The sequence below is a fragment of the Pinus tabuliformis genome, chromosome X (genome assembly GCF_031772625.1).
Source record: "Pinus tabuliformis cultivar Carrire ecotype Pingquan chromosome X, CPIR1, whole genome shotgun sequence".
Classification (NCBI taxonomy): domain Eukaryota; kingdom Viridiplantae; phylum Streptophyta; class Pinopsida; order Pinales; family Pinaceae; genus Pinus; species Pinus tabuliformis.
Window position 1 is genome coordinate 1,349,800,565 of NC_142308.1, and position 67,500 is coordinate 1,349,868,064.

At 37.5% G+C, this 67,500-nt stretch overlaps 1 protein-coding gene across 1 annotated transcript; it reads left to right on the plus strand.

Annotated features, from left to right (window-relative positions):
• The first annotated feature begins 44,411 nt into the window (after positions 1 to 44,411).
• On the plus strand, positions 44,412 to 44,915 carry LOC149145075 (uncharacterized). Its single transcript, XM_089452346.1, has one exon. The coding sequence runs from the start codon at positions 44,412 to 44,414 to the stop codon at positions 44,913 to 44,915; it is 504 nt and encodes a 167-aa protein (XP_089308472.1).
• Positions 44,916 to 67,500: the final 22,585 nt, after the last annotated feature.

The window sequence follows — 67,500 nt, forward strand, 5'->3', positions numbered from 1 at the left end:
TGCATAAAGTAACATAGGCACATCCATGCACATAAGTCTGTAATACCTTTAATTCTTTGTCCTGGATAAATTCCAGATCAAGTGGTATAAGAGATCTAGGTTACTAAAGTTAGACAAACTTGTGTTGGATTTTGTTGTTGAATGATAACTAGATCAAAGCTTAAATTAGGAGAAGGAGAGTTGGTTGAAGCTAACCCTGAAATTGGAAGAGTCCACTCTAAGAGGAAAATGTCAGAAGAAAACCCCTTGGAATCAGACTCCCAGTTCATGGATGGTTTCCTGACCATGAAAGCCATGGTGGAGGAAATGTATAGAGAATTTAAGAAAGGTAGAGCTGAAGATTCATCAAACTCCAAACAAGATAAAGGAGCAGAAGAATCTCTCCTCCATGACCACTCTAAAGGCAAAGGGAAAGAAGAAAAACTTCCCACACCTCCTAGTAGCCCTAAAAACAAAAAGAAAACATCTTTGATTAAATTAGATGTTAAATTTGATTTATCGATATATGATGGAGAGTTGAATGCAGAGAAGATGGATAATTGGATTAGAAAGATTGACGTTTATTGCAGAGTGCAGAGCATCGATTAAGACAAGAGTAAGATTCAAATGGCCAGCCTACACCTGGGAGGCACTGCCTTGGTATGGTGGGAAGGCAGGACACAAGCTGACATGAAGAAACATGGTAAAATTCTTTCTGTCTGGAGTGAATTTGTTTCTGCAATTAAAAATCAATTCTATCCACTAGCCTATATTCAGCAAGCCATGATGCGCTGGCAAACTCTTTGCCAATTAAAAGGGCAAAGTGTACAAAGTTACACTCAAGAATTTAGGAAAAGAGCTTTGATTCTAGGAATTTCTTTAGACTTAGCTGAAACTCTGCTGAAGTATATAGGTGGTCTACACAGCTACTTAAGGCACACTGTTCTCATGTTTAATCCCACTAGCATAGATGAGGTATTTGTTCAGGTTACACATCTAGAAGCTAGAGGAAAAATTGTGAACCCAGAAGTTGGGGGATCATCAAAACCCACTACAAGCAAAAGCAAGGAAAAGAGAAAACAGAAATGGTAAGAGAGGAAGGCCAATACTGTACAAAAGACCAAGTCTTCATGTAGTCACTGTAAGAAGGATGGGCATGATGATGAACACTATTGGATTCTACATCCGGAGCTGAGACCCAAGAAATTCGAGGGCAGGAAGAAGAAGACTGCTGCAGCTATTCAAAAGGATCTGGGGTCAAACTTAGGGGATGAAACAACAACCACAGCCACAAGTATAAAAGGTAAAAACTCTGAAGCATCTACTAGTAATTTTGCACAATCTACTGATAATGAAGAAAATGAGAGGAAAAGACATGAGCTTTTTCATATTCAAGTTATTTCCAACCATCAAAAGATTGATACTTTGTTTGATAGTGGCTCATAAGTAAATTTAATTTCTGAAGCAATTGCACACACTTCTCTAATATCAGGTCACTTTGTTGTAAGTAAAACAGTTGCACAGCTGCAAAGATTTTGTTACTGGCCAAAAATGAATGAGACAGTTTCTAGATATGTAAGAGGGTGTACCATGTGTGCTAAAAGCAAGCCCAACAATAGAAAACTAGGTTTGTACACTCCACTACCAGTTCCTTCCCATCCTTGGGAAAGTGTTTCCATGGACTTTGTTGGAGGACTGCCTAAATCTAGGAAAGGTCATGACTATTTATATGTTGTTGTGGATATGTTCAACAAAATGTGTATTTAATACCTTGTAACAAACAGATTACAGCTAAACAAAGTGCAAAGTTGTTCTTTCAGCATGTATGGGTTCATTTTGGATAACCCAATTCCATTATTTCTGATCGAGATACCGGATTTGTTGGGAAATTTTGGTCAAGTTTGTGGGAATTGATGGACACTAGGCTGAAGAAGAGCACAAATTTTCATCTGCAAACAAATGGCCAAAAAAAAGTAGTCAACAGGACAGTGATCCAGCTACTCAGAGGCTATTGCAGCAAGCATCCCAGGCTTTGGGATGAACACTTATGTTATGTGCAGCATGCTTACAACCGAGCTAAACATTCTTCTACACAAAGATCTCCTTTTGAGACTTGTTTTGGTTTCACACAAAGGTCTCCCTTGGATTTTGTCTTTGGTAAAGACACAACGGTTGATGGACACAGTGATGTGGACAAGGCAACCAAGTTCATCGAACAAATCCAATAGATTCACCAGGCAGTACAGGAACAACTGGAAAAGAGCCAAGCTAAGTACAAGGCAAGACATGACAAGCATCGGATGGAGCATAGTTTCCAAGTTGGTGATCAAGTCTGGCTGTATATCAGTAAAGACATAATGCAAGGTGAAGGTAAGAAGCTGAAGCCAATAAGGTATGGACCTTTCAAAATACTTGAGAAAATTGGTGCGAATGCCTTTCACTTTGATTTACCAACTTACATGCACATCTACTCAGTTGTTAATGCAGACAGCTTGAGATTATTTGAACCTTCATTAATTGAAGATCCCGAAGAGAAGAGTCAATTGCCTTCTATTGATGGTCTATTGCTTGAATATCTTAATGAATTGCAGGAAGATATAGTTCTGGACAGGAAGGTGAGAACTACGCGCAGAGGGGATGTTGAGTACCTTAGGATTGGACTCAAAGGTTCAAAACCAAGCAGTGCGAAATGGATAGAAATTGGGCAAGCAAGGAATCAGTACCCTCACTTGATTGATGCATAAAAATAACATTTTGGGGTCTAAAAGCTTTTTCAGTGGGAAGGCCATGATCCGAATCGGATCCTAAACACTCTCTAAGTTTTCATAAACTCATTTAAATTATGCCAAACAGATTCAAGTCTTATAAAGATCAAGCTACAGAAGGAATCCTCGTGATAGTTGCAATTGTGATCAGCACGGAGCAACGAGGACACTTGGTCGAGTGCGCAGATCGTTGGCCCATGGTAACGCGCGCTAGTGCAAATTGGAAAAACCGAAGGCTAATTCAAGAAACAGGGGTGGTTTTTGATAAAGCGCTAATCGTGTATCGGAGGGCATCCCCCTCAGTGAAGGAAAGCCCCAAAGTGCCCAGACTCGAAATGGCTATGAAATGTGGAAAATTAATTAATTCAGTTCCATGGATGCCACAAAACTGGCAGGATATCGAAAGGCCTCGAGGCGATAAGAAGGTTTGACTGAGTCCCGCTCGATGCCACACATTGAGTGACACACGTCCGACGAAAGAGAGAGAAAACCGCTCACATCAGATGGGTAAACATCACGCTACTTACCTACTCGATATGAACGATGACTGTAGGATATGGGGGGCCCAGATCAACGGCGGAGGTGCGTCCCAATAAATGACCGAATTTGACAAGGTTATAAAGCAAGATTACATGGGATTTGAAGTTTAACGTGGATGATAAGTTGGTAGAAGATTTGTGTTTCACGAGCATCTTGGAGCAAACGGAAATAACAACCGTTCAAATGTGTCTAAGGAACTTGAAGCACTCACCCGTTACAGAATAGGTGGCCACCTCCCTGTGAAGTGTTACACACTGATGATGACGCAGAACAGGGGAGTTCGAACGGACAGAGGTAGGAAAACCAGAACACCGAGAAGCAGAAGCGAACTGACAGAAAGCAGACTGGCTTTAAAGCCATAAACTAACAAAAGTAGAGGATAGACACACAGAGAGGAGTTAGTTAGACACAGAAAGCTAAGAGCAGAGAACAAAGAGAAGAAGCCGAGCTGACCTGAAGGTAACATCGAGCCAGACAGAGCCAGAGAGAGTTAAAGAGTCTATGCACTCCAGAGAAAGCTTGAGAGGTTCAAGCGAGCTCCTCGGCATAGGCCTATCATGTATGAGTTTCAGATTGGACTCATACTACTGTGACCAGTAGAGGTCAAGTACCAGTAAGGAGAGTCTGTGTACTCCAATCCTACTAATTCATATCTATTGAGTGAGACTCAAATTGAGCTCATTGTTGTAAAGAAACTCTGCTTTGAAAACATAATAGAGAGGCCACCACTGAAAGCTGGACCAGGAGACATAGCCCAGGAGCATTGGGTGAACTCCTTATTAAACTTGTTGTATTACATGTTTTCCTATTATGTTTTCTCTAACTGCCTCAGTGTCTATGTATTTTGCAATCTTATTGATCCATTGCATAAAGTAACATAGGCACATCCATGCACATGAGTTTGTAATACCTTTAATTCTTTGTCCTAAATTCCAAATCAGGGAAACACAAAGGCCACCCATATAAATATGAAAATGGAGGCTAATGAAAGATTATATGGCTATGGAGTTGCGACATGTGAGTGAAATGGTGGCGATAAAGGTGAAAGTGGATGATATTTTGAATACATTTTGGAGACTCTACATACCCCCCAACTGACGTTATTGCATGTCTTCATGCAATCTATGATGAGCGCCAATATTGTAGCAAGGATGTTGCAACTCCCGGGCTACCAACTTTACTTATCAACCCGGGGTTCGTACAAACTTGAAGGTGACAGTGCTATATGCACAAGTAACAGTGAAGGTCCTGCCTATTGTCACTGTTCATCCGGTGATAGACCCCAGGGGTTCCAAGCCAGATTTCTATAAAGTCAAAAGAAGCTTGATTCTTTGATGGAAGAAGAGAAAATTTATTCTAAGAGAGCTACTCTACATCAGTAATGAGGAAAACAACAACATGTAATTCTAAATCACACCATATCCTAATTAACTATTTAAATAGCTATGCCAAGCAGAATTGCTAAATCAACACTACCCTAATGCTGCTATTTAAGTTACAGAGGTAAAGAGCATCAAACCATACTAATTGCCCATATTATGCACGAAGAAAGTGTTGAAGGGAATGAGAACATGAGTGAGATCTTATGGCAGGAAGAGAGTGATGGTAAAAGATGACAATGCAATGATTAACCAAGTACTGAATCAAGATAACAAACTCCAAAGCTCATGCAAGAACTAGAAATCTATGTTTTTGGGGTTGTTGAAGGGTCTCTTCCTCAAGTCATGGTCCCAGAGGGAGGAGGTGAGGTCGAGACACCTGGTGAAAACCTTATGATGATTTTTTTCTCCTTTCTAACCTGCTAATTGAAATAAGGCCCAAATGGAAGCAAACTAAAATACAACCAATCTACTCTACACTGTTGTAATGGAAATGCAACTACTTAAGCAAATGAACAATTAAACCTTGAATATATGCTAGCATACATGTACAATAAAGAGGAGCCTTGGCTGCTAGGGTTGGGCCCTAACCCAATAACTTCAACCCTCTGAGTTAGCTCAGTGCTGGCTTAAAACAAAACTCATTCTTATTATCAAAACCATGGATTACATCAAAACCTGTCACAAGTCTTGTAGCTCGAAAATAGAGTAGAGTTTTACAATAAAAAATCTGAATCCTACTGAGGTCCTAGCCTCTCTACTTATACATTTGAAGTCTCCAACGACTTCCTTAAAATTAGGGAGGTTCGGCTCCCAAACTTGAGATAAATTGGTGCTTTGTCTTTCACTTGGTTGGCTGCCTTCTAGTCCTCATGATTTGGCTGTTTGCACTCCGAGCTGATGGAGGAATATTCGAATGGAAGGGTAGTAAATGAGGAGGATTTACTTCCTATAATTCCTTTCCCTTGTCTCATTCGAGTTTTGACCAAGGTCTTTGCCAAAATTCTTTGCTTTTATCCTTTAATCCTGTATTAAATGCACATTAGAACACAAAGCAAAATATCCAACTCTAACTCATCTCATAAACAAAATATAATCAAAAGTATGCAATAAGTTGTGAGAATAGTTGGTTTGACTAAGCTAGGAGGTGAATTAAGGTCCATATAATTACCCAATGATGAGGCTCATCAATCTACTGCATTGCTTAATCATGATTTTCTTTTGAATGAGCTTGCCTTATATCAATTGTCCTTGAACTTTGCATTTGACAATTTCATTTATTTTTGCAAAATATTCCTTATCATACATTGAATTGCAACATGTTTGGTTGGTTCTTGTGTGACAATCAAATCTTAATTGGTATTGGTCCTTGTGTATCAATACCTTGTTTCTTTTTGTTGTAACAATATTTAATGAACATATTTAAGAATGCATCTTTAAATCCACCATATAATATGCTCATCATTTAGGCATTATTTGCAAATCACATAACTTTTGAACCATAATGAAATCATAGTGATTAAGAAAAGTATGTTATGATGAAATGAAGTGATTATGAAGAGTAATCATAAATGGATATCCCCCCCCCCCCCCCCCCCCCCAACTAAAGGTGTTTACGGATATTTTTTCAAATGAGAAAGGAAATATGGTGAATTATTTTCCAAAAATTATAATTTTAGTATTCAAGCAATTCTATGATTAAAAGCTATGAAAGAACATACCTTTACTTACCTAGGATGTGGAAAAACTATGCATATGTAGAGAAGTTTTAGCTATTGCTGGATCATGGAATAGGATGTAGAATTTCATTTGCTTCTTGGTTGCATAAGTGGTGGATGAGGTGGTGAAAGTAGAGTCTTTATTGCTGCTGCTAAATCTATTGTATCTGCTGCAAAATGCTGAAATGATATAGCCTTCACCTGCTACAAAACTTGATGGTACAATTCTAATCATGTGAATAAATGTGTTGTTGTCGAGCATAAAGAGAAGTCATTGGATTACCAACCATTGGTGAATGTTGTTAACCAATGTGAGGCAAACTCGCCATTAATGTCAACGAGTGCCAAGGTACCTAAGTACATCTTGCGAAGTGCGAATAGATGAGCTAATGTCTAGCCACTTGCAAGATACAATGCTCAAGGGACATTGATGTATTCCCATGCTTGTCAGTGAGAGAACTTGTCATTGGTGCATACAAGACTCAAGGTACTAACAAAGACTCTAGCCCTAAACCTAGATAATGTGTTGATGTCGATAGGCCAAGACTTGTTAGAAGGGAGGCATTATGAACCCCCCATCATCTAACATGAGTATAGAATAATGATTTTGGAAGGACTATTGATGGAAAATTTTGCATTGGATCGAGGTTTATTTAATGGAAAGGAAAATGACAAGAGGGTAAACAAGCAAACAGAAAGAAAAAGGACAAATCAACATGTAAGTGAGTTGAATGTCTCTATGAATGGAATTAAGAAAAATGTGGAGGAAACATGCAACTCTTTGCAAGAAAAATGGTGATGATGATGCTTAGCAAAAATGCTTGGATAGCTTGTGAGTTTGGAGAGGAAAAATGATGGCATTTATGAATGATAGAAATGGATTTAATTGGTTCATGTTTCTTGAAATTGATCGTAGAAAACCAATCATGCATAATTGGCTTCCTTCAATTCTCTGAATACCCTCGAACCTGAAAATAAACATGGCACTAACATTGCAACAAATGTAAGTGTGTTCAAAGAGAAGTGATCAATTTCTCTAGGTACATATGAAAAATTTGCATAATTGACAGGTTCATGACGTTTTTTCGTTTCAAATGGTTAGTCCAATTTCACAATTGTGATAATAAATCCAATTTCTAAAAGGAAATAATTTCCTCAATTTATGTTTGAATCATAGCATCTCAGAAAGATAAAGAAATATTATTCGCGAATGCTTAATGATTCCTGCAAAACAATCCTCAATAAAAAATTCATCAATTGATCCCCCAGATAAAGCGCCTTTATAATTCTTCTTCTTTCCTGCATCATGCTTGAAAACAGAATCATTAGACAAATCCAATAAATTTTGATCTTGATTTTCTGATTAGAATGCATTATTGACAAATAGATCATTGAGTTAAATACATAGGTGCAGAATTGTGTAGTTTCTGTAGCTAAAATCCTGAACAGACAGTTAAGTACACACATCTATGCATTTTTGTTATGAACAAATAACCAGTCCAATCTTTAAATTGATCAATATCTTTTCCAGAAAAAGTGCGAATAAAACAATTATATATATATATATATATATAATTTCTTGCTTCGATAGGTGTGTTTGAGTGGACATCACAACAACTTTTTCTCAATTTGCTCTAGTCACTAAATGAATTTCACATCAGTTTTTTTATGACAATTTTCCATGGCAATTTTCTTAAAAAAATAATGAAACACACAATCTAAAAATTAATTAAATATTTATAAAACTAAAAAGTAAAATAGATGTACACAGAAGAAAAACATAACGAGAAAAACATATATACAAACAAACATAACAAAAATCATAACAATACCTAAAAATGTACAAATGTTATAAAAACACTTCATTAAAAAAATTAAAAAAGATGATAAAAACAAATATTATAGAAACATATATATACACTTTTAAAAAATAAAAATAAAAATAACAAAAATTATACATATAAAATATTAAAACAACATTCAACTAACATCAAAATATACATATACAAAAAAAAGTTAATACAAAATTTGCCATGTTTGAAAACGAAAATTCAAAGCATTGAAAGTGAATATTTGAATTAATATGTGGTTTTGACTCGATAGCAGCATCATATTCGGGAGCCAAGTGCTGGCACTGTGTATGAAGGTCGTAACCATTTTTTTTTAATCTGCTCTCCTTCAACACCAAGACGTCTTTCTCATGGACTTAATCAAACTGGATTTGTTTCAACGATTTGCAGGATTTCAAAACCGTTTTTCCACGTAACCTTGAAAATAAAGCTCTAAAGAACCCGAAATATCTCCTAATTGGTTATGAAATTTGAGAAAATTGTTCCTTGGTTTTATAACTGACCCCGTTCTGAGAGAAATCCACGTTTTATTTTTCTAAGGTTTTCTTTCATTTGGCCAAAAAACGTGTTTAAAAAATGACGTATTTTGAGTTGTTACGCATTTCTTTTGCAATTATTGCACTCCGGCTTTCTGGGTTCGATTTGCTGTGTGGTGGCTCTCGATACTAGTTATGTATTTATCCATTAATGAGATACACATCTAATGGGTTTCATCAATGCACTGATTCTGCTCCTTTCATAAGCGTGGATACAGATGATGTGACCACCATACCCTTTACGGTCTTGGCCTCTGTGCAAGCCCTCAGAACATTTAGCGTTCTGTCAACTTCCGGCTAGATGACATCGTTCTACACAACAATAATTTCAAGTTTCTAAGTATTAATACTTAGATGCATATATGTGAACAACATCTTGTCTGGGAAAATTGAAGCGGGCAAGTTACTTACTTGGGGATCTTTAGGGACGAAGTCAATAGGATTGGCCACTTGAAAAACTTCATCAAAGCCATGAAGGGAAGTCACGAAACTTCTGTCTAGTAGATCCACTGTGAATAGCTTGATCAAATTCTCCCCAGCTTCTGGTTTGACTGTTATTCTTCAAACAAATTATGGTAGCTTCAATTCTTATTTTTTAAATTGTGATTTTTTATAGAAATAATTAATGGTTTGCAATTTAAGGCAACTAAGGCTTCAAAATGAATGTACTGGAACCTGAAAACAGGGCTGTCAACAAGCAAGTGTTGAACCAGGATTTGGAGGAAAATGGCGTTGAAGAACAGGACACAACGTTTTGAAGGTCACTACAAACCATAACAAGTCAATCTGGCCAGCTGAACCTACCAAAGCGGTTGGATCATAACAAAACCACCCTATCAATCTAATTCGACCCGTCTTTGGTGTGAATGACCAAACCAGCTGGCTCGTATTATACAGTTCAGAACACATGCAAAGAATATTAGAATTTAGAACTGTTTTTTAGCTATGTTTCACAAACTGGAGCCTCTTCGAGTTGGATTTTATTTTTTTGTTTTTTAATTATGATGGATTTTTGAATTTTGGATTCCAAGCTAATGCAATTTTTTTTCTTTGCCCATTGCATTAGAGCCAGTTATCAATTTGTTAATATGTCAATTCTCTTAAAAAAATTGAAAATTTTTATTAAAAAAAAGATTACATTTTCCTTATTCAAAAACATGATTTTTTTTTTGAAAAAAATTGATTTTCTTTTTTTCTTTTCTTTTTCTAATGAACATCTAACATGATTTTTTATTTTTTAATTATTTAGAATCAAAACATCAAATTTTTATTGAAAATATTTAAGATGTTAATGAAAAAAATGCAAGAAAATAAATAAAATTCTAAAAGATTTTAAAGTCTAAAAACTTAAAAAATGCAATCAAGCTTGATTTTATTTTTCCTGATTTATCTACTTAATATATATATATATATATATGAATGAATGTTTCAAATGGAGCCATTTAAGGATAAACTTTCTAAAATGTTCATATCCAAATTTGCGAAATGTACCTGATTGTGTATGAGGACATGAAAAGTCATTTTGACCTTTAGATTTGTCGCAAAGATCCCTTGAAGGATGGATGAATGTCGTGGCGCAATTGCTTTTTCATACCATTCCTCAATGTAGTCCTTGTGCTCCAAAGAATGTTTAATCTGCATTCTAGATCTTTCATCCATAAATGGTTAGATCCATATATATATATGATATGTAGCTAAATTATTCATGCATATGCATGCTTTAATCATGCATCTATAAAAAAAGTTGAAAAAATATGAACTCTAGACTGAAAGCTAGTTCTTATGCACACTTCCCTGGCAACGGCGCCAAAATGTTGAGGCAAATTAATTACCTATCATTTAATTGTCAACCCGAGGATTTCGTAAAACTTGCGAAGTGTGCGTGCATTATATATGCTAGAAGTTAAATTTCAATTTAGATCAACCTAACTACGAAACCAAATAATGACAAACCAAATTCACCTATTTTAATTCACAATGAATTCTAAAGAAATTATAGTACTGTGCGCGGAATTGAAATATTAATATCTAAATTTTGTATGAATTGAAAAGCACGCCACTCTTTCAGAAATGAAAGCAAATAAAAACAAGTTCTCTTAACTTCTAGGTAGAAAGCAAATAAAAACAATCGCTCTTAACCTCTAGGTAAAAAGCAAATAAAAACAATCACCCTTATCCTCTCACACAGGAAAAGATATGAAAGCAAATAAAAACGATCACTCTTATCCTCTCACACAGAAAAAGATATGAAAGCAAATAAAAACAATTGTTCTTAACTTCTAGGTAGAAAGCAAATAAAAACAATCACTCTTAACCTCTCACACTCGAAAAGATATGAAATAAATAAATCTTAATCTATGAAGAACAATAAACCTTAAAAAAAATAAATCTCACACATTGTAGGTGGCTAATCCAAAAGCATGAGAGATGGAAAGTTGAGAGGCTCCAAATGCAAGCATAACCAAATCAAAGTGAACATCACTCATGAGCACGGTGCCAAATCCAAATTCTATATTCAAAACATGAGCATTTCCCCAACTTTACACATGCCTTTGAAAGGAGAAGGCTCTCTTATTTATACAAAAATATAAGAAGCTACATCATTAATGGAGGTCCATTATTCTCTCCCTAGATCCCTAGAAAATATCATAGAGTTACAACTCAAATAGGTAATAATGAGACACCTATCCTCTTTGACCTTTATCTAAATCTTCTTCCATATCTTGAAGGGAATTCGAAGTTGAGCATTGGAGGCCACATAAGGGTGCATTGGAAGCTTCCAAATGACCTACACATGTCATGAAACTCAAGCCACTTTTAAGTATTAGCAAGTATATGCCATTTTTCTAAGTTTTAACCATTTAATTCACTTATAATACTAGAAATCATTATCTTTTGGAAAACACAAAGGTAACCCATATAATTATGAAAATAGAGGTTAATGAAAGATTATATGGCTATGGAGTTGTGACATGTAAGTGAAATGGTGGAGATATAGGTGAAAGTGGATGATATTTTGAATACATTTTGAAGACTCTACAATGTCTCATGCCAAGTTTGATAGGTGTTGTGCCTTATATTGCAACAAACTATTTTGCCTATGAAACATTACGAAAGCTTTATAGGAAGCTTACTAAAGCATAACAAATAGGGAATCTAACAACCCTTTTTATTGCATCTGCAATAGGTGCCATCACAAGTAGTGTCGCAAGAAAAAAAATGCAATAAGTGCTCTGAGTGGAAGACAAGTTTATAATAATCTATTCCATGCATTATCTAGTGTCCTTGAGAAAGAAGGAATGCCTGGTCTATACAAGGATTTAGGTCCAAGTTGCATGAAGTTGGTGCTAGTTGTGGGTGTATTCGTTATGTGTTACGAAGATTGTAAGAGGTTTCTTATTGAAGAATATAGTTAAAACATTTCTTATAGTTGGATATGAAGCTTCCTACGTTGTTCAGCTCTAGCTTATGTAGAATGAAATTGGAATCTGTCAAGTTGAAATGGCCAAGAAAAAGAAATTCATACCTTTTATACAAACAAAGCTACATTTCTGCTTGAGTTGATGAGGGTTTAATATTTCTCATTAGTAAAGGCTATATGCTTTGCTCAAGAGAAATCTGTCATTTTTTGTAAGCTTTTCCTACAGTGGACGAGTTTCAGGAGATTCACTACCCTGGGAAATTTCATTCTCTAAATGAGTATGGTAAGCAGGTATTGAGTTTTTATATATATATATATATATATATTCTGCCTTTGACATATACGTGAAGAACTCCACTCAATTAGAAAGGAGGATATCTTAACGAGACGTCATGCACATCTGTCTAACGCTGATTTTCATTTAGAGAAATTGTGTTTGCGGATCTAAATTTTAATATTGTGAGAGAATAATGGTCTTAGTGTTGCCTTTGGGAAATCTCTCTTCTTTTTTTGTGTAAGCTTGTAAGTACTTCCTTTTTCTATTAATCATATTTAGGCGGGCAACAAAAAATATGTTTGGTGGCCTCAACATGCCCGAGGGAAACCAGGTCTATTGGCCATCGATCAACATCATATGTGTTATAGACATTTTTGTGCCTTACAACATGAAGCATGAAATGTCCATAATCTAAGGGGTCCAAAGTCCCTAAACATGTTGTTCCTACCCCTAGAGGAACAAGGTCAACAAACCACAGCACTGAATAACAGTTCTCCACCTGAAAACACTCAAAAACAAGGCAATTCTGGATCATGTCAACTGCTCCACTGAGCATCTGCGCTGAATGTCAACTGCTCCACTGTCTACCTGCACTGAATGTCAACTGCAAAGAAGGCTACCTGCGCTGGGTGAGTTGGGACAAGTGGCACAGTCATTCCTCAAGGTGTCAAAGCCCAGGAAGCTTCCAAAATGACACTTGGATCAAGGAATTCGACTGGTGATGAGTAAGAGGGTCTAGATCTCCAAGTGGAAGCAAGAACCTCCAAGTGGACTCAAGAACTGAAGAATAACTGAAGTGGGAGAGGACACTAGTCAGCTTCATGCCAGCCTCAAGCTGACTCATCCTTTCTCCAAAACTCCTATATATAGAGCTCTCTCATGAGGTCTGGGGAGGGAGGAATTTTGTGAATGTAAGGAAGTGCTGTTGGTTTGAGTTTAGAACTATTGGGTGATTTGCTTTGAAGGAGGTGAAGAGGAGATTTCTTTCTGCTGGGAGGTGATGCTGGATTGGGCCTTTTATGGTTGTATCACTTCCTGAACTTTACTTCTTCCATTAATAAAGCATTTGAGGTTCTTCTATATGCATGTGTCTCAATGGTGTATTGTTATACTTGTGTATTTGATTTATTCTAATCCTTGAATCAATTATGAATGTATGCTTCTTGTAGTTTCCCTCTCTTGCTATTTTGCAGGATCTTGGTGTAGCTGGGCCAGTGAAAGAGCAAGGAGCTGGGAGCAAGCAGCAAGGAGAGAAGATTGGATCAACCATTAGCGAAAGACATCGGTTAGTGGATCTCTTTCTCCCCTATTTTACTTTCATAAAGAAGAAATCTTAGATAGCTTTGCTTCGATTGTTGCTGAGGTACTATCACCCTTAGAGTGGGATAGGGTCATTCCGTATTGGATACTTTTCCCAACAACAAATTGGCGACTCCACTGGGGATCGTATCTTGTTGGTTGTTTGTGTTTTTTGCTATTCATTTCCTAAACACAGGGAGTACCGAATCGAACTGCATTTGAATCTTTCAAATGCAAAGTAGAGGGCAGCTACTCTAGCTCAGTTTCTGGGCATGTTTATGATTTGAAGAGCTGATCCACAAGGACTCTGAACAGCTCTTAGTGATAGCTTTTCATCCTCCTTTTCATCCTTTAGTGTGTACTTGATTGATAGCTTTTGATTTGGCCAAAAACTGTGAATTTTTGAGCAATCTGTAACTCGGAAACTGAGAAAAACGAAAGTTTATCTCTTCATTGCAGGCACTGTGAAGGCAGTCTGCATTTCATCGCAGGTCCCGAAGGGGCTACCTGCGCTGAATGTCAAATTGACAGTGTACTACCTGCGCTGAACCAGTTTTGCCTTGTGCAACTGGGGTTCCTTGCTGTTTATTGCCCTGTTTTCATCCTTGTTTTTGCAGCCTGTTATCAGTCAATGTGCCTATCTGAAACCAACTTTCCTTGCCACTATTCTGCCTCGGTTGTATAAAGAAACTGTATTTGTTCTTTGTGTATTTCTTATATCATTTGCAGTTTCCCATAACGAAAGTGAACTAGTCTTGCTGTGGCCTCTTAGATCTAGACCTGTGATAAGTGTCGTTTTGATCTTAAGAGTTAGTTTGTTTGCTGTTCATAGCTGATTGAGCTTTTGCTTTCGTGATATGGTTTGAATTTATGTATTTCTAGTGTTGAAACAAGTAAATCTTAAGGTGTCTTTTGATTTTGGACAAAGCTTGTTTGCTTTCACTTGAAATTGAATTCAAAGTTATACAACAGCTTTCTTTTTGTAGTACATCAACATTAAGAAAGAGAAAAGAAATACCTGCATTGTGCATGTGCATTTTGACAGCTTGTATGTTGATTTAGGGAAAAGTGCATTAGTGTGTGCTCTATGATCTGTGTGAAAAGATGATGTCTTTCTTTTCCCTCAGTAGTTAAGATTTTCAAAGTTGAAAGATTCAAAAGCTTGCTTATCATCTTAGACTGCATTTAGGAAGTTGTATTATACATCTCTTGGTGATCCATAAGGCAAACTGCTAAACAAGATCAACTTAAAATGAATTGAATTTACATAACAACGCATTGAAACATAACGCAAACACATAGAGGTCTAAGCTAGAGACGTGTTCCGGCGTCGTTAAACGTGATATCTTAGCGTTGAGTGGTTGGGTGATTCCTCCATAGTGAAGCGATAAGTATCAATACAGACTTGTGCTCCCACGTACCATCGCGTATATATTGGGAGACCCCTATAGGAACAAAGCCTTTATCCATAGGAAGCCGTGTCGGCCGCCCTACTGATCGCAATGCAGTGAACACAACATTCACGAAGATCGACCACTCGTACCTTAAAACGTATTCTGTGGTTTTGCGAAAAGTTTGGCACACCCTCTGCCTAGATCTCCAGAGCAGTTTCTTTTGGCCTTTTTCAAACTCTATAACTGAAAAAGTCCATCCGAGCATTTGTCACTTCGGGCTCGTTAAAACATCGAAGGAGACTAGAGTCATCTTTAGCTTTTTCTCGACTCTTAAAAAGTGAAAAAGCAAGTTGTGTCTAAAGCGTCGTTATAAAATTTATTTTAAATGGAACATAATCACCTCCTATTCCTGCGTTGATCTGTAGGTTGAGAACATGGAACGCCCCAACCAAGGAATTCCACATGATGGAAATCCTAGTCCTTTCTCCTCTTGGGGAGAAGTTGGTGCGCCCCACATGGCCACATTGTCGCTTCCAGGACTGACAATTGGCCTGCCAATTTGGCTATTCTCAACCAATGTAGTTCAGAACACCATGGTTCCTGAACAGTCGAGTCAACAGTTAGATCAGTCTAGAGCTGCCCACCAGCCTTCTACTTCCTATAACTCTTCCTCCAATCCCTCGTCTTCGCAAGGTAGAGCCGGAAAAAGCCAAGCTCCCATGGAGAAGAAGGAGAAGAAGAAGAGAGAGAAGAAGAAGAAGGAGCCTAAGGCGACTGGGGGCAAGCAAAAGACATCTGAAAAAAATCCACACACAGCACAGACCGGGCTTAAATCGCCATGTGTCATATGTAGAGGAGACCACTTCCATAGAGATTGTCCCTGTATTCCCCGGATACTAAGGGACTGGTCCCCTCGTTTGCACAATTCGGGAGCATCAACCTCTAATAACCATGTTGAATGCTTACCGTCAACCAGCGAAAGTGAAGGTTCAAGACAAAGAGGGGGAGCAAGATCCCCCTGCAGACTATGTGAAGGCGATCACGCCATCCACCGTTGTCCCTTCTTAGACGAAGCGAAGAGAGTTTTGGAAGATCGTCCGGTTTCACCGTTGAAACTTCCTCCTGGATACAAAAGACTCGTGCCAAGTCCTTCGTTGGTTGAGAATACAGCTAGCCCGCTCAAGTGGTCAGCTGAAGCGTCAGTCATTGAAAATGAACCTACTGAATCCAGACCGGACGAAAGTCTAAAGGTCGAAACGACAGTTGACCCGGTTCTTCCTTCAGAAGTTTCATCGTCAAATGACACCGTCACTGAAGATTCATCTTCAAATGACACCCTCACCGAAGAGAATAAGGATGACACCATCCAGATTCTTTTCATCAACACAATCTCTGATGAGCATCAGGGCAATGCGCCCATTCCTTTATCGTAGGAAGGAACATCGTCAGGGTCATATCCGGCCGTGTATTCGGTCCCACCACCAAGCAACCTAGTTGTATCCTTTGATTGGAATCAACTAGGCAGACCCCGGTTGCCAGCCAGTATACCATTCAGAATCATCGTCCAAATATATAGAATGGTAATGGCTGGCACTATCATTGATGAAGGGGCATCTGTGAGTATCCTTTCCTCTGTTGCTTGGAAAGCACTGGGTTCCCCGGCGCTTTTGCCTGAGATAAGAAATCTCTCGGGTTTCGATAAAGGAACCAGTCGACCATTAGGGATCCTCCCCAATGTGCCTGTTACATTGAAAGGGAAGACCGTTCAAATGAATGTGATGGTCGTTCAAGGACCCTTGGATTATAACCTACTCCTTGGACGAGACTATATATATTGCATGGGAGCAATAGTCTCCTCACTCTTTAGAGTAATGTGTTTTCCACACGAAGGAAGAATGGTCAAGCTCGTAGACCAACTTTCATTTCCGGGATCACGCATCGCAAATAGTCACATACCAATCCTGAATGGTCTATTCAATCAAGAAATGTCTCCACCCCCAGTCCTCCTTCCAGATGAGTGCGAGTGATTCGGAAAGATGGGACTGGAACCCAGGGGGCATGCATCCTGGTCTGCTTTGGGCAGAGAAAACCTTGGGTATGAGATAGAATTTCCGCGAGAGAATATGACTAGTCCGTACCCCGTCCGTGGATGGAAGAGGGGTTGTTCTGGAATAAGATTCTTTTGTCAAAGTTACGTGTTTGACAAAGGTCATTCACCCTTGTCTATTTCGGTAGACAATGCCGAGGAAATGTTTTGTTTGAAAGATTAACGAAACAATCTTTGGGTAACCAGAAAGAGGCAAGCCTCCCTCAATAACACCAATGTTTTGTCTTTGAGTAGTGTTCTTCTCTTGTCGCAAGTAGTTGCTCTCTTGTCGCAAGTAGCTGTTCTCTTGCAATCTTGCGAAAGATCTGTTAAAAATTGGGCTGACGAGAGTATCGCGTAAGACCCGTTAAAAATAACGAGAAGACAAGTATCGTTAACATTAGACTGGCAAGACGACAAGTAGCTGTGAACACCCAAAGAAAGACAGAAGTGGGAAGGAGGAGGGGCAGCCTTGAAATTGTATTTTATACCTTGGGGCATGCAAACCTTTTGGAGTGCAAGCAAAGAGCGATTATTTATCTGTTTTTTGGATTAGTCGTTTCCGAACTTGCATAAAGAAAGGATATGGAGTAAATCTTAGTGAAGATGAAACTCCTTAAAAAATAGAGATCTCACAGGAGACATTTCTTATCTTATGACTGGTATATCGAGCAGTTTTAGCATAAAGTTCATGCTCGTTAAAAAATAAACGCAAGATCCGAGCAGTTTTAACGCGGTCTTCATGCTCGTTAAAAAATAAATAAAAGCAATGAGCAATGTTTCCCCCAGAGTTTAAGCTCATTTTAAATAAAAAATGAACCTATTCCGGTAAATAACCTCTGTGATCGTAAATTTTATCAGCCATAAAAAGCCTTGGTCGTGTTTGCACCTGCCACCTCCACCGTCATTTGGCCGATCGTTCACCTCCATATGATTGTTTACCCATTTTGAGGAACAGCTGCGAATAGTGATTTCACCTAGCCATCCTTGTGACACTGCCGTGATTGGAAAATTCCAACATGTACCTGGAATCTGCTGCTATCCCTGTTTATCACTCGTTCCTCAAAAGACGAGTCTTCTTTGAGCTCTTTTCATCTGACTCGTAAAATATGAAAAGTTTGCCGAGTTTTGGCCTTCTAGCTCGTTAAAGTGACCGGAAGAGCTATCCCTCCTCTAGATTTTAATCTTTTTGGACCTGAGGGATTATTACACAAAAAGGTCGAGCGCTTGTTTTATTCAGCTCGTTAAAGTTATCGAAAACTCATCCCTTCTGTATTGTTTTATACTTTTTCGAACTTAAGGGATTAGATGACGAAAAAGGAATTTTGGAGTTAACTTTCTGTGCCTTTTCAGACTCTCTAAAAATGAAAAGGACCGAGTTTTCCTTGTCGTTAGACTCGTTAAAATGATTAAATAGCGACAAACTTGTCTTTAGACGAGAACGAGTTTCCCTATCGCTAGGCTCGTTAAAACATAGCGATGGGCTTTCCCGAAGGGCAGGTTATAGAACAAGCATATGTTATCCTCCTCAAGCTTGACAAAAATAAAGAGGTACTGGTCAGAAATGACTGGGGAAAAATTGGGAGAACCTCAAAGCTTTAATGGTAGCAAGTCGCTCTTGAACATGACACTTTTCCTCCGTACCACATCGGGTTGGGTTGTTTCATTCACCGGTCTCATCACCATGGTCTCGCCAAACCATCCACATTTGGGGTAATGCTACCGATCCATCGCATCAGTGTCGTTATATGTTCAAGAGATGTTGTTCAGAAAGAGTCAACCGTGTCCCATCCACTACCATACATTATCCTTCATCCATTCATGACCGCCACCCTGAATCATATTTCACAGATTGTTTTCACCTCCATTAAAATCATTAGCTCCGTTCCGTGTCACTGATGTGGGATTCATTAAGGCCCTCCTTTGACGGATCGCTTCTTGTCGACTTCAACTCATTATCCAAGAAGTTGATCTAGGAACAACCCCCTCAGTACTTTGAAGCTTGCATGCCTCAATGGCAAGTTTCTCACTTCCGGCGACAGGTATACATCAATGACCTTCGACCAGAAGATTTTGCGTGGTGTTCGACGTCAAGTCCTTTATTCACACCACGTGAATTGTACTGCAGAACCTTGAGGGTCATTATCATTATCGGTGATTCCTCTCGCGCTTGTTAACAGTTTACATCATTGACCGGTAATCAAGCGATGTCTTTCCATGTTTGACTTCAGCGCAATTTTCACATGGATCGACTTGTACTTAGAGTGAAGGTCGAACGAGTTTGAAGACCCCGGATCTAGTTTCATCCATCCGGGCTGCGATATATATTCAGGAAATATAAAGACATTTGGCGTGTACATCATTGCAGCAGATGATCATCCTACTCAAAGGATGATAATTTCAGCAGAGAATTATCAGTCTACCATCAGACGATCGTCTGTTCTATGTACCAAAATGAATAAAGCTGAGCATGGGAATGCCCGCCTCAGCTAGATCATGAAAGCAGAATGAAAAATAATGTATTGTATTGTATTTTATTACAGGTCACCTCTCAGCGATTGAATGAACTTCGGATCCTCCTGATAAAGCATTTCACCCGATAAACGACCTCATACTTTAGGGGGCAACTGTTATAGACATTTTTGTGCCTTACAGCATGAAGCATGAAATGTCCATAATCTAAGGGATCCAAAGTCCCTAAACATGTTGTTCCTACCCCTAGAGGAACAAGGTCAGCAAACCACAACACTGAATAACAGTTCTCCACCTGAAAACACTCAAAAACAAGGCAATTCTGGATCATGTCAACTGCTCCACTGAGCATCTGCGCTGAATGTCAACTGCTCCACTGTCTACCTGCGCTGAATGTCAACTGCAAAGAAGGCTACCTGCGCTGGGCGAGTTGGGACAAGTGGCACAGTCATTCCTCAAGGTGTCAATGCCCAGGAAGCTTCCAAAATGACACTTGGATCAAGGAATTCGACTGGTGATGAGTAAGAGGGTCTAGATCTCCAAGTGGAAGCAAGAACCTCCAAGTGGACTCAAGAACTGAAGAATAACTGAAGTGGTAGAGGACACTAGTCAGCTTCATGCTAGCCTCAAGCTGACTCATCCTTTCTCCAAAACTCCTATATATAGAGCTCTCTCATGAGGTCTGGGGAGGGAGGAATTTTGTGAATGTAAGGAAGTGCTGTTGGTTTGAGTTTAGAACTATTGGGTGATTTGCTTTGAAGGAGGTGAAGAGGAGATTTATTTCTGCTGGGAGGTGATGCTGGATTGGGCCTTTTATGGTTGTATCACTTCCTGAACTTTACTTCTTCCATTAATAAAGCATTTGAGGTTCTTCTATATGCATGTGTCTCAATGGTGTATTGTTATACTTGTGTATTTGATTTATTCTAATCCTTGAATCAATTATGAATGTATGCTTCTTGTAGTTTCCCTCTCTTGCTATTTTGCAGGATCTTGGTGTAGCTGGGCCAGTGAAAGAGCAAGGAGCTGGGAGCAAGCAACAAGGAGAGAAGATTGGATCAACCATTAGCGAAAGACATCGGTTAGTGGATCTCTTTCTCCCCTATTTTACTTTCATAAAGAAGAAATCTTAGATAGATTTGCTTCGATTGTTGCTGAGGTACTATCACCCTTAGAGTGGGATAGGGTCATTCCGTATTGGATACTTTTCCCAACAACAATATGTCGTCCAAAATTTAAACAGTTTGAGAATATCCATCCATGCTAAATATGCTATTGTATCTACTATATGTTTAATTGATTAGGTGCTTAGTATTTAGCTCAAAAATTCAAAGTTATCAGATTGGCTCAAAACCTATGCAACTGTGTTCACCTCGTCAAGACGATCACAACGCAATTCATTTCACTGAAAACCGATTCTGGATGAAGGAGAAAAGCCCTGCTATTCGTTTTTCTAAACAGTTAAAAAAATTGCAAAATAGGACAAATGATGACATGGCAGTACAGTCAGCATGATGAGAATATTCTTCAGTTTTTGCCTAATGAGGTTGTGACAAATGTCACTTCAGGATTCACCAATTTAGTTGTGTGAAGGTGAAATTGCCCAATGTCCTCCAAGGTGGAATTATTGGTTCGTGGCGAATTATGTGAAAATTATATATATATATATATATATATATATATATATATATATATATATATATATATATATATATATAAACATTACAAATCCAAACTATAAGCAAATCCGCATAATGCGTATATAATGGCACGTTTTAAATTTTATCAGATGGTCAAGTCCAAAGTCCGAATGTGAATGGCGCAAAGTTATAGGTCCGAATATATATGAATTGAAATGTCTTATATGGTGGCAAAATGTTTAAGGGATGGGCGGAGGGTGGGTCGAACCCGTGACCTCCCCCTCGCAACTCCAATGCATTACCGCTGGACCAAGTGTCGGGTCTTGAAAACATTGGCCATGACACCATATTTAATGTGAGAGTGTATGCCGACGGCAGGAGAGGAGGGAGCCAGCCCTACGGGCCAACCCCCTCTCTATACGACTGTGCTATGAAAACTTGGGCCAGTGCCAAACAGTTAAGCGCGATTAGCGCTGCTAATTTGGGCTTAGCCTTAAGTAATCTGTTGTTAAGGTTGGCGACAGTTTTGGAGGTGTGCCAAATTCGGCGGGACTACTAGTTTTGGCAGTGCTGACTGGAGTCTTCTCAAGTTTTAGCAGGGTTTCTTAGGGAAAAATTGAATGAAGCATATCTTGAGCAATTTTCGATCAAATCGAGCTCAGAAAGAAGTTTTCTTGGATAATTTGGACAGTCTAAACTCATTGGTATAGGTTGCAGAGGCAATAGAAGACTTCTACAGGTGATTTTTCCACAGGGAAGTTTAAGGAAGCCAAGGGCCACCAGGGAAGGAGGTCATGCCCAGATCAATAGAGTCATTTCTCAGAGATCTAATAGTCATTTTTGAGGTTTTTGAGTCCTTTGAACACATTGGTGCAGGTATAAGGAGCCGTAGAGCTTTGTAAACAACATTGTTCCACATTGAACTAATATAGAAGCCCAAGCCATGGAAGCTGGACTAAGGGGATGTAGCCCAGGAGGGGTGAACTCCTTCATCAAAACACTATGTTAATGTGTATCTTTGATGTTTTACTGCACTGTACATGTTTTAAGTTCATTATTTGTTTCTGAAGCTATTTTTCTCATAAATGTCTTTTTAAACTTAAGGAAAATTTACCTGATTGTATGCATAAACAAATAATGAAACCTCAACAGAAGGAGCAATAAGCAAGCACATATTTATAAATATGTAATTGTTATTAGCACAACAAAACTAATCATACAAAAGCGGATCAAGTTGGTGTCAGAGCAAAGGTTGAATTGCTTGAGTTTGTGCAATTAGGGTTTTAATGGTTTCAAAATTGTGATGCTTACAAGATTAAAGTTGCAGAAAGGAGAATTCTTCATTGAAGAAGATGACATAAAGATATAGTTGGCTTCATTGAGGCTAGAATGAGCTTCACTAGTTTGGTGGGAAGCAAAGACTCAAGAGGAAATGAGAATCCATGGTAAGATATCCATCACTTGGGTTGAATTTGTTTCTACAATTAAAAGACAGTTTTATCCTTTAGCCTATATGCAAAAATCCATTATGAGTTTGCAGAATTATAGGCAGCTAGAAGGCCAAATAGTCTAAGATTATACACAGGAGTTTAGGAAAAGGGCTTTGTTATTAGAAGTGAATTTGAATTCCCAAGATAAAATGCTGAAATATATTGGGGGTTTACATTACTATCTAAAACATACTATTCTTATGTTCAATCCAAACAATTTAGATGAAGTATGTGTGCAAGCCACGCACCTTGAATCTAGAGGAAAGAACACTTATGAAGAGAGTAGTAATAAAAAGCCACCTAAGGGCAAGGAGAAAGAGAAAGGGGGAAAATTTAAAGGGAAGAAAAATGCAAGTGTGAAGAAAGAAGGGGAGAATGTTATCTGTAAACACTGTTCTAAAGAGGGACATAATGAGGATCATTACTGGAATATCCATCCAGAAATGAGACCAAATAAGTTCAACAATAAAGGGAAACAAAAAACGACTGCTATCACTCAAGAAGATTTAGGTTTTGAATCAGGTGATGAAAAAAAAATCACTGTCATGGGAATCAAAGGAAAACAAGATATTGCAAGCACTAGTTCACAAAATTGTAACACTACTACTACTCCAGATGAAAAGAGATGAATCGAGTTATTTCATGTTAGGGTCATATCTAAACACATCAAAATAACACACTCTAAGATAGTGGGTCACAAGCGAATCTAATCTCTGAAGACTTAGTCAATAGATTGAATCTGAAACTATACCTTACCATAAACCTTACCCTTTGAGATGGATAACAAGAGACACCCATTGTACAGGTTACAAGAAAATGTTTGTTTAAGTTTGCAATCACTACAAGTTTTGTTGATGAAGTAGAGTTATATCTGGTACCACTTGATATTTTAGGTGTAGTGTTGGGTAGTCCATATTTGTATGACTAGAAAGCAATCTTTTACTGCCATGAAAACAAGTATCAATTGTTCAAGGATGGTGTGGAGTATATAGGGAGAGCCCATCGCAAAATGTTAAACATATCAGTTGTTAATGCAGGGATGGCAAAAAGACTAGTGAATTAAAGTAAAAGTTTAGTGCTTCTCATGTTCAAGCCAAATGATGATATTGTTTCCGAAAATGTTGTTGCATGTAATACAAGTTTCAATTTTGATTTGGTTGGTTCAGTTCATCAGAGTGATGAAGTATTTCAGGTTGTGAAATAATCATCCTTCAAGGAGAAAAAAACTTCACATGAAATATCTTTGCAGTAAGAGGTTTCTCTTTGTGATGTTAGCATGCAAGGGTTAACAAAATTGCAAAGTGTAGAGATACCAATGCAATAAAAAAGTTTGTTGAACAATGGGTTCATTCAATCATTCCTCACGCCATGTTGTGCATTGATGGTTATGGTGCCAAATAGGAATGGTAAGCATTTCAAGAAAGAGGACAAAAAGAGTAATTTCGCCAAAGCAAAGTTGTAAAAAGAGGTCAGTGCAAGAATATACATAACACCAAACAAGAATGGTTTGTATGGCTTTTAATGTTGTATGTTCTTTGTAGCACTTCTATTACATACATGTATTTGAATTATGGAAAAACAGAGTCCTTTCTTGAAGAAATTGTCCACTTGGGTGACATAAACATGTTTAGAAAGTTTTCTTATGCACATGTCATCTATGAAGGAAACTTGTATGATGTTTTGAAGATATCGAAGTACAAGTTGGTTTTCACTTCTTTGATGCATTTGGGCCATGATATTGGAGGAGATAAGATGAAGGCAAGCTTGTCCAAGTTGAATATCATTGTTGATTGGTCAACGCCCAAGATCATCATTTTGATAAGAGGTTTGTTGGGAGCAGCCTAATGTTGGAGGAGAGTTGTTGTTGAACATACATGTATTTGAATTATGGAAAAACAGAGTCATTTCTTGAAGAAATTGTCCACTTGGGTGACATAAACATGTTTAGAAAGTTTTCTTATGCACATGTCATCTATGAAGGAAACTTATATGATGTTTTGAAGATATCGAAGTACAAGTTGGTTTTCACTTCTTTGATGCATTTGGGCCATGATATTGGAGGAGATAAGATGAAGGCAAGCTTGTCCAAGTTGAATATCATGGTTGATTGGTCAATGCCCAAGATCATCATTTTGATAAGAGGTTTGTTGGGAGCAGCCTAATGTTGGAGGAGAGTTGTTGTTGACATTTCTTCTTTCGAAGCTCCTTGGCATGCATTGTCATGTGTGTGAAAAGTCTTCCAGTGGGGAGGCAAACAACAAGAGGCATGTGTTGCTTCAAACCAAAAGATCAGTTCAATTATTTTTTATGCTCTTTCAAACTTGAAAGGTTCATTTGAGTTTCAGGTTTTTGCAAGCAACTTCACCATCTTATTTCATTCAGAATATTTCCATGGTGTAAAGATTAAGTTGTAGCGATCCATGCACTTTCATTGGATGGATACTTGTCAAAAATTTCACTTGGTTTGAAGGTACAAAAGAGGTATAAGCAACAAGTTCATTGTTATGCCTTTTAGGCCTATTGGTTATGTAACTGTTGTATTTAGGTGTCATAATGTTTTACATGAAAATTATGTTCAAAAAGTTTCATACTTTCAAGATGTACAATCGGGCTTGAGTCATGCAAACCAAGTAGTGAAATTTGTCATGCATTTGCATTATATTTTGTTATGTTGTCTTGGTAAGAAGGATGTTGCTTTTGATGGCGACATGGACAAAACCATGAGTTTCTATGGATGACTGAAAATGATGCAACAAATAGTGCAACATCAATTTGAAAAGGGCAAAGAAAAGTACAAGTATTATGTCAATCACAGGTTTCAAGTCGATGGTGCAAGGTGGTGTCAGCTTTGCAAAAAGAGGCTTCAAGTTGTTGAATAAGGAGAGAATGTTCAGATTTCACATTCTGAATGCATTCCTACAAAATTTCTGAATCATTTTCAACAAGACGTCATCTGTGATAGAAGAACGGGGTCCTCAAGGCAAGTGAATGTTGATTTCCTTAGAGTGGAGCTCAAGGAAACAAATTAGTCAAAAGCCAATTAGATCGAGATTGGAATGATGAGGGGGCTGTACCCTCATATACTTATCAGATGATAGTATTTTTTGGGTTCCAAAAGGCTTCTAGTGGGGAGGAATGATCAGGTGTTCAATATTTAACTCAAGAATTCAAAGTTCTCAGATTGGCTCGAAACCAATATGACTGCGTCTGTCTTGTCAGGTCGATTGCAACGCAATTTGTTTCACTGAAAACCGAGTCCAGATGAAGGAAAAAAGGCCAGCTGTTCATTTTCCTAAACAACTAAAATAATCACAAAACATGACAGAATGATGACATGGAAATATAGTCAGCATGATGGAATCTTCTTCAGTTTTTTCCCAATGAGGCTGTGACAAGTGTCACTTCATGATTTGCCAGTTTGGCTGGGTGAAGGTGAAATTGCCCAATGTCCTCCAAGGTGGAATTATTGGTCCATGGTGAATTATGTGGAATTTGTATTATATATATATATATATATATATATATATATATATATATATATATATATATATATATATATATATATATATAAACATTACAAATCCAAACCATAACCAAATCTGCATAATACGTATATAATGGCGCATTTTAAATTTTATCATATGGTCAAGTCCAAATTCCGAATGTGAATGACACAAAGTTATAAGTCTGAATATATATGAATTGCAATGTCTTATATGGTGGAAAAATGTTTAAGGGATGGGGAGGGGGCGGGGCAAACCCATGACCTCCCCCTCCCAACTCCAATGCATTACCGCTGGACCAAGTGGCGGGTCTTGAAAACATTGACCACGACACCATATTTAATGTGATAGTGTATGCTGATGGCGGGAGAGGAGGAAGCCAACCCCCTCTCCATACGACCGCGTAATTAAAACTTGGGCCAACGCCAAATAGTTAAGCATGATTAGCACCGCTAATATGGGATTAGCCTCAATTAATCCATTGTTAAGGTTGGAAGCAGTTTTGGAATCGCGCCAAATTTAGTGGGACTGCCAGTTTTTGCGGTGCTAACCAGAGTCTTCTCCAGTTTTAGCGGGGTTTCCTATGGAATAATTGAATGAAGCATATCTTGAGCAATTTTCGACCAAATTGAGCTAAAAAAGAGGTGTTCTTGGCTGATTTGGATACTCTAAACTCATTGGTATAGATTGCAGAGACAATAGAAGGCTTCTACAAGTGATTTTTTCATAGGAAAGTTCAAGAAAACCCAAGGCTACCAAGGAAGGAGGTCATGCCCAGATCAGCTAGAGTCAATTTTCAGAGATATAATAGTAATTTTTGGGGTTTTTGAGTCCTATGAACACATTGGTGTAGGTATCAGGAGTCATAGATCTTTGTAAACAACATTTTTTCCACATTGAGCTAATATAGAGGCCCAAGCCATGGAAGCTGGACCAAGGAGATGTAGCCTAGGAGGGGTGAACTCCTTCATTAAAACACTGTGTTCATGTGTCTCTTTGATGGTTTGCTACACTATACATGTTTGTTGTTCAGTTTTTGTTTCTGAAGCTATTTTACTCATGAATGTATTTTTAAACTTAAGGAAAATTTACCTGATTGTATGCATAAACAACTAATGAAACCTCAGTGGAAGGAGCAATAAGCAAGCACATATTTATAAATATGTAATTGTTATTAGCATATAAAAAATAATCATACAAAAATAGATCATTAATCCTTCTACTATCAAAGTAAATGTTATCCGACAAGATCATCATAAAAACAAAAAACATTTCTTTTTGCTACTCTACTTCAGTCATTTGAAGATTCACTAGGGGTCGAGTCCTTAGCATTGGACCTAGGCACTTCATTTTGCAGCAAGCTTTGAATTTGTTTCTCAACTTGGCCAAAACGAACATTCTGATGATATTGTTGTACCTGCACAACCCGATTATCCCTTTGAATGTCCTTTAGGCTTGGATCCTCTTGTCGTGCTTGTGGAGGTTCTTCTTGGTCCCTGTTTTTTGTCATGGCCATGGCCAACAGGTTCTTCATTACCCAATAAAGTTGGAATTTCTGTCTAAATAGTGTTTGTCGGCCTCATGTGTGTCCTGGTTCTATAATCAGGGGATCCCATTCCTATGTTGGAAGTGGTTCTATCGTTGTCTTAGCATTTAGATCTACCTCTCATCTTGAGATTATGGCTTTAACCTGTGCTGTGGTTCCTCCATGTTATGCATGCATAAAGTTCTGCATGTTTTCCTCTCTAATTTTCCTGCCACTCTTTCGCTGGGTCTTGTTGGTCGAAGCCACCGATGGATTCTTTTCCTTTTTTATTTGTTTTCAAGCACGATGACTCCCTTTTCTTCCTGGCCCTACTTCTGCCTTCACCATTTTGCTTTCCTTCCGAATTTTTTCCAGCCATTGCCGCTCTTTAATTCTTTCCTTCTCTCGGTATCGGAGCGTCAGAGTCAGACGAGGAGAAAAATTAAATAAACTTGTAAGAGTAGCTTATAAAAACATTATAACCATACCATATTCCATTCTTGGCCTTCAACCATTCCATGTAAAGCACCATTACAAAACCTTGAATTCGGATTTTAGGATGATGACCTAAGTTCCCCCACTCCCTTCCCGTCTTTCCTTCATCCTCACTGTGCGCAATGGTAAGTGATGCTCTTCCCTCAACCACTTAATTCCCCCCTTGGAGTATCCAGCCCATTGGGTTCTAGGCTTAGGCCCAACGACACCCATGATGATGGACAAGCAAGGTTTGTGGAAATCAAGGCAAGAAATGCAGGAGTTTGGCTTTGTTCCAACTGAAATTACAAGCCCGCTGAGACCTGGAGCCCCCAATTCCTCCTACCCCTTTGACTATTGAAGCTACCCTACAGCTCAACTTGAACTGGATTGACTGAGAGAATGGTAAAGAACATACCTAAACCCCTCCCGTCAGTTTTACATCCCTCAACCCAACCATATCGCCAATTACCCACCGCACTAGGGGTTCAAGTCCCCCAACTCCCAATTATTGCCCCTTTGGTCCTCTGGATTACTCAGGAGCCAAGCTGTAGCCAGTTGGTCGAATTTTCTGAATTTGTGGTACACCAACACCCCTTTCCTACCCCCTAGGGTCTGAAGGTCTCCGAAGAATTAGATTAAGCCATATTGGACAGACAAGTATGCATTGCAAATTCCATACCCCACTCACATCCCTCGCTGACTCTGGAGATTTCTAGATGACCGCAAGCCCTCAGGGGAACCTCGACCCCTTCTATATCCCATTCTCCGGGTTTCAATGATGGTTGTTTCAAATTTCACTACCCAAGAGCGAAAAATCACTCCTAACCCTCCATGAATCCCCTTATTCCCCAACAGTCTACCACACATTGCAAAAGGTAAAAAACTATACATCAACAACAGAAGACTGAGCTAAGTTTTTTTTCGAAACATTCGAAACCACCACCATTTGATGCCAGACCAACCTCCATTCTTGCAGCATTGAATACAAAACAAGACTGAGGTAGGCATGCATTACATACCAGTCTCCTTCCGAGTCGTTGAAGGTGTTTTCCATGTGGAGGCGACAATCACTTCTCTCGCAGGCCAGATTCTCCCCCCGGCTTCCAGACTCCTCTCCTGTTACTCATTTCCTCCTCCAACCTTGCATGTATGCAATGACTGCCTTCACCACCTTTCCTCCTTGATTACTTGTTGACCCACCCTTTTGTTTTCCCGAGGCAATCAACACCTGCCTTTCTCTCCCGGTACCTCCTGTCGCGCTCGTGTGGGGTCCTTGGATGGGCCACCCACTTACCCTCTCCACTTGTCCTTCAAGCATGTCCATGATCCAACTTCGGATCTCGTCTCCCATCACACCCTCATCTGGGGGGGGGGGGAATCTCTCTTTTTATTCTATATCTAAATTTATTTTATTTTATTTGTCAATTTAAAAGAATTCTTTTAAACCTTTGTAAGTATGAAGACTTGGTTTAATGATGAAGTGAATTGAGTTAAGAATAAAGGAAAAAGAGAGATTGTTGTATATTTTGCTTTTGCTTTACATTTTTTAAAGGGTTTAGTTGACAATGGTGAATTTAAATCAAACTAAGCCATATATAAAATACTCTAATTCCACTTTAATTTCCACTCTAATCATTAACTCCATAACTTTTACTTGATTATTACCTTCCACATTCCCCAGTCCTCCTTTCGACATTCCTTTGCACCTCTTGGTGCAATTTCTAGTTATATTTTCATTATATAACTTTAACATTTGATAAAAGTTATTATAACGAATTTAATTGGAAAAAAATTGAAAATCCAAATAATAATATTATTAAGAAGAAAATTGTCGCTGGTAGGTATCATGTATTTGATATACAATTCACCATCAATTAATCTATATTTTGACTAAAAAATGAACACTAATATATAAGGTTAACATTATAAAAAATTAATTAATTTTTTTATTATTTTAATTCCATTTGTTTTTAGTATCTTATTGGTTAAATGGCCTCAATAATATTGAATAATCATGTTTCTGCCTCCAATTGCATATTGGATCATAATGTTTGCAATGTCGTGCACTTGATACTCTTCAACTTGTAAACAACCCAATTAATCCTTAAAACATTGTACGAATGGAAAATTTGAAAATACTTCATGGGGGACTATATGTCTCTTACTCTTGGATCTTGTTATCGCTATGAAGATTCAACTCATGTTCATCACTGGGAGAAGTCTGTGTCATATTAACGAGGACTCTTCACGAGAATTCCTACCACTAACAACAATTGCATATCATCGAGTACTCTTCACCTTACTTCTCATAACACTTATGGGCATGTACGGGAAGTTGGAGGGTTAGCACATTAATTATCTTTTAATGCTGAATTTTAAGTTTAAAATTAAAAATTTTAATATATCTTAGCGTAATGTCAGGTATATATTCATTATACATTAATTGATTATAATTTCACCATTAACATTTTAATGCAATTAAATTCATAAATTATACTTTATTTTCATATTTTATAAAATAATTAAAGTGAATTAGTTAAATTAAATATGAAAATGATAAACCCCGATCGGGGTGCGATCCAGCCAGGAGTCCCACCCGGGACATAGATTATGGCAATTAATATGAGTTATGAAGGAATGAGGCCATGTCAGACCAACAACAAGTGGAGCGGGAGTGAGGGTATAACTGGCAAAGTGTGCATGGTGTGGAAGGACGACAACTCGTGCCGATAGAGTAACACATAGAAGGTAGCATTGAGTGTCTAGTTAATTGTTGGTGTGGAGTGTTTCATTGTCTCTTCGCACGATTGTCAGCTAGAGGATAGATTTTTGGGGGCGTGGTTTGTAATAAGTTACGACCAGAATGGAGGATCTGGTGTCGAACCAGGCGAAGGGTAAAGGGTATGTCTTATTTCCTTTCTCCTACCGAAGTTATGAAAATATGGAGATTTCCTATAGGTCTATGGTCTTGGTAATTCGAAGGATTCATTTGTTTTTTACTGTTGTTGTTTCACATAACGATAATTTTAGGCGACATACATTCTATTTTGAATTATTGTTTTCAGAGTCGGTCTCTGTCTTGTATGGTATCTTGCTCTAGAGAATGGGAATCTTCTACTTTTGTCTAGGTGGTTTGGCAAGAAATTATGTTGGGTATGAATGGATTTATGTAAAGTCCTCGTGGCTGCTGCATATGCTATGTCTCATTGTTGTTCTAGTTTCATATATATCTGTTCTTTCCCAAATTAGAGGGTGGCCTACGTGGGGGCTGGGGATTCTTCCTTTGAGAACATTGTGACTCGCCTTTGAACTTCATTACTTCATGTAATGGTTTGGGAGAGGGTGGTAACGCAGGGAAAGAAACACCGATGGAAGTTGGCTAGTCTGTTTGACGTTGTTTGCCATTACTCGGGGACTAATGTTCTATCAATTATGTTTTCACTATTGAATATTGTCTCAGGTGCCAATTATGTATGAGGTGGCCCCTTGCCAGTTGTGTGGGTGGTTGCTTGGACGTGATTTTGGCTCAAAGACTCCATTGTTTTCTAGGTGACTGTGCTAGAGATGGCTCAAGCAAAAGACGTGAAAAGAGAACAGGTTGTGGATGGCCACAAATGGAATTGTGAAAGAGGGTCTCGAGTCATGAGAGGGGAATCCTCCTCTCAACAACCTTAGAAAGTTGGATGAAAATCCCAAGCTCAGCATAACAGGGACACCGCGTATGCTTATATAAGGGGAATTCTGAAATAGGTCCGACAGGTTATAGCACATTGGGAGGCTGATCTTACTCGCTAAGCTAACGAGGAAGCACAAGAGGCTTACTATGAGTTATTGGTTCCTGACCTAGGCAATACCCGTGGCAGGGTTGCCCAATATAAATAGACCATCCACCTGTACTGGATGATGAAAAATATGGTGGGCAAAGCCATCATGCACACCTATGAATACATGCAGATTGATCCTACCTTGCAGGAGATCCAGAAATACTTTCAACTTGTTCAGTTCCAAGTCTAACAGTAGAATGTCTAACTGAGACGAATCGAACAGCACCTACGGTGCTCTCATTACTCTGAAATCCTATGGTCTAGCACAAAAGATCCTGTGCTTATTAAGTCCTCTGAGGACTAATTAGCGTTTTCTACTATGTCAGTTTTTTTGAATATTTTTTATGTTGTCCATATCAATAAGTAGCTCTAGAGTTAGTATGAAAAAAATCTTGTGGATTTCAGACATTAAGGCCTACTAGGCCAAATTTGATATACTCAAAGACTTCTGATTTTGGTTGGCTTATAACGCGTTCCGATGGCCAACAGGCCTAGTTTCCCAATGGGCAGGTTGAGGCCATGGAAGATCCATCATGATGTAATATGCTTAAATTATGAATGAATGAAAGAAAGGTCCTACTCAACTAACAAAAAAAAAATATGAAAATGATAAAATTAATATGGTATAGTCTAATTTATAGACAAAAATGTTTTTTTACCGGAATCCAACTATACAATTTCAAGCAAGCTTGTGATTTGTTATTGTTTAAAATAAATTTTTACAGAATCTGAGTATACAATTTCAAGCAAGCTTGAGATTTGTTATTATTTAAAATACATTTTTGAATGATTAAAAACCACTCCAGGGCACTCCAATTCTACATATTAATCAATTTTAATTTGTCTATGGAATATGCTTAAATAGTCATAGTACTACACACAGATTAAGGTTAAGATTTATCTCCAATTTAATTATGATTTTTTAATTACTTTATCTCAAATTAATTAATTAAAAAAATTGTAATATCAACACATCTCACTTTTTTACTTTGATTATCCCTTTGGCGACTTTTTTTCTTTTTCTTTTTTTTGTAAGCGTGGTAGGATTACATCTTCATCATGTCCAACTTCTCACCCAAATCGGGGGGATAGCACAAGATTTGAACCCAAGACTTCTAGTTCGGTGAGACTTCATTTCCACGACTATTGCCAATTGAGCTACCCTAAACGGACGTAATGCGTTGACTTTTAATTAAGCACCCTTTGACTAAAAAATCAAATAACAATGTATAATGTAAACATTAGAAAACAAAATTAGTTTATTTTTGTATATATTCTAGTTTTATTTATTTAAAGTGTGATTGGTTCAATTCATTTTGGTCTTATTGTGGAATGATGACTGACGTACAATTGTCAGTTCAAGATGGTTGATCGATGTTATGGAGCAAATAAATTATGTAGATTATGATTTAATGACTGGTTGTACTAAAGCAAAAACCTCCCAGTTATTGTGAAGTAACCTTCTCTATATATTAAGATACAGTAAAGTGATTCTCTTCCCATAGATAAATAAGTGAGTCTTCAATATAACAAGACAATGTATTGTCACATGTGAATTGCAGTGGGTTACGAAGTCATAAATAGATTATGTGAATTATGCAAGTACAAGAATATATTTTCAATGTTTGCCTGATCTTCTCCAGAAATGCGTGATCCCAAATCCTATACACATTAGAGCGAAACAATTCACAAAGCATGCAAGCTAAAGGGGTGAGCCACTTCAATTCTTGTGAAGCTCGCTTGGATGATGAATTCATTTGTAATTATTGATGAAAACAATAAATGATTTTGTTTTTTTTGTTTTTATCTATTTCAAAGAAATTAAGAAGAAATAGAGGAATTTAACTAAAATTTCATTATTTAATAGAAATAGAGGTTTACTTGAATTTGGGGTAGTGTTTTTTCCCATATATATATATATATATATATATATAAGCAAACATTTTGAATAAAGAAAGAAAAAACTTTATTTATGCTCTATTTAAAAAAATACAATTTAGGAATATTATTTTAAAAAATTATGATTTGCATTGGAATTTGGTTAAAAACTTATTGTTTTAATTTTTCATTGAATTTTTATTTTTTTATTCAAAAAATAAATTCAATACTATTAAAAACCTAATTATATTTTCATTATATAATTTTAACATTTGATAAAAGTTATTATAACCAATTTTATTGAAAAAAATGAAAATCCAAATAATAACATTATTAAGAAGAAAAATCTTTCTCATACTTCAATTTTTAAGTTGTTTTTTTTTTAAACTCAAATTTATCTATTAATTTATAAATTTTTAATATTACATATGAACATTATATTAAATTATATATTACATCAAGAGTCTTTTTACACTCCATGTTTAGCTTCTCTTTGTATTATGTATATTATAATATTTCATATATATTTTTAAAATTAATTTAAATTTATTAATAATAGTTTGTCTATGGGTAGTTGAATTCATGATTGCCATGTTATAAAGTATTATGTAAACCAAGAAATTCAAAATTCAAATCTCTATGGGTCAATTTTTTTTTCTTTTTAACAATATATTAACTTACACATGTCATAAAGTGCACTAATTAACTAACTATCTCTCTCTCTCTCTATATATATAGATAATTTTTTGATTATTAATATATTTGATATATTGTTGATTTTATATGTAGTTTTTATAAATGTAATTATATATGTTTTTGAAAAATAAAGTTGCTTCTATTGAACATTAATCGTTCTTCTTTACATAAATGAATTATTCTTATGATGATAAGTATCTATGATCGCAAGAAGAACAAAAAGGATATGATATTTTAATCTAGAAAGACCACTTATGCTAATTTCTTGTATGAAAACAACTATTTCAAGGAAGTGACTTCGCACAAATATCTCAAAATCGATATTTGTTACACGATTAATTGAAGCTGCAACATTGAGAACAAAATAAATGGAGGGTGGAAAGTTTATAATGGACTTAAAAATAGTTGTAAATTAGCAACATACCTTTGGTTATAGGATAAGAAAAAACTCCTTTTTAAAACCCTTGTCACTCTTATTATCTTATATGGTTGTGAAGTTTGGGGCTATAGTATCTTTAGAGGATTGTGGTAAAAAAGAATACATCCAAGACTGTTTTATAACTCATAATCTCAAATTAAAGGCAATTCACTTTATCCTGTCCTCCTCATAAAAGTGAGTATTTCTATATTGAGAGCACAACTATGACTATGTACCTAACGTATAAGAACATGAAAAACAACATGGAAGACAAGAGGCTTCATAAGATTGCGACAAACTCCAGTGAAAATCAATTGTGGCTTAAGCAAGGTTGGCTTAAAGATGTCACTTTGCATAATAGTGATAATATTAAAAACATTAGTACATATAATTTTTTATTTTTTTTGTAAGCTACGGTAGGTCCTTTTTTTTTCTATTTATAAAACAAGTTGTTCCATGTGCAAAAATGTGGTGGCCTCAACTTGCCCAAATGGGAAACCAAGTCTATTGGCCACCTAAGTCAATTATATGCCATCCAGTAACAAAATTCTTTCAATCTAAGCTAAATAAACTTCACATCTAGAAACACTATTCAGGTTCGGAACTAACATAAAACACAGGAAAAGAGAATACTATCCGCTAAAAACTCAAAACTAGAAACTAAAAAAAACTATTCCTTTCTATCATCTTTATCAGATTCCACAATAGCCGGTGCAGCAACAGAGTCACCTGGCGCTGGAGACAGCTTCATCAGATGTTGCTGGATCTCCTCTAGCTTACTGTCTTGCATAATCAAGATAATTTGCAGATTTTTCATGTCCTTTTTGATATTGGGCATACCTTGTGCTATTTCTTCCATCTCCCCCGCCACCTGCTCTAGGGCTCTGGCCAGTAAACGCTTCATAACCTAGTACACATGCAGGGCTTGTCTGTATAGCGTCATCCTGCCTCTGGTGTGCCTTGGGTCGGGGACTATATCCCCCCATTCTTCCATCTCTGGCTCAGAATCTTCTTCCATGACGCTATCCTCCATCTCTTGGATTAGCTAATGAATGTCAGCATCCGTCCCTTCTCTGTATGCGCGAACTGCTTCATGGACAGCTGTCTTGGTGGATTTCCTGCCTCTTCTGTGACCGACCAGTGTCGAAGTTGTAGGATCGCTTTTAAATGGCTGGCTCTAGCGCCCTTTGCCCCCACGACCCTGGCCTCTACCCAGGCGTGCCATCTCTTCCTTTACTGACTCCTACTTACAATTGTCAACAAAAAACGTTAGCTTTCTAGGAACTTTCATCTTCCCAATTATTACATATAAATTCAAAAAGAACTTGTTGTGTGATAAAGAATTAGAGTATAAAAGAAAATTAACATATTACAATGAGGTGATCAACCCTAATATAAAATATCAAAAGTATCTATATGTTTCAGTACATAAAGAAGAAAATCAACATTGATAAAATAAAAACAAACTCTCACATAATCTTCATAGTAAACAAAGTGTTGGATAATTCCTAAAACATCATGGGTCGAAAAATTCATCATCTATGTGAAACTAAAAGGGTTGATGATAAAAATCACTCTCTTAAAATGCCTTGCATATAGTCACACTATATAACAATTTCAAAATATCTATTACAATATCAATCTTCCTAATTTTATGTCATTAGAAGAAATAAATGACTTTCACCATTGTATTATGTATCGTGTGGACATATAAGACAATAGGTTAAATTACAATTGGAGATAGTATTTGGTTTTATATATGGAATTAAGGCTATTTGTGATTAGAAAACACAAAACCCCATCAACAATAACCACTAGGGACATTGTTTTTCTTATAAATATTATTATATCATGATGAGATCAATTTATAAAATTTAAATAATTATAATATTGATTAATAGTTATAATAATATATCATGTTAACGAGGATGATAATGATGATGGTTAAATTTTGTTTAAATTAAATTTACTTTAGGCATTTGGTAAGGAAATTGCTTCTTCTTTGTTTCAAATTCTATTTCTATATTTAAAAAATCATGTTCTCAGATCATCAAATCATCGTGATTTGATGAGAAAAACAAAATTAGAAAGGTCTGAATTATAACACAATTTTTAAAACTGAAATTTAATATAGGTGTGCATAAGATAGTCGAAGAAGAAATGCTTATTATATTTGCCTAGCTAGAGATAATGCAATCATGAACTATCTTGCTATAGAGCTTGCAAAAATACTTGAAACACCACCCTACAAAAGGTTATGAAAAGAAGAACGGCTCACATTGTAGATACAATTTCCCAATACCACCCATGAAAAGCACAAAATTTCTTGAACTAATTGGCTCGACAGATGACACATTAAACAAAAGAAGTGAAATCGTTATATAACATCTTTGAAAAGAAACAATATGACAACAACAATACTTTTGACCAATTTTGGACAAATTACATTTAACCAAAACTAACATCATAGCAATACAAAGTAAATTAGTACCTAAATTAAACTAAGTCGTAGGGAGCATTAGTTATGCGACATTGTCTAAATTTGGTGATGATTTTTTTAACACATAACATATTTTTTATATTTAATAAGTTTATTGGAATGTATTATTATTATTATTATCCAATTTTAAGGTACAACCAAGCCAAACACCAAAGTGGTGTATGAGACCACCTTGTTTATGGGACAAGGGACCCACTTCCGTGCAACAATTTGACTACTAAGTCTACGAAGGCATACATATTCTACCCCTCTGGTTTTGAACCTGTTACCTTCTAGGAGGGAACACATGCTCTTAACAATTAGGCCTGCTCAAGTTGTATCACAAAAAAATGTATAAATAGATTCACTCGCAAAAAATATTATAAATTATAAAATTTCGATTCGATCGTGGACAAAATCTATCATAAAATATCACTGAAATTATAGTCGAAGTTTTTTTTTTTTTTTGGAAAGTAGTAAAATAAATTTAATTTAATTAATAGTTAGTAATGATTATACTTACTTTTGGTTTATGTGGAATAATTTATTATTCAAATATTTATAAATTTTAAACTTGAGCGTGTTAGTTTTTATGATGATTTATAAACTTTTGTGTTTTTATTGAAAATAAATTTTGCACTTGAGTGTGAAATTTCTAAAGCTTTTATTATACCAGTTTTTCATTGACTTGCTATTAATTTTTCTTTGACTAAAAAAATTTAAAATATATTCAAAGTTTAACATTATGAAATTAAATTTATTATTTTTAAATAAAATTATTTCTAATTATCTCAAATATGATTGGTTGAAATGTCTCCCCTCTTATTGTGTAATGACGACAAGAATTGACTTTTGTGTACTTCCATTTTCTCATTGGTGTAAAGTATTAAATAGACAATTTTTATGGGTTTTATTTTTTAATTTACAAAAAAATATTTAAAAAATATAAATTTCAAAAAAATATGTAAAAATAACATGTGTACAATTTGTACAACTCTCATTATATCAATCTATACTCTAATGACATGACGTGTGTATTATAATATGAGCATTATATAAAAAAATTTGAAATTCTTCAATATTAAATAAATAATTATTAACTTGTTATCATTCTTTTCAATGTCCATATTATATATATATATATATATATATATATATATATATATATATATATATATATAACTTTTATCTACCAAAAAAAATGTTTAATTATATTAAAAAATTAATAAAAAAGGGTTAAACACATATTCATATAACTCAATTTACAATTTTATTATTGTTTGAAGTACATACAACACATCATGACATTAAAATATTTTATTAAACTAAGCCATAGGGAACACTAGGTATGCGGCCTTGTTATATGTAATAATGGATGTAGTGTCCACTTAGACATTTCCCACTCCTATACACATTTTATTTAAAATAATAATATAAAATAAATTTATATTATTAATTATTTTGATATGTTGAATGAAAATGAAATTTTAATTAATGAATTTTTTTTATTAATCATATCAAATTATAGTTTACAATAAAATAGTTAATAATAATAATAATTAGGTTTATTAATTAATTTATTTTATATAAAATAGATGGTCATGGGTTGTACTATTAAGGTATGTTAAGGTATTTTATGATGTGAAGATCACTGATTTGAAATTTAGTCATGTTAAAGGTTGGTGAGGTTCAGGCCAGGTGTGATTCCCAAGTGATTTTGATGGCTTAGATGTCCCCTGGTCGTGATTTCTGAAGCAAAAAGTTAAGCATGCAATTAGCAAACAAAAAAATATTTTAAATAAATTATAAATTACATAATATATATATATATATATATATACATTTTTTATATAATAATAAAAAATATAAATAATAGCTCCAAGGGTTAACTTAATTGATCGGATCTTTATTATTAAAAGACCTTTGCTATTACAAAGTCATGATTTCAATTCTCTAACACTCTCAAGATCAAGCTTATAAATGAATCGACAAAAAAATCATCCCTTTTAATAAATCCACGAAACTTAACATCATCAATATTTGAAATCTATAAATCACATAAAACAAATAAATTTAAATAATATTAAAGTTTATAGATGGGACTTCTTTCTAATGTACCCAATTATAATAATTTGAATATATTCGACATAATATTATATTCAATTATAATATTTGAAATATATTCTAGAAAGCATGATATTGTCCTCCATTATAATATTCGAAATATAATCCAGACAGCGTGATATTGTCCCCAATTATAATATTCTAAATATAATCTATTTTTATATGACACCTTGCAACTTTGCATCATAATGAAAGAATAGAATTTGTTATTCAGAAAAACATTTAAGTTCATCATACTTTTCAACCTAATACAATAATGTTTTGATAAGACTCAATCTTAATTGTTGATGATTTTTAGGAAAAAAATTTATATGAAACGGAAGTTTTTCGTATTCCACTATTATTTCGTTAATTATTATTTTTTAAATATATATATATATATAATATATATATATATATTTATTTATTTATTTATTTAAATATTATTAACTTAATAATTTTCAATAATTTTTTTTTTTCAATTTTGGTTCACGGTTATTGAGTGGTGGTTACATCCAGGTGTTATAATCTATGCAGAGTTATCTGAAGGTATCTAGTTGTTAGCTTATCTGTTCGGGCCTAACCTTAAAGGCGTCGAAGAGATTTGACCCTGTGACCTCCCAATTGGAAAGGTACTAAACAATGGGAACTCGACGAATTGAGCTATCCCTTGGGGCTATATTCTTTCTTTTATATATATAAAAGATATGTAATATAAATATATATTTTTTCAAAGTTATATATTTTGATGGAGAATTAGCAACTATCCCAGATATATTTAATAGACCACAAATCACATATATTAGAAACTCATAGCCTACGACCAAGACGTTCGAAGACCACAGAAAATTAGAGTCGGGATCCTAGACTCAAATGGGATACCCATCCTCCTAACCTTACTATTATGGGAGTTAACAAGCTGTCTTAACCACTCATTCTACCCTTACTTGACCGTAAATATATATTAATATATTAAAATTAGCAAATGAAAACCCTGTTGGGTAGGATCCTTAATGGACGACAGGCTGCAAGGTACAATGTCTTTGCAAACCTATAGGATGTGAAACAGGAGCAAATGAATCAACTGTTTCATATGGAAGCAATGGATGTGCGCCTAGCACAAATTTAACGACATATCCTATGCATCACTACCACTTCAACCCCTCCAATATCTAGTGCAAAAGATGTAATACCAGTTACCTCTTCTAATTACTAGTTGTTAAATGATTTTGGGTGGTTTTTTGTGTTATAATCATGCAGTAGATGCTTTTGTTATGTTACAACTATTTAGACTTTTGCAATTTTGGACATGTTATTCCATAGACAAATAGTCAAAATCATTTAATTTCCCACTGAATATATTGAAACTATCTACCATAAAATATAATGCCAATGGATGGGTGAATGATGTACACATATATAATTATAATTTTGTGAAATAATATATAAAAATGCAATCATGACCAATCTTACCATCATGACCCATCTTAAAATCAAGGTTAAAATGATTTGTTGTTTTATTTTATATATTAATTGCCCATTATCAATCGAATGCATGATTTGTTATTTGTTTTATATATTAATTACCCATTATCAATGTGGTGGGTGATAACAAATTGTTTGCATGAATGGTTCTATATGAACTGTGTTTGAAATGATTTATTGTTTTATCTAATTTTATATATTACTTATTCATTATTAATTTAGTAATTTTTATGTATTACATAAAAAGTTATGCATGAATTAGTTTTATTTATATAAGTGAGTAGGTGAAATTTGTTAGTATTTAAAAAGTGGTTGTTTTTTTAGGATGGGAAAACTTATTATAACTGGGTTGTCAAATCAACAGAGAGGCCAACCATCTCTGGCTGTTATCCGCGAATGCAGGTTGACTCATCACCGTTATTCAAGGAAATCCATGACACCTGGAATAACCCATTGGTGGTTCGTAAGGAGGCAGGCTTTCACTCCTACCAAATGCCTCTGGGTCTTGGGTCGTTAACCTGTTTCTTGACGTCTGAGGAAGACAAGATCTTAGCCAATTAGAAGCAATTTTAGGGCATATTCCAGGCCCAGGTTGTTATTAAGTAATAGGTTATTATTTTAACAAAGTTTTTAATGTATAAATATGTGAGTATGAAGTTTAAAAAAAGGGGTGGTAGGTGTTGGTAGGACGCTAGTGTATTTTGGAGTACATGAAGAAAAGGTTTTTTTTAAGAACTTAATCAAAGCCACAAACAACCAAACTGAGGCACGTGCACTATATCAAAGAGTTAAGCAAGTTAAAGATCTCAACATCTTTCAAATAATCATAAGGGGAGACTTGGTACTCATAATCTAGTATCTCCATCTTAATTCTCAACCTTCATATGACAGAATCATAGTCCTTTTCAAAAGAATCCAAAAGGCTTTATCTCATTTCCAAGAAGTCCAAATTCATTGCATGTTAAGGCAAAATAAGAAAAGAGCAGACTTCCTTGCAAATCAAGCAGCTAGGGATCAGGAAGGAACTTTGATTTCTAATGGTCAAGTTTCATTTCATTCCATCCCTTGACCTCACTTAAGATGTTAATCATGGAGTTAAGTCTTGGGTTAGCACACAAAAAATGGCGATGCCAACCCATGCAAGGATTGAAGGTTTTGGGTTAATGATTGTGCATCTCCATTCGTTCCCTCACTCGCTATTTTCTCCTATCAGGTTTATGATGTTCCCTTGTCATAAGTCTGACCCCACCATGGAATTGAGATCAACTCGACATCTCCTGAAATTCCTTAGAGGTCTAATGGATCATCCCACACGCTTGGATTTTTGTGTGGTTGCCTGCATATAATGCTCAACCAATGTAGATGGAGTTCATTTTGTTATTCTTGTCCAATTTTGGAAAATTTCTTATCATTTCTTTCGCATTCATTAGATCTCTTCAATATGAAGTTTGCTTCAGCCTCTTCATATGTGCCTCCTCCTTGAGCTTCCTCAGGAGGTAAATTCAACTATGAATATGGATTTTAAGGCACATATAGGAAAACAATATTGCTTCAATGCTAAGAAAGGGAATTTAAAAGATGTAGCAGGAGATCAATCAGTTATGGATTCAATAGGTTAAATTGGCCACTTTTTGGACAACAAGAACAAATATTTTCATTGACCAAAGGCATCAATTTCATAAGTTGGAGGATGAAATTAACTCTCTAAGGCTCCAAATTGAAGGCTTAAAGGAAATAGACCATAATGCTACCTCTCTTCCTCTCTTGCATTATATTTGAATTAAGTACCTTTGTCCCCACCTTCTTTAGGTTGGCATAAAATTTCTCCATGCTAGTTTTTATGCAAGACAAAACTTATATCTCTTGGAGGGTATTTTACTTACCTTTTACATAAATCATTCAACTAAATCTCCCTCTCTTGCCCTAGATTTGAATGAAGTACCTTTGTCCCCACCTTCTTTAGGTTGGGATAAAATTTCTTCATGCTAGTTTTTATGCAAGACAAAACTTGTATCTCTTTGAGGGTCTTTTGCTTACATTTTACAGTTAGAAGCTAAAAATTTGTTACTATACAACTTTTTTATTACCTAAAACTGGGGCCTATGTCTCCTTAACTAGAACTTAGCCTATGGGAAAATTTTGAGGTAATTTTGGATTTTTATTGCACCCTAGATGCAGATTTATACTAATATAATTTCTCAATTATGGTTATAAAAAATGAAAATTTATTCAATATAACTTTATTGATTTGTTTGAAAAAAAATACAGAGAGCTATAACAACTCATTAACATAATGAGTAATCATTGGAGGACACTCGGTGGAAGCTCTTCATGACCACTGCGGTTTCCATGGAGGCCTCGGGGGCCATAACCCCGGGGATTCACTGCCACAGATCTCGCTCTGCGCTGACCTGATACTTTCACCCCCATCCTGTCTGGTTTTACCCACTGCCGCGGTTATTCCTTCGAGTTTCACTATGAAGCACACTTGGTAACCTAGCTCCTGGTTTACTGCCTCCTCGACATCTGCTGCTTTTCTAACTATATATGTCATTTTCGATGGAGTTGGACGACGACATAGACTACGAGGCGGACCCCAACCCTGACTAGGTCATCTGGGCGCACCACCGAACTGGGACGGGGTCTGGTTTCTTTGTTGCAAAACAACGACCACTGACAACTACCCAGTCTGTTCCGTTTTGCTCGAGCCCGTCTGATAAAAACCCTTCGCCCTCTGTCCACATTGATGATTTGCCTAGGTTAGACCGCCCTTTGCTCTCTCCAGCGACCTTAAATTTGTTGGGGACCTGCTTCCAACCCTCCCCTACATTCGATGCCCCCCTGGTACACCCTCCACAGACCTCTCTGCCCTCGTGTGCACCCTCGTTCTCTCGCATCCCTTCGACTGGTCCCCCTCCCCACTCTATCCCAGCTGTCTCTAGTGCAACCGTAGCTCCCAAAAGCACAAACCCTAATACCCCTATTCGATCTGGGTGCTTTAGTTCCCCTATCCCTAATCCCAAATCCACCCCGTCCACTCCCCAAACTGTCAACCAGGGTTGCAAGGGTTTACTTAAGGAACATCCGATGGCCCGTTGCTCAGATAAGCCCAAGAAGGGAAGGTGCCTTAAAGCTGTGGATAGAGATATCAACCTAACCCTTGGTGAGGACATTTCGATGGGGGAAGTTGCAGACACGACAAAGAAGGTTTTGGTTGGACGAGTAAGAGGCAGAAACTACATAGTGGAATGTCTTCGCCTCTGGACCTCGGAGATTTGGGGCTCCCTTCTCAAAGAACTTCCCATCATCAGAGTCTTGGCTCGTGGTTGGTTTGCCCTTAGGTTTCACAGGGAAGAATACACGGATTGGATCCTCTCTCATTTCTGGCACATTGAGCTGGCACCAGTACTGCTAAAGAGATGGGATCCCTTAGTTGACCTAGAACGCGAACAGATGGGTGCAGGGCTAATATGGGTTCGGTTTCCAGGCCTCCCAATGCAATTTTGGACCCCTCCTATGTTCAAGAAAATAGGAAATGCTCTAGGGACATATCAAGAACATGACCAGTCCTTCGAAAAATCTAGGATTATGAAAATGGCGAGAATACTTGTTCATATAGATACCAGGGAGGGGCTGGAGGAGAAAATAACACTACATTGGAGGCAATTCTTGTGTCACTAAAACCTAGACTACGAAGGAGTTCCCTTCCATTGCCGAAGATGCCACAAGATGGGGAATCTATACAAGAATTGTCCTTTACTCTCTACTTCCGCACAAGAGAATGCAAGGGGTGTGAAACACCGACTGTCTGAAGAACCGAATGTGGACGAGCAACCCTCAGGTCAGGACCACTCCAATGAGGCGGATGGAGTCACTGCACAACAAACCAGTACTCCAAGGATACCATCTACATCCCCTCCACTGACTCGATCCCATTCTGCGGTGGATGCTGCTTCTACATTGGGTAATGATCCTATTTCTTGTTTCTCTGCTCATCATTACAATCATTTACATACATCATTGCAAACTCCTGTGTCTCACTCTGAATCTTTTATGAGTCCAGACCCCCTGATTAACTGTGGTTTTGAACCTCCCTCCCCCATCTTCTCGACTACCCCTCCGTCCCTTCTTGCACTTAACCCCCTCCTTCAACCGTCTTCCTCCCCTTCTGCATCGGGTCCACACTCTTACAACCTTTGATCCCGACCATTGAATTGCATCCCCCTACTTGGCCTCGGTATACCCCCTCAATCTGCAGAGACTAAACCCTCCAGAGGTAGACCTTCCAAGCTTGCAAAAGCCATCAAATCTGCGGTGGTTGATGTGGTGCAGGGTCGTCAGACCACTATTGAAAGGGCACTTAGAGCACCTGAGCCCTTTGAATTTGTTCCCTAATGATTTGGCTTTTGTTCAACTGCAGGGGATTAGCCAACCCTAAGAAAAAACTGTCTCTTAAGCATCTCTTGAACCGATCCCCCTATGACATTTTATTCCTTCAAGGAACCCTAGGACCCTCTGATCAGATCATTAAAATTCTACATTCTCTTCTTCCTGGATGGCACTTTCAAGGCCAGGATGCTGTGGGCAGATCTGGGGGTCTTGCCATGGGTATAAACCCTAAATCCATCAAAGTGATATCTTCTTGGGGTGGCATGGGCTTCTTGGGCATGGACATTCTTGCTGCTGATTTAGGCAAACATATCTGAATCATGAATATTTATGCCCCCAACCAAAATAGACTTGCATTTTGGCAATCCTTACTGGATAACTCATTGATCAATCGTTTCACCATCATCGGGGGAGACCTAAATTGCTCCAGTGGGAATGAGGAGTCCTTGGGTCATCACTCACAAATTGACTCTCTCTCAGACCAGCTGAGTTCCCTCCTAGACCTCTATGGGCTTATTGATGTTCCCATGAACACTAAAATTCCCACATGGCATAACAAACATACTAGTGATGCTACCCTTGGAAGAAGGTTAGACGGATTTCTTATACATGAAGAGTGTTATGCTCTTAACCTGCAAAGTAATACCCAAACACAGAATATGCGAAGAAAAGATACCCAGAACATAGAATATGCGAAGAAAGATACCCAGAACACAGAATAGCAATGATTTTATTATTCAAAGAGAAATGTTCACAGGCCTCTTCGAGGGCGCAACCTCCAATAGAGCAGAGCTCGATTACAAAAACAAGACACGATACTCCTCGGAGGGAGTCTCTATCCTTTATATATGACTCATACATGCAATACCACGGGCCAATACCGTGGGTTTTATTAATACCATCTATCTAATACTACCGCCCATTTGCAACTAACTGTGGTCCCGTCATTAATTGCGGGTTAACCACTTACAAATATTAATATGGGCTTTATTGACTCTTGACTATGACGTGATCCCATGACATATATAAGGGGGTTAGGGTGGGACCCTAACATGCCCTCCCCCTTAAGACTAGCCTTGTCCTCAAGGCTGAAGCTGCGGAAACTGCTGAAGAATAGTGGCTGGTTCCCAAGTTGCATCTTCCAGAGAGGTGTCTTTCCATTTGACGAGGACCTCCTTAATCATGCGGCCGCGCAGGTGCTTGTCTCATGTGTCTAGAACCTGTTCGGGTTGAAGCCAGATTGACCCTTCTTCGTCTAATTCAGGTAGACTGGTTTGAACTCGGCAATTGTTCCCAATCACTTTCTTGAGGCATGATACATGGAAAACTGGATGGATTTTTACCGTAGGGGGCAAAGCCAACTTGTAAGCCACTTCTCCAATGCGCTGAAGTACTTGGTATGGTCCATAGAATTTTGGAGCGAGCTTTTGACAACCCTTATCTTTGAGTGATGTTTGCTTATATGGTTGCAGCCTCAAAAGGACCTGATCCCCTTCTTGAAATTGGTGCTCTGAGCGATGTTGGTCGGCCTGTTGCTTCATGCGGTTCTGAGCTTGATGAAGATTCTCGCGAAGATGGGCGAGCATGGTTGCGCGGTGTTGTAGGAGTTGATCCACTGCTTGTACTTTGGAGCATCCCTTGAGATAAGAAGTAGGGGAAGGCGGACGTTGACCATAGACTGCTTCATAGGGAGTCATTTTGGTGGTGGCATGATAGTTGGTGTTATACCACCATTCAGCCAGAGGTAACCACTGTGCCCAAAGGTGTTGCTTTTTTGAAGTGAAACACCTAAGGTAGGTTTCTAGACATTTGTTGACGGCTTCGGTTTGACCATCTGTTTGTGGATGATATGAAGTACTGAGTTTGAGTTGAGTGCCTTGTATTCTGAAGAGTTCCTGCCAAAAATTGCTAGTGAAGATCGGGTCGCGGTCGGACACTATAGAAGTGGGCATGCCATGTAATTTGAAGATCTGATCCATGAAAGTTTGAGCAACCAAGGTAGGTGTAAACGGGTGGGGTAGGGCGCAGAAATGAGCATACTTCGACAGTCGATCCACAACCACCATGACGACTGACTTGTTCCCTGACTTTGGAAGACCTGTAATGAAATCCATAGAAACCTCCGTCCAAATTGAGGCCGGAATGGGCAATGGTTGTAAGGTGCCTGGTGTGTTGACGGTTTCCCCTTTGTGGCGTTGATAGACATCACATTCGGCTACGAAAGTAAGGACATCCTTTTTCATGCCTGTCCAAAAGAATGATCTTCTGGTGTGAGCATACGTCTTCTGAAAGCCCGAATGTCCTGCAATGGGAGATGAGTGAAATTCTGCCAAAAGGCGACTTTTGAGGGTAGATGTGGGTGATATTACGACTCTGTCCTTGTAGCGAAGAATATCATTCTACCACGAGTAGCCCTTGCGGGAATTAGGATCTTCCTGCAATTGAGAAATGAGTTGGGAGAGCCCTGTGTGTGAAAACCATTCCCTGCGAGCCTCTTCAATCCAGTCTGGAATGGGGAGGGAAATTGCGAGCAGAGTACTTTCCTCCTCAAATTGGCGCGACAATGCATCTGCTACACTGTTGTCTTTCCCTTTCTTGTAAATGATCTCATAATCATATCCCAGCATTTTGGCTAACCATTTATTTTGTTGTGGGGAGGATAGGCGTTGCTCCAAAAAATATTTAAGACTGTGATGATCTGTGCGGATTTGGAAACGTCGCCAGGTCTCAACTGCATGTAAGATGGCCATCATTTCCTTCTCGTAGGTAGATTGGCCCAGATTCCTCCCACTGAGTTGTTGGCTGGTGAAGGCCAATGGTCGCCCTTCCTGCATTAAGACCGCTCCAATACCTGTACCCGAAGCATCACATTCAATGACAAAGGATTTGGTGAAGTCAAGTAGTGCTAAGACGGGAGTGGAACACATGGTGTTTTTGAGAGCGGTAAATGCCTGTTGTGCTTCCTCGTTCCAGAAGAAGGAATTTTTCTTTAGGAGTTGAGTGAGGGGCTTTGCTATGCGACCATAATTGCGGACAAATTTACGATAATAGCCTGTTAGACCCAAAAATCCTCTCAAGCTCTTCAAGGTCTTAGGTTGAGGCCATTATTGCATTGCCTGGATCTTTTTGGGGTCCACCTTGACACCTTCACGCCCCACAATGTGGCCCAAATACTCAACTTCTTCCATGCCAAACGAACAATTAGACATCTTGACAAATAATTTATGCTGGCGGAGCAGTTGCAAGAGTAGATCTACATGCTGAAGATGTGCCACCCAAGTGCCACTATAGATGAGGATGTCATCGAAGAAGACAAGGACAAATTTTCTGAGATATGGTTTGAGGAGGTGATTCATAAGGCTCTGAAAAGTAGAGGGGGCATTACAGAGACCAAATGGCATGACCAGGAACTCATAATGGCCTTCATGAGTTCTGAAAGCCGTCTTGGGAATGTCGACTTCCTTCATGCGAATTTGGTGGTAGCCTGAGCGAAGATCCAACTTAGTGAAGAATTGAGCCCCATTGAGTTCGTCCAGCAAATCGTCAACCACCGGGATGGGGAATTTATCTTTGACTGTCAACTTATTGAGGGCCCTGAAGTCGGGACACATCCGCCACTCCCCATCTTTCTTGAGGACCATGACCACTGGGGATGAATAAGGACTAATGCTGGGACGAATGACACCTGCTTCCAACAATTCCTTGATGATTTTTTCTATTTAATTCTTTTGGGTGAACGGATATCTGTATGGCCGCACATTTGGGGGTTGGGCCCCTGGAACCAATGTGATGTTATGATCATGTTCCCCTCGCGAGGGTGGAAGCTCATGAGGCTTATCAAAGACCGTCTGATGTTTATTTAAAATCTGTTGCATCTCAAGATGAATTGGCAGAGACATGGTTTCGACTACCTAGATGGCATTAAATTGAGCTACCACTCCATGATGGCCCTTTTTTAACAATTTTTCCATCCTATGCGAGCTGATGATAGAGGGGGCTCCCGCCTGTAGTCCACGGAGGGTATGTGTGGAGTTGTTCTGCTTAAAACTCATATATAACTCCTGGAAATCCATTGTGATTGGCCCCAGAGTGCGGAGCCATTCCGCGCCTAGGACAATGTCGCAACCCCCCATGTGTATTGCAAACATGTGGGTTTTCAACTGATAATCCCCCATTTGAAGTTTGACATTTTCACAGCGGCCTTCACATTTCATTGTGCCCCCATCTGCAATTTGGACTTGGAAGTTAGAAACTGCCCGGACAAAACAATGCGCTGCTTCAGCGATCTTTTGATGGATGAAATTATGGGTACTTCCACTATCAATCAAGACTACTACTGGGCGATGTTTAAGAAAACCCCTGATTTTGAGAGTTTGAGGGGAAGAAATTCCTGCCAATGCATTTAGCGAAATAATTGGGTCGTCAGATACAATCTCCTTTTGGTTATCTTCTTCGATCGCCTCCGGTTCCTCAAGTGGTGGATCTTCCTCGGTGGAGCTGTAGTCAGTGGCATCTATTTGAAAAAACTTGGGCTCCTTGCATTTATGACCCGGGGAATATTTTTCATCACAGTAGTAACATAGTCCTTGCTTCCTTCTTTCGGCCATTTCCGCAGGTGACACATTTTGAATCTTAAGTGTCTGAGTCGTGTTGGGAGCCTGTGGGGGACGACCTTTAGCGGGGAAGTTGAGGCGGTTGGATTGGGCTGTTAATGCACGTTCCACCTTACGAGCTACCTGGCAAGCCTCTGTCCACGTGGGAGGGTGGTGGAGTAGAACCTGAGCTTTGATGACTTCTTTCAGACCGCTGATAAAGCATTCCATGTAGAACTCATCTGTGATACCCTTAGTGCGGAAGGCTAAGGCTTCAAAAGCGGTAATATATTCATCCACTGTACCCGTCTGTCGGAGCTTAGTGAGACGCCCCAAAAAAGAGTCTTCCTGTTCAAAGCGATTTCGAAGAGCTTTGGCAAATTGGGCCCAATTTTGAAAATGTCCATTGCAATGCTGATGCCATTCCTTCCATTGCCATCGTTCATTATCCAAGTACATGGTGCCCACCATAAGCTTAGTCCCCTCATCTATGATATGATTCAATTGGAAACACTGCTCCATTTGTGCTAGCCATGCGGACGTGTGAGGACCGTCAAATTTATGCATATCCAACTTGGGAGGTCGCTGACTGGGTGGTGGGTGGGTGTGCCAGACGTGGGGAGAGTGGCTAGACTCACCCTCATGGTATTCATGGCCATTATTCGCCTCCTCGTGGGCTGGCTCCTTGCCCTTCAGTGTGTTCTGTATCTGGATACTTATTCCTTTAATCTCATGTTGTATTTCGTTCACCAAAAATTGGATGGAGTTCACCTGGTCTTCAATTTTGTCCATCCTTTCATTGGCCATCGCTTGAGCGCGAGTTTCTACCATACACCAACCTGATGAAAATTTGGGACCGCCAAAATTTTTTTACTAAGAAATTGAATGGTACCACCTTGCTCAGCTCGTCGTCCTGATTCTGATGGGCTAGGTCACCAATAAGCGCCCCGGAAGATCTCAGACTTTTTTTTTTTTTTTGGAAAACTCCCAACGGAGTTTTACTCCTTCCTGATCAATACTGTAGTCGCCAAATCCTCAAAATGTCAATGCCGCCAAAAGTCCTGCGAAAATTATATCCAGGTACAGGAACCCTTCACAACTACTCCGATCTGGTGGATCTGAGAGATCTGAATGGTGGGACAACTGCTTTTGCTGATCTGATGGAGCTGCGGGACTGATGTCTGCTGCTGCTGCACTTGCTAATTTGGAATAGATGATGTGTGATCCCCGATAGAAAGGGAACTATGGTCTTGAGGAGTGTCAGGTGCTATAGATCGCAATATACATAAGGGTCTGACAGTAGTACTCGGCCTAATGTTTCAGGGCTCTAACTAAGGAGGATCGACCGTACCCTTAGCCGTACAACCCTCCTACCCTATCGTACGGGCGAGTAATCTCTACGAGTGCTATTCTCGATGTACTGTAGCCACAAGACGGCCGAAGGTTTATCTATGGCGAGGTTGCAAGGGAGCTAGGGGGCTTCCTATATACCCAGAGGGTACGTGGAAGACAGTCCGTGCGCGGTTCTGTCTAATGCGCTACTACTCGAAGGGGTACCCACAGGGGTTACAAGGGAGTCCAACAGACGTGACCACCTCTTGTATTTCCTGCGTGCATGCCTCCCCAAATCCGCAGGTTTATGTGCTTAACGACAGATCCCGTGGTTTAAAGACGCTGGAACACGTCTCTAGCCAAAATTTTTTTTGCTAAAAATTGGAGATCCCACCGAGCCCTGGAAAGTGCTATGATACCACTTGTTATGCTCTTAACCTGCAAAGTAATACCCAAACACAGAATATGCGAAGAAAAGATACCCAGAACATAGAATATGCGAAGAAAGATACCCAGAACACAGAATAGCAATGATTTTATTATTCAGAGAGAAATGTTCACAGGCCTCTTCGAGGGGGCAACCTCCAATAGAGCAGAGCTCGATTACAAAAACAAGACACGATACTCCTCACAGGGAGTCTCTATCCTTTATATATGACTCATACATGCAATACCACGGGCCAATACCGTGGGTTTTATTAATACCATCTATCTAATACTACCGCCCATTTGCAACTAACTATGGTCCCGTCATTAATTGCGGGTTAACCACTTACAAATATTAATATGGGCTTTATTGAATCTTGACTATGACGTGATCCCATGACATAAATAAGGGGGTTAGGGTGGGACCCTAACAAAGAGCTACTCTGAACCCTAGCCCTATACAAGAAATGGCTTGGCTCAGGAGGCATATCAGACCATTCTCCCATCTACTTGGAAGTGATCGTTCCTTCCAGGAAACCTCGGGCCCCTTTCAAATTTAATTCATCATTTTTAAAAGACTCGGACCATGTCAAAGTGGTCTCGGATTTCTGGCAAGCACAACCTCCCCTCAGAGATCAGAGGAAGGCCGCAAATTTCTGTAGGAACCTGAAACAACTCAAGAGAATAACCATTGACTGGTCCAAGAAGAAAAAAGAGAGGGATGAACAATCTCTGGTGGACATTGAAGATCAGCTGGCCTCCTTAATTGATAAAAATGGGCTTGGATATTCATCCAATGAAGCAAAGCTCTGCCTTGTGGAATTGGAATCCTAGAGATCCAAGATCCTTCTGGATAGGGAAGAATTATGGAGGCTCAAAAGCAGAGCAATTTGGCTGCAAGCAGGAGATGGCAATACAAAAATTTTCCACAATTTTACAAATGGAAGGAAATCCAATAACACCATTTGGCAGATGCCCATGGAATAGGAGGGATTGGCCTCCACTCACTCTCAGCTTGCCCAGTTAGGAATTGCCCATTTTAAGCGATTAGTTAAAGCCCCCACTGCCCCCTCTCTGCCTGAAATCATTAATATGGCTGGTCACTTTCCTAGCTTCTTGGATCCGGATGGCATCGACGATCTCATAAAACCTGTCTCCATGGGGAAACTTGAAAGCACTCTAAAATGGTTCAAGAGATACAAAAGCCCAGGCCCATATGGCTGGCCTGTGGAATTTTAAGTTCTTTCTTGGACATAATTGTTCGGGCCTGCTTGGAGTAATTGAAGAAAGTCGGACTCTTGGTACTATATATGCCCCCCTTAACTCCACCTACATAGCCCTCATTCCAAAAACTGACTCCCCCTCCTCATTCCATGACTTTTGCCCTATTTCACTCTGCAATTTCCTATACAAAATCCTAGCCAAGATTATAGCCAACTGTATCAATCCTATACAATCTAAACACATCTCTCAAGAACAATTTGCTTTCCTTCACAACAGACATATTCATGAAGCCATTGGCTCTACCTAGGAATCCCTCCGCTCTATCAAGTTGAGAAAGCTCAAAGGAATGGCTCTTAAAATAGACTTATCAAAATCCTTTGATAAAGTAAGCTGGCTATACCTAAGAATGATTCTCACTCATCTAGGCTTCCCTCTGGAGTTCATTAGTTGGATCATGGGTTGTATTACATCTGTATCCTTTGCAATTCTCATCAGTGGGTTAGCCTCCCACCCCTTTCAGGCGGAAAGGGGAATAAGGCAGGGTTGCTCATTATCCCCTCTGTTGTTCCTGGAAGGCTTGAGTAAACTGATAGATTCAGAGAAGCACTCTGGGAGACTCAAGGGATTGAAGATTATTGATCATTTTCTTTTGACCCATCTTCTCTTCGTGGATGACATACTCATATTCCTAAATGGGAGTGTACAGGATATCATTACTCTAAAAGAGACATTAAAGTTTTTCAGTATTGCTACAGGGATGGAAATCAATATGGAAAAGTCCACTATATCCTTCTTAGAATGCTCCCAATAGAAAATACAACTCTCACTACAAAATTTTCCCTATCAGGTTCTAGATCTCCAGGTCAGACTAAAGTACCTCGGCTTTAGACTCAAAGCAGACGGTTACAAACTAGCTGATTGGATCTAGTTGATTACAATAGTGGAGAAAAGAATAAATATTTGGTGTCATCGCTTCCTATCCAGGGTAGGAAGACTGATACTTATCAAAGCAGTATTAGAAGCTACCCTTGTCTTTTGGATGTCCTTGGCATGGATCCCCATGGGGATTCTTAACAGAATCCAAAAAGTTTGCAACCATTTCCTGTGGAAGGGACAAAAGGATGGGAAGCCGCACGCCTAGGTTAGATGGAGCAAAATTGCACTCCCAAAAAAATGGGGAGGGTGGGGATTAAAGCAACTTTCGGCTTTTGCATCAGCTCTGACTGCTAAGCAGGGGTGGTTACTCCTGAAACACAAGAGTCTTTGGTCGGAGGTAATCACCCACAAATATATCTGGCCCAGCTCCGTTATAGATTGGATAAGGTGTCCCTCTTGGAATAGAAAAGGTATTTCAGTCATTTGGAGGGCCATTTTAAATACCCTGCCCATTATCAAAAGAGGTCTTATCTGGAAAATTGGAAATGGAGCATCAGTGCGCATTGGAATTGATCCCTGGATCGACAGTGGGAATGCATATCAACTACCACTAGAGTTGATCACATTCCTCAACAACTTGGGCATCTAGTACATTTCACAACTTGGAGACCATAGAAACACTACTTTTCTTCTACAAGCATGGCACTCTGGTGCGGAGTGGAATATCCCGCTTCAATGGGAAAGACTGTGGAAAAATGATATACAAGCTCTATCAGAATCCCATGTCTGACTAAGTGAAGACGAGGATGAACTAATTTGGGGTCTTTGAAAAAAGGGTCATTACTCATCCAAACAAGGATATGATCTCATTCAAGCAGAGGCAAAATCAGACAGACTGAAGAGTTGGTGGACTCACCTTTGGAAGTTGAAAGCTCCCCTATGCACATGATTATTAATGTGGAATATTCTCAAGGATAAAACTCCCACAGGAATTAATCTAAGGAAAAGGGCTTACATAGGACCTACTTGGTGTGTACTCTGCCACCTGGAGGAGGAATCGAATCAACACTTATTCCTCACATGTCCTACATAAAAGCTGCTGTGGACACAAGTACTGCATACTCTCAACATTAACCAAATCTGGCATGGTGCAGATATCCCAAGTGCCTAGGACAACTGGTGGGGAGAAGAAAATGGTCCAAAAATTGGAAACCTTCCGCTTCTGGTCTCTTGGCATGTTTGGTTGGGTCGCAACAACATCATATTCCGAGATAGGCTTATAAATTGGGCCTTGGTTCCACCTAAAATTTGCTCAAGTTATGAGGAAATCCTAGCTGAAGAGCACATCAACAGACCCAGGATCATCAACCAGGAACAGATCAATAAAACTCAGCCATTGACCTATTTTGATGGGGCTGCACAAGCCCAGGGCTTCGGGGGAGGCATAGTTTTCCATCTATCAGACACACATTTCTTTCAGATTTGCATGGGCTTGGGTGAGGGAACAATTAATTATGCAGAGTTGATCTCCCTTCGACACTTGATTTACTTTGCCATTCTCAAACAGTGCAGACATATCCAAATATATGGGGACTCTAAAAATGTCATAAATTGGTTTAACAATACAGCTATATGTCATGCATTTTCTCTAAGAACTATTATGGATGATATTGTTTTTTTAAAAACACAATTTGATCATATTTCATGCTCTCACATCTACAGGGATCGTAATGAAAGGGTGGACAAGCTTTCGAAAAAGGCAATGCATCGTCCTCGAGGAGAATGGCTGATCACTAAACATACTCCAGAAAGAGTCTACCAGTACTTTCACAGGCCATACATAGACCGGGAACTTCGGCGGGCAGATAGCCCCTAAGATCTACAACAATTTTTTGTCTATTTTATACATTTTTTCAATATTTGTAATTAGTATTTTTGGGCTTCTGAACAGCCATCACCCACGGGTGACATTTTGGTTATGTAATATAATAGTTGTACAACACACCCTATTGGGTCTACATATAACCATTTTGGAACTATAACAACTGACTAAGGTCATGATATTTGCATATGCCTTTGGGCATCTACAACATGAAATTTTCAACAGATAATGGAAATTACGATATTTTCTCCCCAGGAAAAAAGAACTTTATTGATTTGTTTATGATGTTGTTAATGTCACAAAATAAAAATAAAATTTAAAATAATAAAAATAAACGAATTAGTTTTTATTATTATTATGAGGTTAGTGCATTTAATATTCAATATTTAATATATAAGAAAAATATTAGCATTATTTAATTTGGCTAATTCGGTTGTCTTCAATATAGATGTTGTGATGATTGTATCTATTTTGTAGATGTTGTTATGAGTATATCTATCATGTATGGTATTTTTACTTGGCCCAATTTTTACTTGTGCACTAGTATGCATTCACAAGCATGAGAATGTCATGTGGTAGAAATTAAACTTTAGGGATGCATTATATTAACCTCCTACTTTTATTGACTTAAGAAGCCATTATTTAAACTCAATATAATTTAATTTTGGTTTGAGAGTTGGTGAAAGAGCTCATGTAAAGAATTGGCGAGGATACCAAGAAGGGAAAACACATGTCCCCACAATTCTCAACATTGTATCAAATCCAATGCTCTAAAAATAAAGTGTTAAGCGAGGTGAGGTAACTCCCCAAAACTCGAATTACTCTCCATTAATCAAGAACACATATATATACAATGATGTCTTCATCTTTGGTTTCAACTTCCAAGGTTTTATGTCTCTTCCTTTTCTAATGCTTTGTACTTTTAATATTTACATATTTACAAAAAAATTGCAAAACAACAAATCCCAAAGGATTAGGTGTATAACCACCCCCCCACCACAAATTTGAAGTGGTGTTAGTGAGCCCAAGCATCATTATGAAATTTTCAAACTTTTTTTTCCAAGTGATTTGTTGAAGATGTCAACAATTTGCTCATGTGTGGAACAATGCTTTAGATGAATAGTCTTGGCCTCTACATGATATCAAATCAAATGATATTTTATGTTGATGTGTTTGACTTAATCATGGACTTTGTGATTCTTATCCAAATTGATTGTGGAAGTATTCTCAATTAGAAGAGGAGTAGAATTCACTTGTTTCTTCTACAAATCTTCAAGAATTTTCTTGAGCCACATAGTCTCCTTTGTTTCTTTTGCAATTGCCACATATTCTGCCTCTATTGTGGAATTTTCCGGAACTGACTATTTGCATGACCTCTAGGAGACACCTCCTAATCCAAGACTCATAATATGGCTTGAAGTAGGTATGTTGTTTTCTTTGTCTCCGTTAAAGTTTAAATCAGAATATCAAATTGAGCTAAAGTCATACACCTGTGAAATTTCAAGTCAAAAGTCGCAAGCTCCTCTGAAGTACTTTAGAACTATTTTTGCAACAAACCAATGTCTTTTACAAAGCATTTTCATAAATCTAGAAAATAATTTTGATAACAAATGAAATATTTGGTCTGGTAGTGGTAAGGTAGATAATAATTTCCAAAAGTTATTTGCACTTAGTTTCATCTTCAAATTCATTCCCTTCTTTTGATGTGAGCTTCAAATTTTGTTCCATAAGAGTACATAAAGGATTACATTTCGCCATGCCAAACCTGTTCAACAATTCCGATATGTATTTCTTTTGAAAGACAAATATATACTTTGGATTTTGGGTCACTTCAATGCCCAAGTAATAGTTAAGGTGTCCCAAATTTGTCATCTTAAATCCCTTCTTTAATTCTTTCTTTATGGATGTAATATATTTTTCATTATTCCCTTATATTAATAGATCACCTACTTAAACCACAAGATATATTAAAAAAATCCAAATTTCTTGACAAGCAGAGTTGCATCTTTAAGATTAAAGTGTTTGAAATTCAATTCCAAAAGAAATTAAGTTAGATTTTTATAACAGGCTTACGATGCTTGTTTTTGGACATATAATGATTTAATAAGTTTACAAAGTTTATGTTATTTTCCCTTTACAACAGTTGATTTTGATTGGCCCATGAAGACATTTTCTTTTAAGTCTCCTTTCAAAAATTAGTCTTCATGTCCATTTGATGAACTTTCCATCCATTTTGAGCTTCCAAGGAAAAGAGAGTATGGATGGTGGCCCATTTTGTTGTGGGTAAAAAGTCTCTTCATAATCAACACCTTATTTTTGTGCATATTTTTTCCGCGATCCTTGCTTTATGCTTATCAAGTGAGCCATTTGTTTTGTACTTGTTCTTGTACACCTAGTTTTAGCCAATTGATTTGGTTTTGAATGAAGTTTCCACTAACTTCCATGTTCTATTCTTTATGACAACATCATACTCTACGTGCATTGATTCTTTCCATTCATCATGAGAAGCAACTTCTTTGGAGGGAGTTGGTTTAAAATAGTAGAAAAAATCAATTCACAATTATATGAAAGATCAATATCATCTACATCAATTGAATCAAAATTATCTACATCACCTCCATCCTCTCTAGTGGAATCTCTGCTTCTTGTCTTTTTGACCTCCTCAGGATGAAAACTTTCAAGGGTTTTGGTGATCCTCTCCAAGATACCTTTCTGAAATGGTCTAGGTTGCTCGAACGTTTGAGTTGGGGCTACATCAATATTTATCCTTCCAATTCTCTTAATCACATCACTCATAAGGGTCTTCTCGACCTAAAGAAGTGGCTGAGAGTTCACGAGGAGGAGACAATGGTTCAAAAGGAGATTCCATACATTGATGCAAGATAGGGACCCCCCCTTCAAGATGTAGAATCTCATTATCAAATTCATGATACAGTTTTGCATGATTGAATCTATCCAAATCATCAATCTTTCGCTCAATAATGTTGCAAGTCTTGGAAGATTTAGGAAAAATCACATCTCTAAACAAAATAAACTTCTTAGTTACCTCATCATAAAGACAATATGCCTTGGTGGCACCTAAAAACCCAAAGAAAATTCACTTGCAACTTCTTGCATCAAACTTTCTTCTTTGTTCCTTAGGAACCAAGGCATAACAGGTGGAACCAAAGACCCTAAGATGCATCACCAAAGGAATGTGACTATACCACATTTCATAAAGAGTCATATTTCTAAGAGCATGAGATGAACATATGTGTTTCACATATATTGCACATAGAACTACATCAACCCAAAACATCACTTTACATTTTTGAAAAACATCACTGAGAGAACCATATTCAAGATAGTCATGTTCATTATTTCAGCTACACCATTTTGTCGGGGATTGTATGTGTTATAGCCAACTTTTGCAGAGTTAGTTCACCAAGAATTTTTGAGGTGAACTTCAACAGAGGATTCCTTTTACTTATTTCACTCATGTATAACTTTTTGGGACCTTAGTGGTGCCTATATTTAAACTATGAAATTCCATGAGGTCTCATTATTTCATGTACTACATTTAACTCAAAAACAATCATTCTAGGGGGATTATCTGCTTAAAGGGACTTTTCTGTTGGATTTTGTTTCAAATGGAACTGCTAGAAATATTTGGAGGAATGCAAATTGCAACTATTGACAGAAAATTATGCCCCATCAAGTTGCAAAGAATTGGGCTTATTCATACATTTTCAAGAAATCACAGTAAAAAGATGATGGCAAGGAAATAATTATTGAAGCAGATCCCAAAATTAAGTTTTATATGGCCGTGCAAGTGAACATATTTCATACCAGGTACTGTCCTTTAGAATTTAAACTAAGAACTATGTAAAAAATAGAAGGAGCCATTCCTAGTGCAACCCTCTCCATCAAGGAACCTTACTATGGAAGGAAAATCTTCAGAACAATCAAAAGAGAATGCATATTACTAAAAGAAGAAATAAAGGTGGTAATGCATGATGAATGTTCTAATTGATGGTGTGCACTAGCTGTATGAAATTGGAATTGTCATTTGTGTCTCTTTAGTTGCAACCCTATGCTATTTATGACCGACAATAGGGGTACGTGGATCTTTGTAAAATCTATAGATGAAAGAAAATCCTGTAACAAAGTAACCATCATGCTTTACTAAGGCACAAGGAAAGATCAAAAGTATGATAGAGTTAATCACTTGGCTCCAATTAGTCAAACGATAAACAATGAGTTTAATGTTCCGCATTCAGTCAAGCTGCTATCGATGCATGGAGAATTAAATTTGGACCCATTTCATGTTTTGCATATCTGTAAAATGGTTTGCAAGGGCTCCGACTAAAACATGAATATATCTAGGTTGAAGATGAAAATATAAAAAAATACAACTCCCTTTAATGCATGTTTTAAATTGAGGAAAAATTGACTGTCCTGTTACAATTTGGGAACTCGAGTAACTGGCATATGTGGAGTACGAGTCAATGTTATCTAGTTAACTCTCATACAGATGCCCGAATATTCGACAATCCACATTGTTTCTTTTTTCCAGATCAACAAATTGCGACAAGACTAAACAATCAAAGTTCAATAGAGGCAAGGGTGTCACAAAGGTGTTTCACTAGACCACCCATCACCAAATCAATGGTTGTCTTTGATTACTACACACCCACCCTACTTTTTCAAAACCACCACGAGGGGTGTCGCAAAGCAGTTTCCTGGTTTTCCAAAACCATCAACGATTTGTTGACTGACATATGATGGAATACTGGGATCCGCACTCTATTTTTGATCGCCACCAAAGCCTACACACATCCATCTCAGTTCCAGCATGTATGTAATGAAAAGTTGGGCCTGTAACAACTTCCGTATCTGCAAGGTGGAGATTGTGTTCAATTGGGGGAGTTTATGATAAAACTTCTTTTATATGTGGATGATCTTGTATTGATTTCTAAATCGGCCCATGGATTGCAAATGCACCTATATTCCCTTGAGCATTTTTGTAGAGAAGTGGGGATGCAAGTCAATACTAGCAAAACAAAAATAATGATTTTCTCTAATATAAGGAAGTACAGCCAACATACGTTCTTCTTTGAAGGAAACATTCTTGAAGAAGTAAATGAGTACAAGTAACTCAGGATTGATTTCAACAACAAACTTAATTGGAAGGACTACAGAAATAAGATAATTTTAGGAGGGTGGAAAGCATTATATGCTCTTCAAAATAGATGTAGAGAGGTAGAGATATGGGATTGGAAAACGACTAAAATGCTTTTTGGACTCCTAGTTTGTCCAGTGATGCTATATGGGTGTGAATTGTGGGTTAGTAGCACCCCTGTCTCAAAATGGAAACAAATAGAGAAAATCCAAAAACGCTTGATCATGAGCAAGTTCAAAATAAAAAATTTGGTATCTTATGAGATAATGTTGAGTGAAACAGGAGCAACTCCCATCAAAGAAATTGCTATGGTGCGACTCATAAGATATCTAAAAAGAATTGAGCAAATGGGAGTAGGTAGATGGCCTAATGTTATCTTCAATGAAGGCATGAGTGAAAGAAAGAAAACATGGATGAAACAAAACTACACATGGATGCAAAAATGGAATATCTACCTCAATTTCTGTCCCACAAATAGCAAGGAGATAAATGATTTTGTTATGGAGAAGTTTCGTAAACGGGTATGGGTAAAAGAGTTGGGTAGAAAGAATAAGTACTACATTGAGGAATTCAACCCTACGTGTGATCTAGAACAAAAATATTTCATTGGAGTTAGCGTTCTGTGGAGGGAAAAGGTTCTTATTGCTCAATTAAGAACCAACTCACATCAACTTTGGTGTGAAACAGGATGGTAGAAAATGCCTAAATAAGCTTAGGAAGAATGGGTGTGTACATTTTGCACGTCTGGGGCAATGGAATCAGAAAAACATTTTATTTTGGAATGTGATGCATTCAAAGACATCAGAGAAATTTATGGGAATATGCTAACATCGGTTTCTTGGCATTGTCTTTTTAGTGAGGGGATTGTTGGAAAGATGGGCCAACTCATCATCAATTTGAACAAGAAAAGGATTGAATTGCAAAAGACGAAAAGCAGGTAACTAATAGTTCCAAAGACTATTTTTAGTCTCGTGGACGTTAAAATATCATTTCATTATTTTTTGGGTCACTCGACATTATTTGTCCATTTAAACTGTTAGAAAAACCCCGAAGACAATTTTGTAAATATTTGAAAAAGGGCAGGGTTTATTTTGTAAGAAAAAGGGTTTATTGGAACTGACTATTTGCATGACCTCCAGGAGACATATCCTAACGCAAGACTCAGAATATGGCTTGAAGTAGGTTTGATATTTTCTTTGTCTCCATTAAAGTTTAAATCATAATATCCAATCGAGCTAAAGTCATACACCTGTGAAATTTCAGGTCAAAAGTCGTGAGCTCCTTTGAAGTACTTTAGAACTATTTTTGCAACAAACCAATGTGTTTTGCAAGGCATTTGCATAAATCTAGAAAAAGATTCCGATAACAAATGAAATGTTTGGTTTGGTAGTGGTATGGTAGATAAGACTTTCCAAAAGCTATTTTCACTTAGTTTCATCTTCAAATTCCTTCCCTTCTTTTGATGTGAGCTTCAAATTTTGTTCCATAAGAGTACATAAAGGATTGCATTTCACCATGCCAAACCTATTCAACAATTCTGATATGTATTTCTTTTGAAAGACAAATATATGCTTTGGATTTTGGGTCACTTCAATGCCTAAGTAATAGTTAAGGTGTCCCAAATTTGTCATCTTAAATCCCTTCTTTAATTCTTTCTTTATGGATGCAATATAATTTTCATTATTCCCTTATATTAATAGATCATCTACTTAAACCACAAGATATATAAAAAAAATTCCAAATTTCTTGACAAATAGAGTTACATCGTCAAGATTAAAGTGTTTGAAATTCAATTCCAAAAGAAATTAAGTTAGATTTTTATAACAGGCTTATGATGCTTGTTTTAGGCCATATAACGATTTAATAAGTTTACAAAGTTTATGTTATTTTCCCTTTACAACAGTTGCTTTTGATTGACCCATGAAGACATTTTATTTTAAGTCTCCATTCAAAAATTAGTCTTCATGTCCATTTGATGAACTTTCCATCCATTTTGAGCTTCCAAGGAAAAGAGAGTATGGATGGTGGCCCATTTTGTTGTGGGTAAAAAGTCTCTTCATAATCAACACCTTATTTTTGTGCATCTTTTTTCTGCGATCCTTGCTTTATGCTTATCAAGCGAGCCATTTGTTTTGTACTTGTTCTTGTACACCCACTTGAATCCAATTGGTTTGGTTTTGAATGAGGTGTCCACTAACTTCCATGTTCCATTATTTATGACAACGTCATACTCTCCGTGCATTGCTTATTTCCATTCATCATGAGAAGCAATTTCTTTGGAGGAAGTTGGTTTAAAGTAGTAGAAAAATTCAATTCACAATTATATGAAAGATCAATATCATCTACATCAATTGAATCAAAATTATCTACATCACCTCCATCTTCTCTAGTGGAACCTCTGGTTCTTGTCTTTCTGACCTCCTCAGGATGAAAACTTTCAAGGGTTTTGGTGATCCTCTTCGAGTTACCTTTCTGAAATGGTCTAGGTTGCTCCAACGTTTGAGTTGGGACTACATCGATATTTCTCCTTCCAATCCTCTCAATCAAATCACTCAAAAGGGTCTTCTCGATCTGAATAAGTGGTCAAGAGTTCACGAGGGGGAGACAATGGTTCAAAAAGAGATTCCATACATTGATTCAAGATAGGGATCCCCCTTCAAGACATGGAATCTCATTATCAAATTCATGATATGGTTTTGCATGATTGAATCTATCCAAATGATCAAGCTTTCACTCAATAATGTTGTCAGTCTTGGAAGATTTACGAAACATCACATCTCTAAACAAAATAAACTTCTTATTTACCTCATTATAAAGACAATATGCCTTGGCGGCACCTAAAAACCCGAAGAAAATTCACTTGCAACTTCTTGCATCAAGCTTGCTTCTTTGTTCCTTAGGAACCAAGGCATAACATGTTAGGTCCCTGTACTACCAACGTAACCCCTTATTGTTATTAGTACAACCACCTTATTATATTGTTGTGCCCATGTAGTCCCCATATTGTTATTATTGTGCCCTTACATTATTATTGTTATGTCGGCTCTGATTATATTATGACCCCTTAGACTCCTATATATAGAAAGGAGGCCTTGTCATTTGTATCATCCAAGAATTGTTCATTTGTGTAATGTAAACGAGGTTTCCCCCTCGAAGAGGATTATTTTGAAGGCATTTATCTATATTTTCTATCTTTTTGTGAGCTGGTTTCATAACATTTGGTATCAAAGCTTTGGATTCTAGGGTTTCGCTGCTCCAATTAGATCATCGTGGAATTTTCTCTATAAGTTTTTTTTTTTTTTTTTGTTTGCAACATTTCAGAAACCAAAAAAAAAACCCCATTTGAGCGGAAATCATTCTCAACTTTGGGTCCAAATTTCAGAGCTTGTGTCGCTATATTTTCGGAGATATGATTTGAGAAAGTTAGGGTTTTTGTAGACTCTAGAATTACATTCCAAAAAGGTGACCTGGGGAAAATCGTCATAACTTTTGTTTTGAGCATCAGATTGAAATTTCGTAAGAAGTTTTAGAAAGAGGATAGCCTGTAGTTTTCTGTATATCAGTTTAAGGTACTAAGGTTGAAACTGTGACACGCGGCACTTCATACAAGTTTGCTCTACTAGTCTATAATTAGGTCACCATGGGAGATTTGGCATAACTCTTCCTTAGAGAATCCAATCTTGATCAAACTTGCGGGGTTAGAAAGAGGACTCAAAGGGTTATTGCAAGACACTATTTCAGATATTCGAGATCCACAGTTACAGAGATACAACAGATTCAATATCGAGCTCTTACAAAGTGAAAAAAAGTGTGTAGTTTTTTTTTTCTTTGCATAAGATTGGTTTGAAAAATTAGTATGAAGGAATTCAAAGGGAATAGTGAAGAATTATTAGCATTAATTGATGCCCCGAAGAGAGAAAATGGAAACACCTAGTAAGCAACCTGAAAGATCTAGCATGACTCGTGAAGAAGAGGAAGAAATGCAACATGATATATCAAAATTACAAGACCAAGTACAACAAATTTCACTCTCACAAAAGGTAATTGAAGCCAAGATGAATGGCGTGGAAGCTAATATGAATGGTATGAAAGGTAATATGGATGCTGTGAAAGCTAATATGGATGGCATGAAAGCTAGGATGAATGGCATGGACGCTAAGATGAATGGCATGGACGCTAAGATGGAAGAATTAAAGATAAATTTGAATAAGTTGCTACAAGAAATGATTACTAATGGTGAAAGGGTAGTAAAGGAAACTCATGATGAGAATAAAAGAAATGTTAATCATGATTTCATAGACTCTAATGTTGGATTGAAGACCCACCATGTTCCAAAAATCGATATGAGGAAGTTTGATGGCAAGGATCCCAGAACATGGATACTACATATGGAGCAATTTTTCGATCTCCATAATGTGCAAAACACACAAAAGGTACGTATTGAAACTTTATATTTCGAACCAAATCAATTTGTATGGTATCGATGGCTTTGCTCTCGTAAAAAAATTATCACTTGGGCAATTTTTACGGAAGAAATGATAACACATTATGAGGATACAAATTGCAACACCTTTTTTAGCAAATTGATAAATCTGAAATAAAAGGGTTCAATGATGGAGCACATTGAAGACTTCCAAAAATTGAACATAAGGGTAAAATATATTCCAGAGGAGCATAGGATTAATGTGTTCATAGGGACTTTAAAGGATAATATCGAACATGAGGTTCGCCTTTGGGAACCTGATTCCTTGGAGAAGGTATTCAGGTTAGCAAGAAAAATGGGAAGCAAAATTATGGCAACCAGGAAGCCTACCACTCACAACTATAAAGATGGAAGTGTTGTTGCCCCTAGCCTTCCACAACCTACAAGGTTGACACCACAACAATTGGAAGAAAAAAGAGCAAAAGGGCTTTGTTACAGTTGTGATAGCAAATACACTAAATGTCATAAGTGTGCAGAGAAGAAATTATTCTACATAGATTGTGAAGAGGAGGAAGAAAAGGAACAAGAAATGTCAAAAGAAGAGGATATACTCGAGGAACAAACCCTAGATAAAGAAGAAATGAATATGACCATATCTTGTAATGCATTAGCTGGAATTACCACTCCTCAAACTATCAAGATAGAAGGACATATCAAGAAGAAAAAGGTAATAGTGTTGATTGATTCGGGAAGGACCCATAATTTTATTCATTGTAAGATAGCCAATGAATTGAATTGCTTCCTATATCTAGCACCAGAGTTTCAAGTAATGGTTGCAAGTGGAGGAACCATAAATTACTCTGGAAAGTGCCACAATATCAAGCTATCCATGGGAGAATATGTATTGAATAGCCCAATGCTTTCCATTCCAATGGGAGGTACTGATGTTATACTAGGAGTCCAATGGCTACAATCCTTAGGTACAATAGCTTTTAATTTTCAAGAACTTTTCATGAAATTTTGTGTGGAAGGAAAGGAAGTTGAATTAAGGGGAATTGTAGGGAAACTGGGAAAGATAATCAGCTCTAATGGTATGACAAAGCTTCTAAAGAAGGAACAACGAGGTGTAATTTCACAATTATGTTCGCTAGAGGTTCCCACGTCGAAATCATCTATTTCTCCAGATCTGCAAAAAGCCTTGGACAATCATTCTAAGGTATTTGAGACTCCCAAAGGTCTCCCACTTATTTGTGATCATGATCATGCTATTCATTTGATTCCAGGAAGTGTTCCTCCAAACATAAGGCCGTACAGATATCCCTATGCCCAAAAGAGTGAAATTGAACGTATGGTTACAAAAATGATAGAGGCTGGTATAATTCAACCTAGTCAAAGTTCTTTCTCTGCTCCAGTAGTATTGGTGCACAAGAAGGATGGATCATGGCACATGTGTCCAGATTATAGGGAGCTCAACAAGCTCACTATTAAAGATAAATTTCCCATTCCTGTCATTGATGAATTATTGGATGAATTGCATGGATCAATTTACTTCACCAAGTTGGATCTTAGTTTAGGATATCATCAAATCAGAATGAAGACTAAGGACATTCCAAAAACAACATTTAGAACTCATGAGGGTCATTATGAATTTTTGGTCATGCCTTTTGGCCTTACCAATGCACCTTAGTACATTTCAAGGTTTAATGAATTTCATTTTCAAACCCTTCCTTCGAAAATTTGTGATAGTATTTTTTGATGAAGAACTAATCTACAAAAAGTCTTGGAAGAATCATGTTCAACATGTTGACAGGGTGCTCAAACTATTGGAGGAGAAGAATTATATGAAAAAATCTCCAAATGTTTTTTGGAGTACAAGAGGTGGAATATCTTGGTCATATTATATCTCATGAAGGTGTTAAGGTTGACCCTAGCAAAATTAAAGCCATTAAGGAATGGGAAAT

What these genes read in the sequence shown, in the direction of transcription:
- LOC149145075 (XM_089452346.1), top strand. Translation starts at nt 44,412, where the DNA reads ATGGGGGAAGTTGCAGACACGACAAAGAAGGTTTTGGTTGGACGAGTA.